The 72,089-nt window shown below is 39.1% G+C and overlaps 2 protein-coding genes across 7 annotated transcripts; both read left to right on the forward strand.

The window, feature by feature from the left end:
- Positions 1 to 1,113: 1,113 nt before the first annotated feature.
- On the forward strand, positions 1,114 to 50,535 carry znf462 (zinc finger protein 462). Of its 6 annotated transcripts, XM_039779106.1 has the most exons (14): positions 2,882 to 5,286; positions 5,834 to 6,060; positions 24,645 to 24,895; positions 25,194 to 30,427; positions 31,021 to 31,155; positions 33,479 to 33,909; positions 35,215 to 35,333; positions 37,040 to 37,237; positions 39,540 to 39,798; positions 40,063 to 40,229; positions 41,355 to 41,578; positions 43,745 to 44,054; positions 44,846 to 44,978; positions 46,005 to 46,221. In XM_039779106.1, the coding sequence occupies exons 3-14, from the start codon at positions 24,685 to 24,687 to the stop codon at positions 46,219 to 46,221; spliced, it is 7,638 nt and encodes a 2,545-aa protein (XP_039635040.1). In that variant the 5' UTR covers positions 2,882 to 5,286; positions 5,834 to 6,060; positions 24,645 to 24,684. The 6 variants fall into 6 exon arrangements, with proteins under 6 accessions (XP_039635042.1, XP_039635039.1, XP_039635041.1 ...); XM_039779108.1 differs by lacking the exons at positions 2,882 to 5,286; positions 5,834 to 6,060 and adding an exon at positions 1,114 to 2,328; XM_039779105.1 differs by lacking the exons at positions 2,882 to 5,286; positions 5,834 to 6,060 and adding an exon at positions 1,114 to 1,410.
- An 8,769-nt stretch (positions 50,536 to 59,304) lies between these two features.
- Positions 59,305 to 67,612, forward strand: rad23b (RAD23 homolog B, nucleotide excision repair protein). The gene is made up of 10 exons (XM_039780652.1): positions 59,305 to 59,513; positions 60,131 to 60,212; positions 61,997 to 62,076; positions 63,777 to 63,958; positions 64,070 to 64,125; positions 65,141 to 65,268; positions 65,670 to 65,802; positions 65,921 to 66,048; positions 66,673 to 66,855; positions 67,081 to 67,612. The coding sequence occupies exons 1-10, from the start codon at positions 59,448 to 59,450 to the stop codon at positions 67,192 to 67,194; spliced, it is 1,152 nt and encodes a 383-aa protein (XP_039636586.1). The 5' UTR covers positions 59,305 to 59,447; the 3' UTR covers positions 67,195 to 67,612.
- Positions 67,613 to 72,089: the final 4,477 nt, after the last annotated feature.

Below are 72,089 nucleotides of genomic sequence, written 5' to 3' on the forward strand. Positions count from 1 at the left end.
ATTTTTTCTGCAAGACAAATAAATACAGTACACCCTAGGACCAATGAAACATTCAATTAAACTAAGCTTTATTGTGAACCTAAAATCATGCATTCAGCTGCAAGAGTTAAAGATCAGCTATACAAAAAGTGAGCTTTACATTATGCAATGCATTCAAATTTTAAGTCTTAACTCGGTTTGATTGACATTGCTTTTGAAAAAAGAACTCAATAGAATATTTCTCATGAAACTGGCATCATATCAAAAATATCTTACAGCAGTGATGTGAAAAAACCCTTACATTATGTAAATAATAAAAATATTTTGAAGTGCACCGTTCACGGTTTAATAAGCATAACCAACCCATGGTAAATTCTTTTCAACAAAAGCCATCAAGGCACATAAACATTCTCAGATGACATTATGGTCGCTCAATCATGCAAGGTAGACTCTTCTCCTCACTAACCACCCTCCCATGCGTGCCCCTTCTTACTGCTCAACCCCCTCCCACTCACCCATCCTTACTGACATACATCTGAGCAGGACCCTGCACCTTTTGTCTTGGGCTCCCTCTTTGTTAGCAGCTGGTGGACAGAGCAGCAGCATGCAGCAGCAGCAGCATCATGACTACTTTACAGCAGTGTAATGACATACTGCAACACATCGGCCATTTTTTTCTATTCTGAATGAGGGACAGAATGTATTAAATTATGTAAAAATATTGTTTTGGTTTTATTTGAATAAAGATGATCAACCTTTGAGGGAGTGTGATAATGATAATTGGATGGAGGCAGTGTTGAATGGGACTGTTGATTTTTAAACATAGCCTATATTTATATATTTTATTATGAATGTATTTTGATATTTTTTTTATAAAATTGGAATCTATCTATTTATCTAGCAAACTATATATCTATCTATCTATCTATCTATCTATCTATCTTGTTTTCTGTCTGGTTGAATTGTGAAACAGCATCATCACCACCAAAGTGAACTGCAGATAACCCCATGACGTGGCAGACACAGTATGGAAAGCCTATATAAAATTCACAGAGCCCGCATGTATCTAGTGGTGGTCTGAGCCGCTGATAAGGCTTTGCAGGCTATCTGACTTTTCAGTCTAGATGAAGGATGAGCTTCTCATACATAGACGTTGTCCATCCTGCTGATGCTCCCTCGTCTCATCGTAAACTCTTGTGCACCCTCTGGTGCTTGCTAGTCTCCCAAACTTCTTTGTGTAGCCTGCTTTGCAGATTGTCTTCCTTGTCTGTGTGGTTGCTCATTATTCAGAGACAGACGGATCTCAGGTCATCTGCAGCTGCAGCAAAGGAGAAGCAGGAAAGATGGCGATCATCCATTAGACCGACCGGGCGCACGCATGAAATACGAGGACAACTTTTGGGAGGATCGCTTGAGGAGAAGATTGTACCAGTGAGTTTTTTCCTCTTGCACTATATTTCCAGTTTCGCCAAGATATCGGCTGGGCTTTCAAGGTCTGCGAGAACGTCGGTATGGTAGATCATGGGATATAATTTGGAGAGCGCCTCGTGAATGACCTGGAAAGAGCTGATCCTCCCCCCCCACCACCACCACCTTTTCTCCTTTTAGTCCAGGTCCAGCCGACTTGGGAGAGGAAGCCGGGGCGAGATTTTAGTCGGGTGGGTGCTCCGGCTGGCACCCATGCAGCCAAAGTCAAGTGGGTCTTCTCGCTTCCCAGTTAATATCCTAACCCTGCCGCTACCTCGCTATGTCGCCTTCGGTTTGTTGTCAAAGTGACACAAGGAAATGGACGCGGCGGTGTAAAGAGGGTCGCCTGCGTGTTTCATCAGCACCGGAGCGGAGTGTTTTGTTATTCTGACATGTCTGGTCAGGGGAATTATTGGCCCCGACTGTGCGTCCCTTCTTCGGTCGTGCGTGTTGTTGCGCGTTAGCTTCATGGAGAAGCCATTGCACGGATTGCTCTCCTCTCCCAACCAGCCTCCATTAGCGACACAGAGGAGCTGGCATAGCCGCTGGTCCAGTCACATACACACATACACACACACACACACACACACACACACTATGAAAGCCATGTCCAGTGTGAGGAAGCTATATGTGCTCTCCCCCTCCCCTGCTCCTCTTTCTTTTTCTTTTTTTTCTTCTTTTTTTTAAAGAAACCTTTTCTGGTGGCGATTTTGAGTCGGTTCTCCACAGGGTTGGAGCTAGATATCTCTTAATGGTTGTGGAATTGTAGCTTTATATATATTTGTATTCTAATGTTTTGTTTTTGCTGTTATTGCAACATTGTTACCCGCGTGTCCCCTGCACTGTTTGGATGCCTGTTTGCTGTCACTGGTCTCAAGTCAGGTATGTCATACAAGTAGGGCTTCACCATAAAATGGAGGAAAGCAGATGAGTCTCCAAAGAGAGCCCTGGAGTCAGACAGGCAGGATCTCTCACGCCAGAACAAAGGTTGTGTTCATACGTAAATAATCGGCCATAACCTCTTCTTCTTCTGCTTCTTCCTCTTCTTCTGCTTTTTTCAGCTCGGAAGTTGAGCCTGCTACAGGAAGCAGAAGAACTCTGAAAAGTGAGGTTAGATCCTTTAGTGGGGCTTTCAAGGTTACCTCCATAGAACTTGCTGCTTTCATTTTGCATGATTAAACGCAGTTTGGATTTTAAATATCTGGGTTTTTTTGTGTTTGTGATTGTGCTGTCTGAGGGACATCTGGATGAGATAGGAATTTTAATGCTGAATAATGCAGTGTTTTGGCCATGCAGGTAGTTAATGTTCAACAAAGTGGTCTCAACACACACACACACACACACACACACAAAAATACTCTTCTATGTGTGTGTGTGTGTGTGTGTGTGTGTGTGAGAGAGAGAGAGAGAGAGAGAGAGAGAGAGAGAGAGAGAGAGAGAGAGTGAGGGTGCAGATAGTTTCTTAAATGGAAGTTCTCAAGATGATTCTTGTTCGTGTTTTGGATGAGTGTTTTGGTGAAATTAGGGTTCAGCTGCTGTAAACCAAACAATGTGATGGCTTTAAATGCAAAAGTAAAGTGTTTTAAAGTCTTCTTACTCATAATTTGTAAACTCATTATTTACACAGGAGCTAGTAGACCCTGCTGTTTATTGGAGGACACATGTGACTGTTATTGCGAGTTTGTACTTACTTTGTTTGCTTGTTTCAAGTATATTACAGTACTTTAAAAGTTATTTGGACAAATGGATTTGTCATTTATTAACAAGCCCCATGTTGTAATCCACTCTATGTCCACAGTAAAGCCTTAGGTGACTTTTCACGCGTTATATTCTTAAGGTGTTTGTTGACCAGCCTGACAGGAGAGTGTGTGTGTGTGTCTGTGTGTCTGTGTGTGTGGCTGTGCTACACTCTGCATTTTCCCTGGCCACTGTGTGAAATCTTGCTGACAAGGAGACTGTGAGCTTGACACACTGTGCTGCGACAATGCTGGGGCTGAGAAGAGCACTCAAAATGGTGGCAATGCTCCTTCTCCCTGGCGTGGCTGGGCAAACAGGTTCTCAAGGAGGAGCTGATAGAGGACTGCGGGCCAGGAATCTGCTGCGGTTGACACATTTGTCTCGCAGACGGGTGCAATGGATATAGTCTGGTGGATGTTCTGCAAATGAGCCCAGTGATTTAACTCTGGATGTGATTGTGATGTTTCTTTCTACTCAGATTGTCTCAATGACTGCTGCCTCTGTGCACTTAGAGTTCCTGTTGTAACTTTCACAAGCCTTCAACACATTCTTGACTCTTTCTCAATTGTAATGCTTATTGGTGCTACGCTAGAAGCTAATCTGTGTGCTCAGGTTTTCAGTTCAACTCACCAGCTAAGTTTGTGCGGGTCAGGCCTGTTTGCTCTTGCTGTAGCGGAGAAGGCATTTCTAGTTTTATAGTGTAGTGTTTTAGTGGTATAGTAAACCCAGGCTGGATTACTAACAGGGCAAAGTAGGGAACTGCACACGGGCCCCAGACTCTCAGAGGCCCCGAAGTCCCCAGGTTCTTTGTGTAGCAATTACTCTGTTGTAATTAGATTAATTACAAATTTGTCTGGTAATATACACTACTAATAGTAATTTAAAAACTGAAAAGCACAAGGCCCTAAGGTGGCTCCTGTATCTTGAGGCCCTGTTTTGTAGAGTACCTGTGTCTAAATGTTAAAGTTAAAATGATTATTCGATTAAGGATTTGCTGCTCTTTTCTGTTTTATATAATTGTAAACTGATATAATTGTAAACTGTTGCTTTTCTTTGTCATATAATAAGTTAGTTAATTGAATATCTTTGGATTTTAGACTTTTAATCAGACGAAACAAGACATGAATATGTGGCATTGGGCTGTGGAAAATTGACAAAGATTAATCGAGAAAATAATCATAAATTGCAGCCCTACTAAATTGGATTGAGTATCTTAAGTATTTTAGTTAATATTCTGCATACAGTACATTATGCATATCTTTAAACAAATGTGTGTTTAATTAATTTAAACTAACTAACATACAGCCAACATGGGTTTGGTTTTCCTGAGTAGAAATACTGGTTGGTTTCTTGAACTTTAGGCAAACCACATTGTTTACCCGGCCCTTCCTCTACATCTTCATATTTCTAAAATAGCTGTAATTGGTTAAGTATACCCGATGTATAATATATTTACTCTTCATTTATTTATTAAATAGATGACATTTAGTATAGTATATTGCAACGTGCTATCAGATGCTGTCATATTTTTACATTGACCCTTGTTGCTTTAATTTTAATTTCATGGTCCAAATTAGTTACTGATGAAATACTAATATCGTATCTGGATTGCTAAAGGCTTTCCAAATCAAACTGGTTGAACATGACCTCCACATAAGACATTTTTTTGCAGTTCAGCTTTAAGGTGACAGGGCAGAACGGAACTATGGTAGATACTTTTAGAAAAGAATTACATAACTGGATTTTTTTGCAAGGTATTTCAGGATTACGTTTAAAAAGCTCCAAGGGGGGACAGAGGATTAAACAAGAGAGACTTCTGTGATGGCTTGAACGCTGGAAGGAAGTGGTTGTGAAGCTCATCACTCAGTCTGATACTCTTGCACACACACACACACACATACACACACACACACACACACACACACCCCTTCCTCTCCCCCATTCACTCATTCACATTGGGTGATGCACTCCTCCATTCTTCTCTACCTGGGGCAGTGAAGAAGGCCAGGGAGACGCACAAAAGCAAATTGAAATGCTCCAGTGAGTGCTTTCTTGACATGATGCATGGCTCATGAGATGCAGCCGGGCCCTGCTGCTACACTTGTAAGTGTGCTGAAACACACAGGCCCAACATCCAAAATACTATAGACATTACAGCACAGCAAAAACCTCACTACTTTCTGCTTACATACCCTTCCTCACTCCATAAACAAATTATTTACACACGATTTAGATATTTGATTTAGACATGAAAGCACGGCATTGTTACAGTAAAAATCTGCTGGGATCCTTTGAATAATTAAAAGCTGTGTAACTAAGCCTATTTGAAAAACTTAACAGCAGCATCATGTCGGGTTTAAATGGAACAAGGAATTGGCTTGCTAGAGGTGTCATTCCAGTTTCTGTTTTCAGTTGCCACCTTACACTGCTGCATAACTGGTTCCTCCTCTCTTCCATCAGAACATCAACAGTTCAATGTCACCTTTCCCCTCCTGGAACACGTAATGGTTGTAGCTCAGTATAGCTCACAGTTGTGTCTATCTGATATAGGGGGCTTGTTTTTATAGAAAATGAAGATAAATTAAGCCATCCACGCTTTATACTGCAGGTTTCTAGCCTAAATTCCGAATTTGTGCCCTTCTCTTATAAGACACAGTGAACCAACTCTGTCAGCCTCGAGCTGCCTGTGGTGGAAAAAATCCTGAATTCTTTGGAGACGCCCGTTCCTTGGGCAGTGTGGTGCCACCGGACAAGGCCTTCATTGAGCAGGAACAGGAGTGGTCTTGTAGAAGGGATCCACACTGGCTCGGCCTACGAAGCAACAGAGCTGTCCAAGGACGATTAAATATTTAAGAGCATGGAAAGGAGGTCTCAGTGGTAAGTTAATATTGATGGGTCTCTCATCTTTCCCTTCTCAAACTTGTTGAGTTGCCTCAAGAGGTCAGTTTGGAGAACCTGGAGAGAAACCTCACCTCTTTTATCAGATAAACTTACCAGTAGCTTTAAAAATATATCCAAAAAAGATAATTTTTCCTCCAACGTGAACAAACTGGACTGAGTTTGACTTTTCAGGGGCTGTGCTTCCTGTGTCCTCTTTTGGTCACTCTGAAATTCTCCTTCCTGACTAGCTTGTAACCTCACCCACTCCCTGTAACTGTAGTAACTGCCATGTCAGGCTTACAAGGAAGTCAGCATTGCAGTGTTTTCTGGCAGATGTCCACTGAGCACTGCTTACAAGAAACCCTTCAGTGCGTCTCACAGCCTTTTCTTGTAATCTGTTTTTTGGTGAATTGGTGGAATTGGATACTGCTGAAGGCATTTTAATAGATAAAAGGAAAACAGGAATGAAAACAAGGTTTTAGACTTGTGATTAAGATGAGGTAGAAGCATTCGGTAGAAGGTGGTTTTCCTCATAGGGAGATGGAAATCATTTCATAGTCATACTTGGTTTGGTTTGAGAGCTGACCTTTGTCTGTGTTCCCAGTGATCCATATATGTTGTTTGAGATTATACAGAATTTATTTGAGACAGCAGCATATTGATTTACGCCAGGAAATGGTTTCCTCGGATAGATGGACTACAAGGCCGTGTGGAATGGAAGGTTTCCTGGAGTGATTGTCTTTGTGGAAAAACACTTCCTGGTTTCTCTCCAAGATCTGTCCTTGGAAATCCTTTACTTGCCCGACTCTTCCGCTGTGTTTATTTTGGTCATGAACCTGTGCGTTTCAGTTTGAGAACATCTGAATGAAGCATGTTTTCAGAGGAGATATGACTGTGAACCTCTGACTGTGAACATTTATCGTTTATGTATTGTGTGTGGTGCAGCAAATAATTTTTTTTCCCGCAGTAGCCTACTTGTGTACAGTACTTGATAGAATCCGTTTTCTGAGAATTTTTCTCCTCAAGCTCGAGGGAAGAAACCTCTTGAGAAAACCAAATATATCTACCTATTCTTTCCAATATAAAATTGTAAAAATAATCACGCCTAAGGCTATTAATTAAATTGTGCACTTAATCATTTTTGGACGGAATATTTAATCATGTTGCTAAAGGGTTGCCCCAAAGTTTTATGCTTTTCAGTCTTTTTTTTATCTATCTCATAGAAGCACTACAACATGTTTACTGTAGAACATGTTGGATCACCTGTATTTGAAGTAATCTACAGATGCTTATACCTTCAGAATGTTTTGTATGGCAGTGTGAATGAAAGCTCCGTATTTAGAGACACGATCCTCAGATCTCTCGAGGACGTTGTCTTCAGCTTGTGAAGAACAGCAGAGCCGCACTCTAGGTGGCCATCTTTTGCAGCGAACAAAAACCACACATCTCACTTCTGCTTTTGCTGACTGCCATGACAGTCAGCAGAGGAACAGACAGGAGGGGAAGCTGCTCGCTCAGGTCTGTTCTCTTAAAGTTAAACACTTCCATCTGTGTAACGAGATAGCAGAGCAAGTAGAGGCAGCTCCACTCAGCTGAGCAGGACAGTTAAAGACCTTGAGGAGCACAAAATGGTGGATGGCCATGCCACTGATACTCCAGCGTGATTGGCAGTGTCTCCTTGGCCACAGTGGGGCTGGCTGCGTGAAATGGAGTCCTCTGTGTGGAGCGTTGGCCCAGCCTCAGCTCTGATGCAGAAGATAATTCTGTCAGCAGAGAGAGAGAGAGAGAGAGAGAGAGAGAGAGAGATCAAACCGTGCATGTCTGCTTGCTTCCACCTCTTATTCTCACTTAACTACTTGATTTCCTGGGTTCTGAGTTCTGTTATTACCTGCATTATTTTTTCATTTGGTGCTTTTTTGCCTTGAACATGGCTAAAAACAAGATCAGCGTCGATGAAAAGACTTATTTTTGGTGTTGTTAACAGGAATGAAGAGAGTGACTTTGTAAGGGTATTCATTATCTAACCTTCACACCCAGCAGGCTTTAGCTGAGGGATTTACCAGCCCTCTGTTTTTTTCTGTTTTTGTTGCTTTGTGAAGATTTCAGGCTTGAAGGTCACATACATTTCTCTGATGTAAAAGACTGTAAGCGGCTACATATTGAATAGAGTAGTATTTAAATTTATATATATATATATATATATATATATATATATATAATGAAAACTATGTTGAGTTTTCACCATGACAACCTGAAAAAAGTAGCTACACGGAAGATGGCCATTAATGCTTGTGTCCTCTTATCCTGCTTGGTCATTATCTTCTGTGCAAAAGAGGGCAAATGTTGCTACGGAGTGCTCTGTGTTGCAGCCGTCCCCCTTTTCAGAAGGGACAATCTGAGCCCTTTGCTAAACACAAAGGCTACCCTTGAAGCAAGGTTACTTGTACCATGATGGCCAGCTTCTTTCTTTCTTTCTTTTTCTTTAGAGAGAAACATGTGGCAAAATTAGCAAGTTGGATGTCTTTGATTGAGAAATGAACTGTCTTGGAGACAGCATATAAAGAGGAGAGTGAGTGCAGCGATATTAAGTATTAAAGGCCGTCTGACTATGTGGGTGATGTAAGGTAACCATCTGTCAGACAGGGACAGACTGACACATGCACTGTCTGACCTTGCAGTATGGACGATGCAGACATAAAATAGAAAACTATCATCTCTTCCTGGGATTAGCATAGTTTTGCAACTGGGAACATTACTAATAACATTCCTCCCTCTCTCTTTCAGTTACTCTGTCTCCCTTTTTGATGTCAGGTCTTGCTTGAAGGCCTCCATCAGCAGAATACTTTGAGGTCCAAAGATCAAAATCCTCCAATCCTCTAGTCTCTGCTCTTCCTGTATTACTGAGGTGGCACATGTTTGTATCATGCAATGCTTTAACTTTGATGTTAAATCAGATGATATCCCAAGCATGATATTGATAAGTAGCGCAGCGTAAAGGGCAGTAATATTGTATAAACACCCATCACAAAAAAAATCAGTTCTGCATCTCCTTCATTTTGTTTCATTAGACATGCATTCAGTCAACTTAATAGGATGGTGGTAAATCTACATTATCTTTTCCGTTACCCAGAATCCTTAAGGGTCCCCTGGGCCTCCAGCGGTGAGGTGTTTCTTTTTAATGCCCTCTGAATGTGACACCAGTGAAGGCCAGGCTGCAGACAGGTCAGCAAAGCTCGCTGGATTGCAGCGTGTGATAGGCTGTGCACCTGTATTTACCAGTACTCTGAGGCAAATAAGGGATTACAGAGCTGGTTTCTTGAATGTTAACCAAAAAGAATCCAGACTTTGTGTTATTCATTCAGGTAAAGGTCACATATTATTCCCCTGTATCTTTAAGCCCCCCTCCTGAAAAAAAACAGTCTGCTCTGATTGGTCAGTGTTTCCAGGTCTTCCGCATCAGCACTGTAGCTGCACTTTCTACCTCTATATACAAATATAGTTATTACATCACAACCATACGGAAGCCCTGACGTGAGCGTTTTGATACTTTTACAGTATTCATATAGCACCTCGGCCCGCTTTATAATAAAAAAAACCTGGGAATTTCACTTTTTACAATATGGGACCTTTTAAAGTAACTAGTAAAAGAAAGTTAAACAAAAAAGGCTACTGTTTGTAGTCGCTTTGTGCAAGTATGCACATACCTCATTAATTCTGGGTTGTAATTGTGTTAAGATTTAGTTAGTTGCATTGAAAAACAAGAAGTGAGCTACTTTTGCTTTAGTAAAGTGATATAATTTGATTTTCTTAAATTATTTTTGATGAGATTTTATGTCAAAGTGTACAGAGACGAGCATGGACAGCAAGGAGCCAACGCAACATTTTTGAAATGTTAGTGTCGAAAGACTCAGACATAAGATTAAATACCATTTAATATTTTTCTGGAACATAGTGAAGACGGACTTGAAGACGTAGAGGAATCATGGCACCTTATCTAGATCAGGTCATCATCCTGCTATGATGGATGGTCATGTAAAGAGGAAACTCTAAAGGAAAAACTACCAAAAAGGCCAACAGCAAGCTAAAAATAACTGAAGGTCTGTATCAGAGTCTATCCACAACATGCGCTTAGCAAGAGTTTCATGTGTTCCTAACACTTCTGAGCTGAGTGGAAGGACTACTTCTCACCAAAATCCACATCTTAATTTTGGAAGCATGTGGTCCATTCCCATGACAGGAAATGGAACTTGTGATCTGACGAAACCAACGTAGAATGTTTCGATCTTAATTCCTAAATATAGAGCAATGGCACATCGAGTACAGGTCATCAATACTACACAGCTGTTGTGTAGACCAGAAAAGGAAGATACTAGTTTAAGACACCAAGATATTTTTTAAATAAAAAAAAAAAAAGAAGCTGTTTTATTGTTGTTGAAAAGAAATATTCTAAATTCACGTATGAAAAGCAAATGGTGTTTTTCTTGTGAAAAAACTGAAAATTTTCTAAGACCAAATCTGAAAAGGAAACTACATTTAAAGTAATTTTTCTACTGGAAAAAATATATCTGTATATATATATATATATATATATATATATATATATATATATATATATAGGGCGGCACTTCCTGTCTCCAAAAGTGAGTCAAACGGAGCAGTCCTGCATCATGGGCAGACCTTTAGCTCCATTTTAAGCGATTCTATGTAACTTTTGATGAACAGTGGCAACATATGCCAATCACTGGATGATAGTCAGTGCTAAAATGTAGTTTATTAGTAGCACAAGTAGAGAAGAGTAAAATACAGAGCAATATCTATCTAAAGTTTGCTAACATTATCCACCATAAGCTACCAAACCATGCAAGGCCCTAGCAGCAAGTGAGTGTGTCGAATTGAGTTTTATTTCTCATGAATTCACCTTTTAAATTGTAAGATAAGTTAGCAGAGTATTTTGATCAGATATTTGAAATGGATTTAAGATGGAGTGCTATAGGAGAATGTTTCTGGCCATGTTAGCTGGTTAATGGTTGACCTACTTTTTCAATTCATTAGGATCCAAATTTGGCTTAATTTTGCTGCTTAATTTGTTATTTTTACTCAGCATATTGGAGATTAAAAACTAAAAATATCTATAAAAACTATCATCAGAGTTGGAAAGTATGCCTACCCTGAAGTTTGGATGTAATTTTGGCTTAAAATAATTGTAAATATTGTGAGTTATGCCAACAGGGACATGTAATGGCATTACTGTTGTATTTTCAGCTCTATTCTGTTAATTCTCTGTTGTATATTTCATGCTATTCTCTCTCTTTCATTCCATTCCAGCAGATGTCTGATGAATGTTATGACAAAATGTTTATACCGAACATTATTGATTCCTCACATCTTCTCTGAAAAGGCCTGGTCCATTGATCGGCCAGGTGGAATCAGTGTCTCATCTCTGTGTATTCAGACATCATTTAAGGAAGCTCTCGGCTCTGATCACAGACAGAGAGGAGGAAGGTCACTGTCCAATTCACTGTTCTTATCACTGAAAGGCTGTTGTAATGAAATAGATATGCTATATATATATATATATATATATATATATATATATATATATATATATATATATATATATATATATATATATATACATACATGCACACATGAGCATTCAGGTGGATAGATTGTGGTGTTGTAAATTATGAATGAATGAATACTTTTATTATTGTGTCATGCATACAACAAAATATGCCCTGCCCACACAAGACACCATTACGTAGGAGAAAGGACCAGATGCCAAAGTAACAACATACCCTAAACAAATAAACCTTCTAGTTTTTTTTTGCCAAGCTTTAGAAACAAAAGTCGCCAAATTATGTATATTAAAGGTCCCATGACATGCTGCTTTTTGGATGCTTTTATATAGACCTTAGTGGTCCCCTAATACTGTATCTGAAGTCTCTTTCCCGAAATTCAGCCTTGGTGCAGAATTACAGCCACTAGAGCCAGTCCCACAATGAGCTTTCCTTAGGATGTGCCATTTCTGTGTCTGTAGCTTTAAATGCTATTGAGGAGGAGGGGGGGGCAAGGTGGAGGGTGGAGATGTGGCCTTGACCAACTTGCTTTGCTCATTTGCAAGCCATGACTTCACTCTCTTTCTCGTGGGTGGGTCAAATTCTCTGGGCGGGTAAAGCAGAGAAAGGGGAGGTAACCTTTCCCCTTATGACATCATATAGGGAAGATTCCAGATTGGCCCATCTGAGCTTTAATTTTATCAAAATCAGAGCAGGATACCCAGAGTTTGGTTTACACCTATCACCATTTCTAGCCACTGGGGGACCATAGGCAGGCTAGGGGAACTCATATTAAAGGTATAGTGGAGGATTATCCCGAATTTTAGAAAAGAACCGCCCTCTCCACTTTTTGAAAAAATGCACATGCGCAACACTCTACCTGCTCCCGAAAGGGAACGCCTATTAAACGTGTGCACGAGAGTGCACTGTTTACAAGTTGCTGTCGGCATGGCTCATACAAGCCTACTTTCCCAAAGAAGATTTGCACTTTTTCACAAATTGAGATGTTTACCGTGTCTGCGCGGTGCGTGACTTGTGCCAGGGCTAGCATCGCTAATCATAGCTTACATCAACTTTTACTAGCAGTGATTTTAAATGGATTTCTCCAAATAGCATGCCAAACTTTACCTGTTGAGTAGAAACTTCGCGACTGAGGCATCAGTGGGAAGCCCAGCCTGTGCTTTTAGCGCACGCCAGCGTGTGAAATATTCTCTCAAAAACACTCCGGTCTTGTTTCTTTCTTCAGAGGCCTTTCTCTTCTTGTCATACAATTCCTAGACACTTTTTCTCTTGCGACCCTCAGACATTTTGAAAAAACACAATGAGAACGGCGAGCTTCAATGAATGGCTGAAACCGTAGCTCACTACCTATGCTCACCACACATATACACCTGAAAGTGCGCATGCGCAGAAAGCGAAAACTACCTAGGGACGAGCACGTACGATGGCCTTACGTAAACATATCACCAGAATGATTGACAACTAGGAGAACCAATAGTCTTGATGATCCACCCGGAAAATGAAAATCCTCCATAATACCTTTAATGTTAAAAAAACCTCATAAAGTAAAATTTTCATGCCATAGGACCTTTAAATTTAAACAACCACTCCAATTGGTCATCATCATTTTGGACAGACATTTCATGTAAGATCGGTGTTCTTAACTCATCATAATACAGACAATACAAAATAAAATGTGATTCATACTCAACTTCTCCTAGTTCACATAGTTCGCACAACCTTTTATCTTCTTGGATGTTTTTAAATCTACCTACTTCAAGGTCAAGGGGAAGGATTCCTGTTCTCAACTGAGCCACCAATGACCTCTGACTTCTCGATAAGTTTGCTGTAACATATACCGTAGTTCAGGACCATAATAATGTTTGATTTGAATATAAGCTCGTAGTTTTGGTTTTAACAAAATGTCTTTTGACTATATTTATTAAAATTTTACAAGTAACTTACTTCTGATTGTGTTCATGCTGCAAGTTAAATTATAACGCTATATATATTGCAACTTTTCAAAAACATATATGCTTTTCAAAAGCATATATGTCATTAGTCCATGGAGAATTGTATTCTTTGCCCCACTTTTATTAAAGTAGTAAATTAATTCAAATGTCAAAATCTATTAGATTAAAGTGGGTTATTTTACATGTGTTTATGTGTATATATTATACAATAATCAAGGTATTATATAGCCAAGAAGACAGCTAACACTGTTAAGTTGTATGTTAAGGGCTAATGTTTTTCTAATTTTAAACTTTTTTTTAATTCAAATACCGGTATACAAAAAAATGGAAATCTGGATTAAATAAATCACCTGGACCAAAGTGATGGACTAAATGGCTAAAATATGGCTAAAATGCCACATATTTGTTCAGCTCCTCAAATGTGAGGATTTGCTGTGTTATGTGTTATATTGTGATACATGGAATATCTTTGGGTTTTGTCTGGTCAGAACATGGAATTTGAAGACATGTTATTGGGTCTTTGGAAACTGAGATCGACATTTGTCATATTTTTGACATTTTAGAAAAAAAGTAAACAGACTAATACATCTATTAGTTGTAGCCCTACTCTTGTGCAAAATGTGCACCTCGTTGGCATTTTTCTCCCTATTTTTCTCTCCACTTGTTCACTTTTCTTCCACACTCTTCATTGTCTAAGCTCTCCTTTTAGCATGAATACTTTGTTTACTGTAAACTTTGGCATCTTCCTATAGCAGGAAGCCCAACAGGCTTGGGTGCAAGGGGACATAACAACAGTGTGAAAATCAGTTTGAATTGATCTACTTTTCATAAAAATCTGTAAAAGTCCAAAATGATGAGCAAAAGCATCAGCACTTACCTACAGTGTCTCCACTTAACATGCTTACTAATCTGGATCAACGGAAGTACATTGCCAGAATAAGCCTTACAAGCTTCGCCCCTTCACAACAAGAACAACCTCCGAGCTAGCAAGCTAACCTTACTACATACTGAAAATTGAAATTTGAATCGTGCAATACGGCAGGTGTGCTTAGTTCTTTCAATGAACGTATCCATGTTTCCAGCTAATCTAAATAGGTTACGTTACTGTACTGTGTGAACAGTCAACTTCATTTAATATTGTATGTGGCATTTTCTTTTGTGGGGTGCAAATGTTCCACCAAAACAAGTTCCTTAACAAGACCATTTTGCAGAGGCACCGAGGCTGCGTCCGGAACAAGACGATTGTGATTGGTAAAGAAATGCAAACAACCCAGAGCTTTTTGCCTCCTATCCCAGAATTTCTCTGTGGAGTAGCCATACATTACTCCACAGTGCTGTGGAGATAGGTCTGGCATGCAAGACTACATGCTTACTAATACAATAATAGACTCCCGTGCAGTGTTGTGGTTGAATCTGTCAATATGTGATTCTTCAGTGTAGGGATTAGGCAGAAGCACAGTATTGGAATATGAAGGTCATTCAGGTCGGACCAGCTTTTCTCTCTTGAACCAGTGTTGTTATCTGCTACAGTGCCGACAGATAAAAGCCAACTGTGAGCCAACGAGAGTGTGAGCTGCACGCATGCCAAAGAATCACTGCAAACCAGACACTGTTATTTTGGCTGGTTTGCATTTGAGGGCACCATTCCTAATCTGAACCAAAATAACTTCCAAAGTATGTATTAAAAAATTCTTGGGAGATCCTTTTTAGGTAATAACGCTCTGTGACATATTCATGGCTTTAATGTGTGATGAGACCTTCAGGTGAGGCAAAACAAAATCCAAGACAAGTTGACGCTGGAATTCCGACCCTTGTGTGTATTGGAGGTGGTGATGGTGCTGGTAACTGTGTGCATGTGTGTGTATTTGCTTTCTTTTATGAATGTTGTGCATGCTTGGCTAAGAGATTGTAGGCACATGCACATATGGTTGCGTGTTAGCCGACAGTAAGACAGTCCAACGTTAATTATGCTTCCTGGTTACCCTTTGGCTGTGGTTTCAGTGGCTGTAGCAGCCCTGTGTCTGCTCACCATAAATAATACAGCAGGAATGTGCAAGAATTGTGTCGTAAATTTATCTGGACCTTTTATTTTACCTTTTTATTATTTTATTTGCCAAAAAAGCCAAACATTTTCTATTTGGCTGCTGTTTCATATCTCAAATATGAGGATTAGCTGCTTTTCTTTGGCATGTATGATGTGATAGTAAATGGTTAATCTTTGGGTATTGGTCAGATAAAACCAAGAATTTTAAGACGCCACCTGGGGCTATGGGAAATTATAATTGCCACCATTATTGGACATTTTAAAGAGAGAACAAATAATCGTTAGTTGCAAGCGTACAACTTTACACCAATGTGGTGTCTCGTTTTGTGCTTAAAACTTAAATCAATTAATAGTTTATTAAAACTTTTTATATACAGAAATTCAATGAGTCGTTGTAGATCAAACTTTTTTAATGGTTAAAAAGGACACTAAGGTTAAGTACGTTTGCTACAGCTCAAACACAAATTGCATGTTAAGATTTTCCACAGATGTGGAAGGAGTGACTCAGTTGTCCTGACCCTGTGTCTGTGGTGGCTGTATTTGCAGCTCACTGCAGCCGGGATGGTAGTGGCAGTCAGTGACTCTCAGCTGTTATGGTTTTTTTAGGAGTTAATACAGTTAGAACCCTGTCAAGTCCAGCCCCACATACTGTCATTTTTTAACAGATTTATCCCTCCCTCCAGCATGTTGAGATTTATGTTGGGATATGAAGTTGATGATTAAGATTTTTTTTCAAAAATGTTAATACAGCTTGCACATTATTTCAATGTATTTTACAGTCTAAATGGAAAACTTGTCGGGAAAATGGTACTGAAGTAGCTCTAAACTTCTTTCAGGCAGAGAACACACACAACTCAGTAGTCTGGTGTAGACCTGCAACTAATAATTGTCTTTGTCAGCGATTAATCTGGCAACTATTATCCCAATGAATTGTTTAATTGTTGGTCTACAAAATGTCACAAAATAGTGAAACATGTCATCACAATTTATTTTTTAAAGCAAGAGGTGAAGTCTTCAAAATGCTTGTTTTGCTCAACCAGCTGTCTAAAGCCTCAACATATTCAGTTTACTATCACATAAGACAAAGTAAAGCAAGACATTCTCACAATTGAGAAGCTAGAATTTGATTGTTTGGCATTTTTGCTTTGCCAATTCATTTTCTGCCAGTCGACTAATTGACTTGATAAAACAGTATCTTCAACTGTCCATCACCACATTAGGCACCAAATTAAATAATTCATTGAATAAGTATACATTTATATATATTTTTGTGCCAAATGACTACTGTTGATCTACCAAACGCTGTCATTTTGTACCATTGTAACTGTAATATTGCAAGTGAAGTGTAAGCCAGCACTGTTGTGAATGATATCATCGATAGGCTCTGAATCTTACACCTAATGATGCAGTCACCAGGTGTCGAATGAGTAAAAAAACAACTTTGACTTTGAAACCCAAACCTTACCTCAGTCTTTCTTGTTTCAAAGTCCCTCAGTTGTATCTGGTAAAGTGAATGATTAAAGGATGGGTGCCAAAATAAATATTTCTTGCTGTTGCTTGACTTGGCCCATACTTGCATCAGCAGATGTTAAATTTCAGGACAATGATTTGAGCCTTCAGATACACATACAGTGATGAAGACAGGTGTTGTTGAAAAACAGCCACGGTTCTTTTAGTAGTAGTATTTAATGTAAATGCATCAGGAGCAATGTAATATTTATATAAAATAATAGACCTACATACAATAACATACCTCAGGAGTTTGACTATATACTTTGGCATCTTCACTAGTTACTTTGAAAATAAAATAACTGATCTATTAAGAATGTTTAACTACCTAATGAATAATGGTGCATGATCCCAAATGTTAATAATAATAATGCAATTATAATGGGAAACATATTTAAAATGTATTTTTTTCTTAAGTAGAACTATATTTAAATAGATTTTTCTTTATTCAGGAGTCTGAGTTACAGATACATTTCTAGAATCTCATTATTTTGACTGAATGTTACTTCAAGTCAAGGCACACTGCGCAGATTCAGAGACACAGAGGCTTTTTTATTTGCACATTCAGGAAAAGCAGGTTGTGCAGTTAAATGTTTACCAAACTTAAAACAAAAAGTGTGATAACAAGGGTGGACAGGCTCGCACACAGCATGTGAAAGACAATATCTCAGTAGGTGATCTGATTAAAATAAACGTGCATTGACAATTTGATATTCAGGGATGTACAAACCAGTAAGCAAATTATAATTAAACTGAACAACAGGCTAATTCTGCACTAGTGCTTGTCAACAACATCTTCGTTACTGTCTGACGGGATTGCCTCGTAGTTCAAATACATAACAATTGTGATGTATTTGTTGTGATCTTTCAAAAAAGTCTTTCTTGTCTCTTAGCATAAAATAGAATTAAACCTTTAAACAAAGGCGTTAAAACATTGATAAGCACAATAAGGAAATCTGAGAAAACTGCCTGAGCTTAATTTTTTTTCTCATGTTCTACTAACTACTTCAGTGTAGAGCTGAAATTATTAGTGGATTTATCGATGAGTTGATGGAGAGAAAATGAATCAGCAACTGATTTAAGAATGAAATTAGTCGTTTAGGTCATTTTCAAGCACAAATTAGCACTGTTGGGGCCTGGCACTCGTGCTTTGGCCCTAATAATCGCAATTTGATATTTTCCTCATATCGTGCAGCCCTAGCACAAATACCAAATATTTGATGCCCCTTCTCAAATGTGAGGAATTGATAGTAAACTGAATGACAAACTCATCAACAAAGAAAACATTTGCTAGCTGCAGCCCTACTTCAGTGTACATGACATGCCTGCAGCTGCTTCACAGTAAAAGCCTTTCATGCCAGTATTGTACTTCTTTAATTTTTCTAGTTCCATCAATTCTTTTTTTTTTTTACAAATGCACTATCTGATGCTGTAAGCTCTTTAAGAGCTAGTTTCTATTTTTATAAAAACGTATGCATTATGCATTTAATTGCTCATGCTCTCTCATTTTGACCAGTGTAGTATACCCTTTGAATGTATTCTTCTATTGCAGCATCCTGTCACAAGTTGGAATATTTCATGACAGAAAGTACTTTACTTTTGTGCCCAAATGACAGGTGCAAATGATTACTGTGGGGAATACTAAGAAAAGGTAAATGCTTTGATTTTGGCATTGATGAGATTGTCATAGAATCTGAATGTTAATTACACAGAGAGCCAGTGTGCCAGCATGCAGAAGCTGTTGGTTTGCTTTGCCACAGTGGTGTGCATCAAACTTCTTGTCTCTTGTGCCTGCTATAAATGTAAGATGTAAGCTGAACTCACGTAAACAAATCCTACTCGCACTAAGTAAGGTGTACTGCTACCTAGATCCTATACTTGATTTGGAAGCCAAGTTTTTAGACATTGAAGCCAGGTTTAGCTGTTTTGGATATACGCTTTTGACATTTAGAGTTGTAGTGAGGTTGAAAGGTTTTCTGAGCCAAGTTTAATCTAATAAGCATCATTTTCATTTTCTGTTTTGATTTTATGGAGCATTCTTGATGACTATGATCATTATGTCAGCTACATATATAGATTGTGGTTTGGCTAGAGTTTGAAAGATGTGTTTAGTCTCATCATAAATGTGCTGCTTTGTAACACATTTTTTTGTGATACATTTAACATTTGTTAATCTATTTTTACATGTGTCTCCATAGAGCAGGCAGACAGACAAACACTTGTGCATATACCAATTCACTACAATAGCTTTGCAAACATCCTGCTACATTTATATTATGAAGTGTGTTATTTGTTTATAAGCAGCTGTTAAGCACACTATCAGATCTGGTATGTTGAGTTCTCCTTGGCTGATGACATCAGAGGATGGGAGTAGCCATCTTGATCTTCAGCTCCCTATCTCCTGTTTGTGCAAGAGGCCAAATTCTCACTGGTCCTGTGACGCAACGCTTTCTGCTCTTCAGCTGACACAATGAGATCTTTCTGTGCTGTGTCTTTTGAATAAACCAGGTGAGGAATGTGGACTAAATAGATCAGCATTTGAAGGTTTTTTTTTCTTGAAACTAAAAATTAATAGATTTTTCTCTGCAAAAAAAATCAATTCCATGGCTCTGGCTACCTGCTGTTATTGCCACTGTATTTTCCCTTAAAAAGCAGGCTGTCATTTTCAATCAATGGGCCATTAATAATTGAGGTAGTGCAGGTTGACAAGATGCACATCCCGTCTTGTTTGCCAGTTGAATTATCGGGAGCCAGAATGCTTGCCATATAATATTTTCTCTCCCCGGCTGCATGAGATGGTAGCACTAACCAACAGTTAAGGACAAAACCTCTGTCATCCTAATCAGCTTAATGCTGGCTTATTCAAAGGTCCTCTTTCAGACAGAGCAGCTGCTGTCAGCCAGTTTCAGTAGAGGGTGTGACTGCTGGCACAGCTCGCCGATGCAGAGAGACCGGTTGGTGATTAACAAATGTCAGTAGACTTTGGAATCTGGGGAGCCCAGTCTAAACGCTTTGTCCTCAGTAGCTTACCACTGAAGATATTCCAGGTGGCTCTGTCGTGCACTTACACCGCCTCATTTCTCCTCCCACCCTTTCCCTTCAGGCTTGCTCTCCCCTTCTGCTTCTCTCTGCCCTCTCTCCTCAGGGTTTCAGAGCTCTGAGATAAAGAAGTTCAGACATGCCTCACAGTTTTAGACCCCCTTGTGGAACTTAGTTGTCACTTTCCCTCCACAAAGTGTCGGTGCATACCGCTCGCTCTGACCTGCCTTTCTTTGGAACGGGGTTTCTGACATTTCTCTGGAAAATCCCTTCATTTAGAGATAATGTCCCTGAGAAATGAAAGGACCAGGCAAAGTCAGCCTGGCAAGAGTGTGAGATGTTTTCTGCTGAGCTGTGTGGGCAGAGGGCTTGGGTACAGTACTATACATATGGCAGATAGATTTCTGTCAGCAGCTCTCCAGTGTCAGGCTGCCTGCCTTTGAGGAAGAGGATCAGATCTGTGGGTCCATGTTGTGTGCTGGCTGAACACCTAAGCGCACATAGTCAGCTCCTAAAATGGCTGCCCTTGAAGCACGGCTCAGAGGAGGATCTGAGCAGCTCAGTTGCTGCCTGTTAGAGCCCCAGCTGACTAGATGAAAGCAGTTACACAATCGCACCCATTAACTTGGTGTGGCGCAGGGACTGACTGGCTGAAAAGACACAGCCAACTCTAAGGCAGATGGTGGTTGTGTAGGAGGCTTTTTTTTCCCTCCCCAGGCATTCCACTCCCCTTCTCTCCTAAAGGATTCTCTTGATATCCATGTCAAGGAACCTGGCATTAGGAGGCAACTTTGTTCAAAACAGCAGTGAACTGCCAAGAGAGCAGGGTGGGGCCCCGTGGTGAGGCTGTAACCTGACCCTGAACAACAATGGATCCCCTGGTTGCTCTGGGACATACTGGCAGCTTGGCTGGCTCACATGGAGCTCTCCACTGGCTGACCAGTTGGGTGTGGGAAGCAGGGCGGGATTCCCAACTGTCTCTGGCTGGATCTTGAAATTTGTTTTTTGCAGTTTCCAAATTAGTGGACTGAATTTGATCCTTGTATTAAAGCTACATTTCACTATATCTATTAAAATCAAAGCTGATTTTGTGACACAATATCCAATTTTCTTTCAGTATTTCATCATTTGTTTCACTGGTTTTTGTAGTGAAAATAAATTACACTGGGACTGTAAAATGTGTTGTTGTTGACTTAAACATTTTGAAACAAGTATCTCATTATTTAAAAAAAATTTAACTAATGGCTAAAATTTGAATTAGTTAGATCTATGTCAATACATCACATTTGGAGCTACTTTGCAAATATTACGTGCTAACACATTTTCTATAACTTTGGAATTTTATGGAGTTTTTGTTTCAAGCTAACATGTTAATAAACCTGTGGCAGTTCAAAAATTGTGCTGCAAGACACTCTGACTTGTGTGGGCACAGTTAGGGCACTGCAAGGGCAAATATTTTAAATTTCTCCTATCTTGAGCCTGGCAACCTTGTGGCCAGAATTTAAGACCTTAAAAGAGAACGTCAGCGATTTAGCTTTGTACTTCTATCTAACATTGTCGGACTCAGGATGGACACCTACATCTCCCACATACAGTGCTCCCCAATATCTGTAAACAGACTTCGGGGACCTCGGTTCCACCTTAAGTTTGGAATTACCATGTCAGCATACGTGTCACATTAACTTTAAATAAATCTCATCTGTAGACAAACTGAAAAACAAGAGGCCTATATGGTGTGCTATATTTCCTATGAAATCACAACCTTTTACTTATTTGCATACTTTATTGACCTGCTATTGACTTTATATTGTATATAATAATTTCATATTATCGAGCACTGAAATTTGTAAAAAAAAAATTCTGGCCTATTAATTGCAACATCAGGGTGAATAAACAAATATGTCTTCTCTATAAAGCTCATTGCCCTAAGGAATGAAAACGCATAGGCGTGCTGTATTTATGCAACTCTTGCTCTAAAGTTGCTTAATAATAAGAATGTAACTTAGAGGCCTAAATCAAAGCAGTACAAGTTTATTATGATAGTGTTTATAGAATGATATGTATCATTTTTTTTATAATTGATTTCTGTAGTTTTTTATTTCTTTGGGTATTATTACAGCCATTAATGAAACCTCTTCATCTTCTGGCATTTCAGCAAGAATATAAGGACAACAGATGCTTATAGTAAGATTGGATTTAATTGGATTATAGACATGAATCATGGCGTATTGTGATGTAGAGTTTTGACCATTAAGAACAATGGATCAACAAAAAGTCATGCTTGTGTGAACCATTAATCCTCTTTGTGTGTATATATATATATATATATATATATATATATATATATATATATATATATATATGCCAATAGTAATTTCATTTAAATGAAAGTTGTCTTCCTTGTATGTCAGCATGGGCCATAATGTGTGATGTCCTAAGTCGAGAAATTGTCAAGTTGTACAGTAAAGGCAAAACATTGGCAAAGAATATCTTAAAATACCAAAAGGTTTGTTCCTTTGTCAGTGCACAAAGAAGTTTGGCACAAAAGAGAAAGACATAAAAAAAAGTTGTTGCATGCTGCAGCTTCTGTGCCGGTCGTTTCTAACAGTTACGAACTGACATACAGTGTACACAATCTGTGTTTGGATTTGTGTACACACCCTAGTGTGCACACAGGTTTCAATATGTTCAACTTATTGTTGTTTTAGACTTGTATTTCAAGCTTTTTTTCTACAGCGTACATTATTTAGGGTACATGGTACATGGTGGAGAAATAATAAAAAACATATTATAGCAAGCAGGTAATGAGGAGGAGAATGGCCACATGTGCATTCACAAGTGCTTTAATCCACATTGAAATGCTGTCATACAAGGCCCAGCTGTGCGTAGGTTCAAATATGATTATACCTGGAAGGTCTCCATAGTTTTTATAAAACCACTTTTAAACTTACTTATAGGTTTGGGGATGTAATCATCCTGAAATGTGAAAACTTGGCACTTGGTTCTGTAAAATGTCCTCATACTAGGCCATAATGCATCCATGGAGAGCAATTGACAGATCTAATGAATCCCACTACAAAGCCATACCCATAACATTACAGATTTTTTTTTTGATTTGTGAGCCAAGGTTGTAAAGTGTGCCCTTTAACTACCCATCTCAGAAGTAGCGTGAGCTACAAATGCTATTTGTGATATTATATGGTTTGCAAGACAAAATGACAATTGATAAGAAAGCGATGATGAAAGAGCTGTGAAATGATGGTCACATCATCAACTTCCATTTCTCTGGCCAAGTCCAAACTGCAAAGAGAGAAGCCCGCATAAAGCTTTCATCTCTCCGTTGATTCATTCAATCTTATTTCAGAGCAGTTGATACAATCTGATGGACTAGTCTGCTCTAAATACTGAGCTGTGGAGCTGCTCTCCAGCTGTTGCTTATCCCAAGGTAATAAAAATGGGACAATCAGGCCATAATCCCTTCTCTGTCCTCCATTGTTCTTAGAATGATGCTATGCTAAAAAATGAGACCTTCTTAGTATTCTGAGTAACATCAGCATCTGCTGAATTCTCCTCTTTGTCATGTTTTGTATGGCTTTCTATCAGAGTTTGTGGACAGCTCCAGTGAAAATAATCTCAATTTTATATGAATTTGTGACTCTTTATCTTTGTGGTTTTGTCTTGATAATGAAACAACAGGAATTTGTTGCGTTTTTGCATAAATGAACAAACATTTCTTTAGTACATTTTTGGGAATATAACTTTTTTTTACAATATTTCTGTGACATTTCAGCTTTTATTATACCATCTCAACACTCCCACATATTATTTAACATCAAAGCAGCCATAAAGAAATACATTCAGAGTATGTTGTGTCTCCATATATCCACATTCAAATTACTGTCAATAAACATGTTTCCCTCCAGTGCCAAATTTTCAACAATGTGCCACATTTTGGACCAAATTCTTTCAAATGCAACTTCAAGAGGCTCTATAAAGCTATCAGATGAGACTCGACTTGAGCACGTAATCATGATGATTTGAAAGCATTATATCTTTTGCTGGCCATTGTCTTATACCTTTTATGTGGAAAATGTGCATCATCCAACCTGCACTTGATTATTATTTGTTCACAGCAGGAATTGCCATTGGTAATCATGCTAGATCATTACCAAGCTCATTTTTCATGGAAGGGCATGTTCACTAAACTGAATATGTAAGGATTATAGACTAATATTATGCCTGCATTGTAATAGCTCTGTACATACGGGTCTCCTTGCTATAGTAAATACCCCTTAACTTGCACTGTAAAAATGGCTCATATGTATATTTTAACACAATTCTCATACATTATTTTTATTTTCAATCACACCCACTTAATTAGACATGTATTCTGCTGTGTACTCTTTGGAAAATGCTACATGTCCTCATTAATTTTTTTCTCTCTCTTTTTCATTGCAGGTTTCCCTGATTTTCCAGGGAGTGCTCCCTCTTTTCAGTAATGGAGGTATTGCAGTGTGACGGCTGTGACTTTCGTGCCGAGTCATATGATGACTTGAAGACCCACATTCAGGAAGTGCACACCGTTTTCCTGCAGCCTGCAGACGCAGATGAGTCTGACTCTCTGAAAGACGAGGATGAAGATGAGGAGGAAGAGGAGGAATATGAGGACAAGGATGACAAGGATTATACGCCTCCTAAAGCTGGAATGAGTATGTCCACCACATCAAATCAGATGTTACAGTTTAATTTGTTATGGATTAGGAAACACTTCTGTTTTGGTTTCAAATAACTCTTCATAGTAGGAGGATTTCATGGAGCTTAACATGTATGACTTGTTGCTAGTTTTATTGACTGAAGCAACAAAACGTTTTAATAAAAGCAGAATATTATTTATATACTGGTTTTATTAAGCGAAACAACAGAAAGTTTAAATAACAACTAAATGTACTAATTTTCTATTTACCAACATTTTCCAACATCTTACATACTTTTTTAAATCTTTTTTAGGCCCCATCTCTACTGACAATTCCAACCAAACACAACAAAAGCAGACAGCTGAAACCCACCTGCCGTTTTATCAGTGCAAGTTCTGTGTTCGTTACTTCAGATCGAAGTCATTCTTAAAAAATCACACCAAAAAAGTGCATAATGTTGTAGAGGAAGATTCAGATGCAAGTATCTCCTCCCAGACAGCTAAGCAGTCCAGCTACACCGTTATAATGCACAATGACCATTCAAAGGTGTATTCTTGTCAGTACTGCACATACCAGTCTCCACGCAAAGCAAGGATAATGAAACACCAACTAATGTATCATAGCAAGGTTCCCTCTGAGAGCGCTGGAGATCCTTCAGAATACGCAGAGACCACGGAGGAATCGGACTCAGCCAGTGTACTCACGAAGGGAACATTTGCCTGCGAATGGTGTGACTATCAGACTGACCAGAAGGACAGCTGGACTAATCACGTGGTGAAGGAGCACAGTGACAAGGTCAAGATAGTTTCTTCTATTGCAGAGCTGGAAGGGGAGTCAAGTGCAAGCTCACCCAAACCAGATTCTCCCTCCGCTTCCCGAAGCCCAACTAGATCAAGGATGAGTTCAACTGACGTTTGTGAAAAGGAAGAGCCGGTAGGAAAAACAGAAGAAAACGTGTCAGAGAAGACAGTCCCAGAGATCTCTACCTTTCAATATGCACAGATTCGTGCCGTAACACCCAACAGCACAGGTTCCTCCATTTTGTCCAAGAGGTTTGCTTCAGCTGACATCTCCAATAGTGTCGTAGGGCTGGATGCCAATTTATTTAATGAGGAGGACTCTCGTAGCAGCTTAGAGGATGATGATGAGGAAGAGTTGGGCGACATAGATGATCCTAGCTATACTGGGACCCTGTCAGCAGATGCAAAGCAGCTTTTAACTGATGAGGACAATAAATTACTGGAGACTAAAGGAATACCATTTAGAAAGTACATGAACCGTTTTCAGTGCCCCTTCTGCTCCTTCCTCACCATGCACAGGCGGAGCATCTCCCGCCACATTGAAAACATTCACCTTTCTGGTAAAACCACAGTGTATAAATGTGATGAATGCCCGTTTATTTGCACCAGCCCTCTTAAACTAGGCACGCACAAACAGAGCCACATATCCTCAGATTTAGACACCATGGATTTAACAAGCGATAGTCCAGATCCTCACAGTGACAATGCTACAGAGCCAGTTAACGGGGGTAATGTAAGCTCCAAAGTCAATGGAAAAAAGATAACCAGCACACCGAACGACCAGCAGAACCCTCATCGCTGCACGCTCTGCAGCTTCTCTACCACCACTCTGAAAGGTCTGAGGGTTCACCAGCAGCACAAGCATTCCTACTGTGATGACCTAGATCCCACTGTCTTTGAAAGCCAGCTGACTGACCAGACCGACTCTGAAATAGATGCTTCTCCAATCTTTCTACAAAAAACCCAGACCTCCATTTTAGGACTTGCCACCAAAAAGCCCTTAGTAACAGGGAAAAGAGCCAGGAAGTCCATTAATGACTTGCCTTTGGATTTGTCCTCGGTTAAGAAGAGAACTAGAATTGATGAAATTGCCAGTAACCTTCAAAGTAAGATAAGCCAAAGCCAACAGGACATGATCATAAACCTAGATGACATGGATGATGAAGATGCAGGAGAAAATCACACCAGTTCTGATAAAGAGGGTAGAAACCATGACAATAAAAACCATGTCTTCAATTATAACACACAACAGCTTCATGCAAGAGAATCAATGATCTCTCACGAGGGAGGCAGAATAGGGAAAAGAAAAAGCAACCCTAAGTCAAAAACTAGAAACCTTCCTATATCACTGACTCTCTCAGATGATAGTGAAAACATCTCTGCTGAACCCAGCGACAATGCCATTCAAGAGAACGCTGATTATTCAGAGGAACCGGGAACTACACGTTTCTACTGTAAACACTGTGATTACCACAACAAATCAGCTCGCAGCGTTAGCACCCATTACCAGAGGATGCATCCTTACATCAAGTTCAGCTTTAAGTACATCCTGGACCCCGAGGACCAGAGCGCGGTCTTCCGCTGCTTAGAGTGCTATATCGAATACACAAATTACAACGATCTGCACCAACACTACATGGATCACCACCCTGAAGCAAGCAATGTGCTGAACTTCAACCAACCAAATCTGGTATACATGTGCCGCTTTTGTTCGTACACAAGCCCCAATGTCAGGAGCCTAATGCCCCATTACCAAAGAATGCACCCTACAGTAAAAATCAACAATGCTATGATCTTCTCCAGCTATGTAGTGGAGCAGTCCCATAAAACGGGTGAATCGCAAACCCTGAGGGAAATATTAAACTCTGGCCCCAAGAATTTGAACTCGGCCACATCAACCCCCAGGTCATCCTCCAGCCCAGTGCTGAAAACGGTCTCTAAGACCCCTGAAGCCAGTGCTGAGACAGACCCTCTCAAAGAATCTGTGGGTGGCAATGTTGTCGTCTATGATTGTGATGTGTGTTCTTTTGCTAGCCCCAACATGCACTCTGTTTTGGTCCACTATCAGAAGAAACACCCAGAGCAAAAGGCGTCTTATTTCCGTATACAGAAAACCATGAAGGTCATCTCAGTGGATCAGTCGCAGTCTGTTGCAAACTCTTCATATAATCTCAGCATGGCTGCACCTCCAAAACAACCAAGCGCAGAGCTGTATGGATCAGATGAAGAAATGTACTACTGTAAACATTGCGTGTACAGCAACAGATCTGTTGTTGGTGTGTTGGTCCATTATCAAAAGAGACACCCAGAAGTAAAAGTGACAGCAAAATATATCAAACATGGCGCCCCCACCCCTGGTTTGATGAAATTAATGGATGAATTGCAAATTGCGGCTCCTAAACAGTTTTTGAAGCAGTTTCAAAATAATGGTCATGATGGATCTAACAACACAAGCCCTAAACCAGGAAGTGGTGAGAAAGGTGAAGACGAGCTGTTCTTTTGTCAGCAATGTGATTATGGCAACCGCACTGTAAAAGGAGTGCTTATTCATTACCAGAAGAAGCATAGGGAAACCAAGGCCAACGCTGACCTTGTGCGTCGTCACACTGCAGTTGTCCGTAGTCAGCGCGAGCGTGCACAGATGGTTCAGTCAAGCAGTGTCTCTTCAGCCTTGATCCCAGCCCCACCAGACCCTGAAAACACTACGCCTCTGCGCTCCCTGAAGTGTAGACACTGTTCCTACACATCCCCCTATATCTATGCCCTAAAGAAGCATCTGAAGAAAGAGCACCCCACTGTGAAAGCCACAGCTATGACCATTTTACACTGGGCTTACCAAGATGGCATTCTAGAGGCTGGCTACCACTGTGAGTGGTGCATTTACTCCCACGCTGAACCCCAAGGCCTGCTGCTCCATTACCAAAGACGCCATCCAGAGCACAATGTTGATTACACATACATGGCCAGCAAGCTATGGGCTGGTCCGGAGACCACTCAACAAGGAGGCAATATGGAAACTAAACATTACAAATGCAGAGACTGTGCCTTTGAGGCCTGTACAATATGGGACATCACTAGTCACTATCAGGCAGTCCACCCTTGGGTCATTAAAGGGGATGAATCTGTGCTTTTGGATATTATCAAAGGAAATGGCTCAGCTGAAAAGATCCACCAGCAGGTTGCCAAAGAACATGCGTCTTTCGATTGTCAGCCTGTTGAAGATGATGGACCACTGGTCATTGTCACTACACCTCAAGAAAGCAATCCCCCTCCTCCCCACCCACGCCTTTCCATCTCTAACAATCCTTATCAGTGCACTGTTTGTCTGTCAGAGTACAACAGTCTCCATGGCCTCCTCACTCACTATGGAAAGAAGCACCCAGGTATGAAAGTAAAAGCTGCAGATTTTGCACAGGAGGCAGACATCAACCCCAGTTCTGTGTATAAATGTCGTCACTGTCCATATGTAAACTCCCGAATCCACGGTGTCCTAACTCACTATCAAAAGAGACACCCATTAGTGAAAGTCACGGCAGAAGACTTTGCTGATGATATAGAGCAAATCCCCGACTTAAATGAAGGAGAAGACAAGTGCAAAACTCAAAGGCAAGGCTATGGCGCATACAGATGCAAAATGTGCCCATACACGCATGGGACACTGGAGAAACTAAAAATCCATTATGAGAAATATCACAATCAGTCGGCTTCTGAAATGTTCTCTTCCTCTGTGACATATTTCTCTCCTGGTAAAGAAACAGAGCCAGTAGCCGAATGCAGTGCTGGTAATATATCAAGCGCAGCAAAGGTCCAGGAGGTCAGTGAATTGGACCTTGCCCACTCAGAGTTACCCATCAATAAGACAGAGAAACATGCTATATTCAAGTGTCAGCTCTGCAAATACTTTTGCTCCACCAGGAAAGGCATCGCTCGTCACTACCGTATCAAGCACAACAACGTCCGTGCTCAGCCAGAGGGTAAAAACAATGTCTTCAAATGTGCTCTGTGTTCTTACACAAACCCTATACGCAAAGGTCTGGCAGCACACTACCAGAAGCGGCACGATATTGATGCCTATTATACCCATTGTCTGGCTGCTTCCAAAACTATGACCGAAAAGCCTAACAAAGTAATCGCACCCCCGCCGTCAGAAGGGGACAATTCAGAAATGAGTGAAGAGTTGCGTTTGGCTGTGGAGAGACGAAGGTGTTCTCTTTGCGCCTTCCAGGCCTTCAGCAGGAAGAGCATTGTCTCACACTACATTAAACGCCACCCCGGTGTCTTCCCCAAGAAGCAGCATGCTAGCAAGCTTGGCCGCTACTTTACCGTTATCTATGCCAAAGAACCTGAGAAGATTGCTGTCAGTTCAATAGCAGAGGATGACAAGGACGTGCTGGAGGTTCAGCTTGAAACCGAGCAGGACGGAGAGGTCGAATGGCTGCCTTACAAGTGTCTAAAATGCTTCCGCTTGTCCTTCAGCACAGGCGAACTGCTTTCTATGCACTACAACGACCACCACAGCAATGACTTGAAGAGGGACTTTGTGGTATCGCCCGATCACGGGGATGAGGACTCTGAGTTGTACCAGTGTTCTCACTGTGAGCTGAAGTTCCTGGCTCTCCCGATTCTGGCCAAACATCTATTGAACCACAATGAAGAGTTTCAGAAGAGGGCCATGAGGCTGGAGAGGAGGAGGCAGCTGCTCAGCAAACAGAAAGCCGCAGAACTGCCTGAGACCAAACCTGAGAAGGTGAGCGAAGATACAAGTCTCCCTTAAAGCTTGTAAATGAAAGAATAAAACAGGCATGATTTGATTTTCCTTTTGCCATTAATATCTTAAAGCATACAATAAATCTTCTGATGCTGTGAACTACTACTGTCTATCATACTACAGCTGCTCATTGGAGTCATGGGTTCCCATGGTTTTGGAAAACAGTTCACAGTGCTAAAATGGAATTAAAGAGATAATTACATATTTTAAATTGCCCCCTCACTGTCTCCAGAAATATTATAATGGTGATAATGCGGTGTGATAATTAATTTCATAATACGTTGATTCAAAATACCATTGATTCATTTAATGTATATTTGAGGACAGTGGCTGTCTCTAACTTCATGGAGAAAATATAAATCTCACAGAGAAGAAATAGTAGTACCTTCTGACAAAATACATCAGCTGGTTGTTGGCAGATTATACACTGATAGTAGGTTAAATAATATAATTTTAAATAAACATCTTTATTTCAAATCATTTTCAAATACATTTGAAAAATATGTCAAACAGAAAGAAAACAAAAACTGTGAATAAAACGGTATATTATGGTCATGTTTCTCTCTGAACAGGAAAGCCTTGTTAATAAAGCACCCATAGGATTCAGGTGTAACTTCTGCATAGAGATGCACCCCACCCTCCGAGCCATCTGCAACCACCTTCGGAAGCACGTCCAGTATGGAGAGGTCAAAGAGGGACATGTCAAGGTAAATGGAGTTGGATTTATTTTTACATTTATTTTATACTATTATAGTATTTGTTTTACTGTGGCTTTTGTTACATTAAGTCTGAAATATGTTCATATTAACAACACGCATGTCATTGCTAAAACATAATTAGGTAAAATAATGTAAACAATAATTATATTATTTATGGCTAAATTAAAAACAATTTTCTTTTCAAAACGGCATCTGTTGTTTACTTGTTTGTAAAATGCATTAAAGGAATAGATAGATGAGAAGATTTTTCATATCTGTCCCATAAATAAATATAAAGCTATAGCCAGCAGCTGGTAAACTTAGCTTAGCTTTACATAGTAGTAGTATGCCTTATTTGGAGATATCAACGTTATATATTCTTTAACAATCTTTAAAGGACCCACTTTGGCTGTCCCTGGTGTTTCTGTCTTGTAAACTAACTCCTCATCTTCGTAGCTCTGCAGTGATCTGTTTCACTGGACTTGGGTTCTGTTTCTCATTTTGTTTATTACTGACGGTGGCTTCTGGGTAGGCAGTCTGTCAGCTTCCCCCAGAGAAAACAAGCAATGCTGTCCCATTGCAGGGGAGGGGGTGGGGGGTATTGGAGGACAGAGTGGTGAGCCATAACTTTTAGGGCAGCGGCGGGTAACTGTTCGAACATTAGTATTCGACTGAGGCTGCCAGTGAGGGGAAAAGGCCTAAGGATCCAACGTCTCACCCAAATGAAGGACTGGTTCTTCCATCATACACTGACTCTGTCTTTTATGTTTTTAATATGTATTCTGTTGTAACTTTGACTTTTAGGTACATTCAGTATGTGGAATAAATACTGAAGCCTGTAAAGCAAGTAGCATGTGTCAGGATTCTGGCTGTTCGTGGCCGTAGCTTATTCCATAGGGAGTTGGGTTAGGAACTGGAGGGTTGCTGGTTCAAGTCCCTGTATGGATCAAAGTACAGAGTGTGGATTGGTAGCTGGAGAGATACCAGTTCACCTCTTGGGCACTGCCAAGGTGCTCTTGAGCAAGGTACCATAAGGTAGAAATTAAAGTTGCTTTTCATAGTATCATGAATACAGTTTCAACTCTAGAACTGTAATGGTTTCTGATACAGTTGAATCAGGCTGACAGTGCAGTCAGGGCAGACTGGATGGCAAGGTTGGGCCTGTGGATGCCACATCTTATTTATGGCTGCATGAAGTGCAGGGTCAGGTCCTTAAACAGAAAGAATGAGCTTCCTCAGGGCAATAAAAAAAGTCATGGTGATTGTCTGTCTACTTGTGACGATTACAGAAACCAGCCAGTACTCCAGCACATGAAGAAAGAGGAAATATATATATATATATATATATATATATATATATATATATATATATGAGTTTTGTTTAGCGTTTAGTTTGAGTTGTTGTTGGTAGATGTGCGATGGAGGTCTTGTTTTAGGTCCTTATCAGTTTTGTATCCTGCCATTTATTTTCTGGGTGATTAAGCAGCATCATCTAGTAATTAAGTTTATTAATCATAGAAAACTGGATGCATATTGTGATCGACTTTGTTAAGAAGAATTTTATTCTTATACGGTTGAGAGATATATTTAAAAAATGGAGGAGAGTTGGGAATGATATGTAACAAAGCTCCTGGACTGATTTGAGTGGTTGGACTTGAGTTATCATGTCACATTCTATTATAATAATGCAATCAACTTGATATTAACTAAGTATGGTGTGTCAGTAAATACCTGTAGACTACAGAGTTTCAGGTCGGGAATGGAGTTGGCCTCAGGTAATTGTTAAGGCTTGCCTACGCTGGACTCGACCCAGTCATGTTTTTCAGTAATACGTTCTTGGACCAGAAACACTTTCATTTACAGGCTGACACAGCAGCTTAAAGTAATTTGGACAGGTGTTTAAGGAAAGTGCGTTGCATAGAAATACTTTTCAGGCCAATGAAATCAGCATACATGTATCCAGTTGACATTACAGAGCGTAAGTGAGAAAGCTGTAACCAACACTTAACTGAAATGATTGCACTGATACAGCACAGACAGAACCAGTGTTATACAGATGCTTAACTGTTGCTTATGTGCTTTTAACATGATTTGCCTGATTTACAGTTAACAGTAAGTTAGAGGTGCCAGACCTTAAGTGATAATTTAGTGAACATACATATTTGTCATCTGGTAGCTGATTGAGTATCAACATCTAAATTCATTGTTACCCTTAATAATTCTCCTTTTATTGCTGTGTAGTGCATCCGCATAACAAAAAGGCTGTGACAGACAAAATCAGCAGGCACAGAAAGTTACTGATCATCTGAGACTTCGCCTTTTTGTTTTGCAGCAGGAAGTCAGCGAGGTCCCCCTTACCCTGCCTTCAGAGAGCCTGACCAACGGCGACCTCGAGGGGGATGAAGCAGCTGAGTCTGAAGCCGATGGCATCGAGAGACCCGCGGCTACGATGGTCGGTCAATCCTTGGTTTCCACAGCTTCTGGTGGTGTTGCCGTTGCCGCTGAGCCAATGGAACCAAAAACGGATGCTATTGAAGGAAGGGCAGCAGCTCTCGTGGCTGCAGCGAGGGCCGTGGTGTCAGAGGGCGAACTGAAGCAGCGATTAGCAGCAGGGGGTCACCCATGTGCCCAGTGTGACCGAGTCTTTATGTCCATGCAGGGACTGAGGTCCCATGAGAGGAGCCACTCAGCCATGGCGCTGTTCAGCAGAGAAGACAAATACAGCTGCCAGTACTGCCAGTTTGTCTCACCGTTCAGACACAAGTAAGGAGGGAGGAGCAGAGTCTATGAATGACACCTCTAACACTGTTTCTACATTAGAGTGCCCTGTGTGTAGAAGTAAATTAGAGTAAATTGGGCAACTTTGCTGTTGATCCATTGATCCTCCATTGAACTTTCATCAATTCTGACTGTCCAGTTTCTTTCATTTGTGCTTTTCAATAAGGTTAGTTCCAGTTGTAGTTACTGGTGGTGTCAGCAAGTGGGGTTTAATACTACAGCAAACACTTAGAGATGATCTGCTGACATAACATTTCGGAAGATGTTTGCAATGCAATTTTCATGAACGCTTGTGGTCATCTCAAACCTTGGTGACAGACAAACCGAGTTTCCTGCATCAGCTTCACAATAAAATCCACCCCATGGCTTGCCAGTTGAATGCTTTTAATGTGAAGCACTGTCAGTAGAAAGTACTTAGCTTGGATTAGCAGTAACTTAAAACAGCTGTGACATGGCTTTGGGAGAGGGGACAGTAAACAGTGAGCCTCAGATATTAATGAGATAAAATTATAAACAATAATTTGTATATCCCACATACATGTGAAGGCAATTTAAATCCAGTGTGAGAATGGCCAACTATATTTTGAGGTAATTATAGAATATAAATACCTCCAGCCATTCAATCAATAGTGTGTAATATGTAGCCCTGGTAGCAGTACATTTTAAACTCTCACCCATGTATAGCTTCCTTTTGAATTTTCAATCTTCTATAACCCCAGCTGCTTGCCTCCTAGGAGAGTAAGACAAACATTACAGCGAGGCAGACATTTTGGTAGTGTGATTTGCTTTATCCATCACAGAGACAGAGTGAGAGGGGAAGAGAGAGTCCTCATCTCCTCTGAGCTCCCAGGTGTAATCCCTCTGTACTGTATGTGCCCTGACCCAGAAAGAAGCTGCATTCCCATGCCACCTAGGAGGCTGGCATTAAAAACACAGCCACTGTCCCCACAGGCATTCACACACTCTCTCCTACCAAGGGATTGTGGGTAGATGAGTTCACCCCACGGCTCCTTGTTCTGTAGTCATTGGAAATGTGTGGCTGTTGTTTGTGAGGTTTACAGAATTGAGCGCTTTAGATGCTGCTGAAAAACCCTGCTGTTGAAATCATCAAAGTGGATGCTGTTGAGTAGAGCTCTCTCTCTTTCTTTCCTGTATTCTATTCTTGTCACTTTCTCTCTTTATCTGCTATCATTTTGTCCTCAATCCATCTATTTGTTTTCCCGTCTTTTTATCCTCTTATCTCATACCCTCCCTTTTTTTTTCCTTTTGTATATTTTGTCTCATTGGCAGTCTGGACAGACATGTGCAGTCTCACCACGGACACCACAAGCCCTTCAAGTGCAAACTCTGCCCGTTTAAATCTGCCTACGTGAGTCGCTTGAAGAGCCACCTGCATAAGGCACACACAGGTAAACACACAGACATACATACATTAAATCACATCTTACTGCTGTATCCATGACTAACAAGGTGTTCCTGGGCCAGAATAGCAGCCTCCTGTTTGTTATCTTCCACATAAAGATGATGTGCTTGATTTAGCTTATCCTGCACAGTGTAACCAGTGGATTAGCTGGAGGAGCAGTTTCACCATTTACCAAGTACATTAGATACACCTAATTAAGCACATCCAAAAGATTCAGATTTGGATTCAGATAACACAAGTAGCCCAGATTTATTTATTGTTAATATTGTTATTTGGGAATATGGTGATAAAGCCCTCGACATGTCTCAAAGGTGAATGGCTACAGCTGTCTTCAGTTAGATGTAATTCTTCGCCTGTGATCGTTTTCTGTTGTTGAGGGAGCTAGGCGGCAGACAAAGACATAGACATTCAAACAAACGTAAAAAAAGCTTCACCTTGTAAATCAATAAATGAGCAATGAACAATCTCAAAACTGCCAAACTAGAAAGACCAATTTTTAAAAGGCCTTTCAGTGCGCTCAACTGTCTCAACTGATTGGAGCAAGAAACAGCACTAAGAGTTAACAACTGCTGTGGATAATTGGCACAAACCAATTTTGAGTTGCGATTACATTTGAAAAGTGGAGTTTTGCGAGTTTGTAGACTTTGTGAAAACAATCAGCATTAAATTGTTTTTTATCATTGTGGCTTAGTTCTTCTCCTTTGTAACCTTGCTTTCAGTCCAGCAAGCTTAGCATCCACATTCAGGAGCTGTCTTATTCCAAACATGTTCTTACCAGAAATAGTCTCTCAGGAAGTAGTTGTCTTATTAAAACCACTTCTGGTTAGAATATGTTGCTGTCTCATTAGATTTGGTTGTAATGGCGCCACTTCTCAGAATGGCGCTTGCATTAGGTTGTTTAGCAAATATATCCAGCAATATATCCAGCAACAGCTACAGGAAGCAAAATGCTATAAATCCCCCATGGGCACATTCAAAACTCCACCAAAGCTGCCAGAAACACATACAGTAGCCGAAGCAGCATCAGTACAGTCACATACTGTAACGGCATGGATCAAAGAAAGTAGTCAGTATTATGACTGTAATTTATGAGTCAGAGATTAGCTGTAGGCATAATATGAAATGTCCTTTGTGCATGGCTCATCAACCTGCACAAAACTTTATTTAAGCGAACAAGCTACCTACTAAATATGGAAATAAGTGCCTTGATAATATTTGCCTCCCCTTCTACTCGCCCCCCTCTGGCAGTGTAAGACTACAGTGTATTCATGTTTACATTTAAAGCCTTTTATACTTAGTCAACTAAATAATTTGTAGTTCCACAATGTAAGCACTTGTATTTCTTACATACAACTTTGTAACTTACAAATTGCCCACAAGGAAGTTATATGTTGAAGAGTTGGAATGTGGATCATGTTTATGTGTGTTACCTCAAGACATTTCTGATAAACACTGCAGCTCAATATTTTGTTCTGTCAAAATGACGCTAATTAGTCCAAGAGGAGCACTAAGTGACATATTTGTTACAGATTTGCTCAGATGGGAATAGCTTTGTTTGCGGTGGAGGATGTGTTTATTATCACTATGTTTATTATAAAGAATATTTTCAGATCCTCATCTAATACTGCCTTTGTACAGTTAATTTCATACCGCGGCCAAGTTGTTGACCTTTGTTTCTCGATTTTCCTCCAGGTGAGCAGTACACATACAAGTGCTTGTCGTGCCCCTTCTCCTCTATGACCATCAGTCAGCTGAAGGAGCACTCTCTGAGAGACCATGGTGAGGCCCTGACCCTCCCCAAACTCCGGGCTGCTACCCAGGCTGCTCATGGCACCCTCAGGCCCTCACGGCTGGCCAGTAACACAGAGCAGACTCCCTTGGCCCCGGATGGTATGAGATCCAGCATAATGTTATTTTAATAGATATAAGATCGTATCAGGCTTGTCAGGCCAGATTTGGAAAATCTCAATTGAGCATCAAAGCAGAATCTATTGTAATTTCTTAAAACTGATTTTCATAACTTTGGAGTTAAGATTAAGTTTTTAGAAACAGGCCCATATCAAGATGTATATGTGGTCTATTTAATATATATATTAGGACTGCAACTAGATATTATTTTTATTTAATTGATATAATGAATAATATTGTATTTTGATCTATAAAATGAATTGCTTTTAAAAAAATATCAGAAAATAGTGAAAAATGCATTATAGCATTTATGCATTATAATTCCCCACTGCCCAGGAGATGTATTCAAATATCTAGTTTGCCCAATTAATTTGCCCTAAGAAATTCACTAAACTATAATATGGCAAAGGAAAGCATCAAATAATCACATCTGAGAAGCTGAAACCAGCACATGTTTATAAAATGAATGTCCAATATCAAAGTTTCTGATTAATTTCCTGTTGATTAATTGACTAATTATTGCAGATATAGCATGTATATAATATATATAACACACATCATGCTCTTGACTAACACAATTTACGAGCTATTTCATCCATATTCTAATTTTGAAAGGCAACATTGGGACTAAAAATTGTAAAATAAAAATTTGGTGGGACTTTTTATCCAAAGCGGTTTTATTTTTATATTATTAATGTAACACCTTAAATTTGCTATGAATATGGAAAATCAGCAGTTTGGGTCAACAATTAGGTGTCATAGTCTTTGGTAAGGTGTTGTGCGTACATACTGAACAAATAATATGAGAATTAAGGAGTTTGACTGCTGTGATTTGACTACCTCAGCCTTCTTTAATGTTGATTAAAGAAGACACCTTTCTTTACAGAATATTCCTATCAAAGAGACACCTTCACTGTAGGTTGGTGCAGCAGCTAGATCCCTGATGTGATGCCATGTTTTAGGTGTTTTAGTGGCTGCGCAGCCGCTGCTTTAGCTTGCAGACTGTTCTTGGCAGCAGCTGTCACCTTGCTGCTGGAGCTGTGGAATCTTCCCTGGAGCTGAAGCAGGGCAGCATTCCTCAATGCACCAACCACCGCTGTCAGCTGTGCCCTACCAAGACAAGTGAAGCATTGACAAAGAGCAGAGCTGACATATGGAATGTCTTTCTACCGTGCTAAACTAGCTACCTTCAGTCAAATGTCCAAAATTCTGATATTTGAAGTGGAGTAGGGGTTTGTTTTGAAAGGATTAACATTTGTTTGGCTCTAAAACTATGAATGCAAGACCCAAAGTCTTTGAACGCCAACCCAATACTCACATTTTTATGCTTATTAAGGTCATTCTTAAAATATATTTTAGGCCTTCTCCAACTCCTCACAGGAGATTTCCACCTCCTCATTTATGAGATTTAATCGATCGTTCTTTCCAAATCCAAGACACATCACAACCTTACAACAGAATTTGTTCTCCATCTGCCATCTCATCTCTATACATCTCCACAATGTAGAGAGGATATTAAAAGCATGAATCAACTGTGGCATTGTTTGATTCTTCTGAATACCTCTACCGCTTCTTCAAAAGTGAGAAATTGGATCTCAAGCTTTCTATACTGTAAAAGTTTAAAAGAAAGGTTATTTTCTTTCTTCCATGCTTCTTCATACTCCGTGTGCTGAATGAGGCATTTTTCACATGGATAGATATTCTATTAGTGTCACACTGTGGTTTATTTATTGATGTGTTGGAGACTTAAAGTAGGGCAAGAAGATGAGCTTGCTCAGTGATATTATAGACTCTTGAGAAAGGGAATGAGGAGGGAAAGAGGTAGGCGACTAATGATGACAGTCATAGTTATACTTCTGTATCTGAGAGGGGGGTGTGAGCACAACTAAATTCCTGATAGTCCCAACTGCTGTCTTCTGCTGATAGCCTTTTGTTAAATATTACATATATGTACAGAATATATTTTGTAGAAGAAACAATCACTTTATTTTTTATGTCGTTTGGCAAAAGTTCTATAATAATCTTTCAGTATTTTGTAATTCAAGTGGTCTGAGAGAAAAGTAGACTTCTGCACCTCCTATTGAGTCTGTATTCAGGCTTCAGAAATCTAGCCATCACTGGAGACTTTGGCCAATCACAGGTCATTTCCCAAAGAGAGAATGTTCCTATTGGCTATTCTGTGCATGCACAGGAAGAGGTCTCACTCTCTTTTTTTATGTGAATCTGAACTGTATGTTACAGTATAATAAACAGGTTTCTCTCAATTTCTCTGCCCCTCTCTAAGATCTATCATACCTAGAGGAGCCAGCGGATGTTCGTCAGCAGCTTAGTCATTACCAGCTAGCCTCCCGCAGTCAAATGTCCTCTGGCTCAACACCTGGTGGCTCAACAGTGGCTGATAATCGACCAGACAGCATCCTCACTTGTGAGTTCTGTGAGTTCAGCTCTGGATACATGCAGAGCCTGCGTCGGCACTACAGGGACCGCCACGGTGGCAAGAAGCTCTTCAAGTGCAAAGACTGTTCCTTTTTCACCTGCTACAAGTAAGGAAAGACTATAGGAAAATAGGAAAATGCTTGAGATAGTATGTCATATGCAATTTATGTGAGTATAGATCCTGCAACCTCTATGCAAAGTGTATAAACTGTGTACATTTATTAATATAAAATAACAGTAACATACATTCCAAATAAAAGAATTTCCAATTCCAAAGAGTATTCAACTGTAAAGATACTAGATAGACAATCACTGGATAGATTCCCTCAGTGATTTAAAGATCCTTTGCTCTGTCTCTGAATCTATCTCAGGAATACCTTCACCATGCATGTGGAGGCCGGTCACAACAACAACAACAACAACAACAACAACAGCAACAACGCACCTGACCACTTCTCTAAAGACCTGCGCTGCCCTCTCTGCCTCTACCACACAAAACACAAGAGCAATATGATTGACCACATTGTCCTGCACAGAGGTACACTTCATGCAAAATGGAACCAGAGACATAGTAAAATTGTAAAGGAATTGTTAAACATTTTGGGAAATATACTTTGTCTTGTCGAGTTAGATGAGGAGATCAAGCTCAGTATAAAGACTGGGAACAGGGAAACAGCTACTGCTGGACTATACCCAGGTGCAGTGACTTCCTGGAGGGACAGGAAGTGGCCAAAAGAATGCCAATATATCCGACTCTGAACTACAGTTTTGTATGGTTTTTCCCACTCAGCTGCTTGTAATTATGGTTTAAACAGTATGACGTGAGCACAGCACAACCTCCTGTAAAATTGCAACTTGTCGTTGTAATGCTTTGATTTTTGTATGGATTAAATGCACGAGAAACAACATGTTAATGTTAATGTTAGCTATTTACCCCTGTTTTCAGTATTTATGCTTAGCTAAGCTAAATGGCTCAAACATCTTATTTACCACACAGACATGAGAGTGGTATCAATCTTCTCATCTAACTCTCGGCAAGAAAGCAGTTTCTCAAAGCAGTTTCCCAAAATGTCAAACTATTCCTTTAAATGCCACCACCGTCCAATATAAAACCTCATAAAGACAATGGTAGTATGGTGTAACTAAATGGTTTAAGGAAGTTCTACAAAGCTAGCTTATCAAACTTATTTTCTGTGTGGTTGACAAACTGAACACAATTATGTTTCTCCTGACAACATTGATATTCATCTTGTATTCCATTATGAGAAATGTAAACAGTGCAAACAAAGTAATTACAAACAAACTGCAATTATGACATACAGTATATGAGAGTGTTCATGAGAAAAAAACAGAGAGGTAAGATTTAAAAGCAGGCATAGAGGGATGGAACTTATGTGACAAGTCGATACAGCTTGTTGGGGATGTTTGGGTAGTTTTTATCCTCACTTATTTGGAGGAAGTGTTGTGTTGAAACCAAGCAACTAGGATTTGTGTGTCTTTGTGTGTGTGTCATTTGATATTTCTCCTGCGCCCTCACATGTCCTCTTCTTTTTCTGTCATTAGCTCTTGCTGCTCTTCTCTCCCTCTCCCCTGCTCTATCATTACTTCCCTTTCCTTTCTCCCACCTAATAATCCACTCCGCTCTCTCCTCTTCCCCTACCAGAGGAGCGCGTGGCTCCGTTGGAGGTCAGCCGCTCCAAGCTGTCGCGCCACCTGCAGGGCCTCATATTCCGTTGCCACAAATGCACCTTCACATGCTCGAGTGACCAGGCCCTGCAGCTGCACCTGCAGAAGCATGCTGAGATCAAACCCTACCAGTGCCAGCTCTGTTATTATGATAGCAGTCAAAGGAGCCAGCTAGAGGAGCATCTGCGCCTTGAGCACAAGGTCAGTGGGAGTCCAAATATGATACACATGGAGTTTTGTGTAACTGAATTTAAATTGATAACCTTACGTTATTGATTTTTACAATATAATAAGAGACTTTCTGGCTTATGTCCGACAGAGAGTCTTATTGAACATGGTTTACTCATAATCAGCCTGCTGGGACATGAGATGTTTACAGTTTACACACCTAACATTCAGTTAATTCAATAGGGCCTTTGCTGGTTTTAATGGAAGGTCTGTGAGGTCGTGAGGTCTGTGCCAATCAACTGTCTATATTCCCACAGTGTCAAGATTTTATCCCAAATCCAATTTACATATCTTAAACAGCTCTGGATTGTAAAACAAAAACAAAAAAAAGAGCTCATATCCAGAAAATATTTGAATCCCAGTTACCCAGAACTATTTAAAAGAACTGTAGCAGTTTTTAAAAGAAATGATCTTTATAATTAGTCAAGTAAACAGCAACTATTTATTCCAAGTAGAGTGCAGCAACAACACAGGAAAAGACTAATTGTTGATTTTAGGTTTGTAACTTCAGTGCTGGAAGCTCTTTGCTGACCATGTTCACTGACTGATGACAAAAAATGCTGAAATGTAAATAAGCTACTCCCTGCAGCAGTTTAAAACTAAAATCCATATCAGCCCACCTTGAATTTAGGCAGGGAAATCATTTATTGTGTATGTGGTATAATCTTTTTGAAAATGTTTAATAAAACTTTATTAGATAAGAAATTATTAGAATATTCCAATTACAGTGGGTTGCTAAGTCAATCAGGAGCATTTAAACGCCCTTAAAAGTGAATATTAACACATTTAGGTGATTTCTTAAAACAACGCAAAAGAATTGCTACACAAGCTTATGAAGCCAAAATTCAACTCTATGCTGCACCTTGATACTGATAAGGAGATAAAAATAACAGTGACTACTGAATGATACAATGGAATAAGATGACCAGGTGCATATCTATCGGATTGCTAGAGCTTCAGTATATTCTAACCACATCAAGGAGAGAAAAGGTTTAGTCTCTCAGTCCGTCTTAATAGGGATCATGTATGTGATGATGTGAGAAGGCATGTGGCATTTTAGAATGTTAGAGTACATTAAACTTAAAAGGGCAGCACGATTATCGTTTTTCAATTCTTTCTTTTCACATCCCTGATTTTATGCATGCTGGGATAAGGTCCAGCCCTCCTGTTACCTAAAATATGAATAAGCAGGTATAGATGATGCATGAATGGATAATTAACATGATGCATATACAGATAATAAAAAATAACGTATTCATACTAGATAATGTCAAAGGTAACAAAATCCAAGAAAATCGTTAAGTTTGGCTGACATGAGGGACTGTGAGGAGTGAAGATGTGCGTGTTATTACACACCTTCTCATTCAGATCATTTGGCAAAGAAGTGGTGCTATTGTGTTATCGTGAAATCAATATTGTTATCTTGATGTTAAGTACTGTGGATCAAGGTCACACTTAAAAGTTGCTGCCCACCAGACAGATGTGTTGGATTGAAAACTCTTTCTTTGGAAGAACCCTAAAACAAATGAATCGGACACACTGGTAATCACTTGTGCTCACTTTTTTACAATTAGAAGACCCCGCTATGTTTACATATGCTGTTTGTCTATATGAATTTTATTGATGAAGGTACAGTATGAGGACAAAAAAAAATCATAAATAAAGTGATTATCTGTGTGCGGGAGTTTTGGGTCATTTTTATGTGTAGCTGAAGACCAAAAAAGGTTTTGTAAAACTTTTATGTCCATTGTTGACATGCAGTTGAAAGGAAGAATGAGAGAGCAGGGCTCCTCCTGGTTGAGACAGAGAGCTTATTCATGGTAGGAGGAGTGGAAGAACAGACATTGTCGCTGCTGGGAAGGATGTTGCAGAGCTACAGCTGTGTGGGAGGTGGAAATTGCTCAGAAAGCGTGACATCATTTGCAACAAGATTCATAGGCAATGGAATGAGCTGGTTCTGTCATCAAAATATTTAATCTTTGTTAAATTTTTGTTCACTGATCATCTTATGCTGCATTGTTTTGATACAAATACACCTCTGGTGTCTTGTTGAAGAAAAAAAAAAAGGCAGTTTTCCAAGATAAATATTGCTCAAAGCACACTATACCAAACTGATCAGTACCTCCTGTTTCTGATCAGGTTATTCGGAACTTCGAGCTGATGGGCCGCGTCAACCTGGACCAGCTGGAGATGATAAAGGAACAAGGGAGCAGTGCAGAAGAGGAAGAAGAAAGAGAAATCTTGGAGATGGTTGAAGATGGGAAAGAAGTTGCAGAGGAAGAGGATGACGAAGATGAAATGGAGATTGTGGAGAACATAGTGGAGGAACAGAGAGAGATGGATGATGAAGAGATAGAGGATAACATCAAAGATGAAGAGGAGGAAGAGGAGGAGGAGGAGGATAAAGAGGAAGTCAGGGAGGTGGAGGAGGAGAAGCCTGGCCTACAAGGTAAATACTAATGAAGTCATCTTTGTTGCTCTCCTGTGTAACATATTATCTACTCATATTCATCCCTACTCTGTTGACATAGTCCATACCCAAAGGATAATTTGCCTTATACTGTCAAATACACACTGATGTTTGCTGAAAGAACAAATGTATACCTCCCCCCCAGCTAGTCAAGACCAGAACTCTACTCAATACTATTTAGCTGCTGCATATGAGCCTATCGCACAATACATTTCTTTACAAAATCTTTTGGGATTACATTGTTAATTGGTATCTGCTGAAAAGCCATTTTCTGTTGTGTTCTCAGTAATTTTATATCAGTGTGAAAATCTCCTGTGGTGCATTTTAAGCCAAATAAATGGGCCCATAAGTAAGAAAACAATCATACTGTCAGAATATTGGAAGTCCCATAGGGTGTTTGGTGTTTTAAGCCCCCAACGTCGTCTTCCAGGCAGTGCTGCCTGGAAGGCACTAGGATTAGGCAATGGTTAGGGTTAAGATTAGGGTTAGGTGCATTGAAGTCGACGGTCGCAGCGCTGCCTTGAAGTCGACGTTGGGGCTTAAAACACCATTGAGCGTCCCATAGCATGCATAATACGCTTTTTAAATGTTTTTAGCTCTTATTCTTCTATGTTATTATTCACTGAGTGTACTTGACTGGTATTGGTTGCTGATAATAAATAAAGTGTAGCATAAATATTTCTATTGTTTTCAAATATTGTTGCAAATATGAAATGAACACTTATGAAATTATTCTGAGACTGACCAATCATTTGAACTCTATTTCCCAGAGGTCCTTGCATCTCCCACCAGCAGCAGCAGCTCTGCACCGAGCAACTCAGAGAAGCGTCTTCCCTGTGAGTTCTGTGGCCGCTGCTTTACCAACAGCCTCGAGTGGGAACGTCATGTCCTTCGACATGGCATGTTAGTATTTTTTTCTTCTCTTCTTCTCTATACTCTCATTTTGTGTGTGAGGTTGTGTACTTTCCTTAGTACACCAAGGTCCTGTTACCTGTCCTGTCTTTCTGGTCTTTGTGCCAACAATATGGACTAATGCACTTTGTGCTTAGGGCTTCTTGGTAAACGTTGGCATTTATATATATATATACTCAGCAAAAAAATAAACGTCCTCTCACTTTCAACTGCTTTTATTTTCAGTTAACATGCGTAAAACTTTATATGAACATAACAAAATTCAACTACTGAGAACTAAACTGAATAATGTTTCACAGACTTGTGACTAACAGAAATGGAAAAAATGTGTCCCTGAACAAAGGATGGTCAAAATCAAAAGTTGCTGAATGTTACAGGGAAGACATCCTCCTCCCTCATGTGGTACCCTTCCTGCAGGCTCATCCTAACATGACCCTCCAGCATGATAATGCCACCAGTCATACCGCTCGTTCTGTGAGCTATTTCCTGCAAGACAGGAATGTTAGTGTTCTGCCATGGCCAGTGAAAAGCCCGGATCTCAATCCCATTGAGCACGTCTGGGACCTGTTGGCTCGGAGGGTAAGGGCGAGAACCGTGCCCCCCAGAAATGTCCAGGAACTTGCAGGTGCCTTGGTGGAAGAGTGGGGTAACATCTCACAGCAAGAACTGGCACACCTGGTGCAGTCCATGAGGAGGAGATGCACTGCAGTACTTAATGCAGCTGGTGGCCACACCAGATACTGACTGTGACTTTTGATTTTGACCAGCCTTTGTTCAGGGACACATTTTTCCATTTCTGTTAGTCACATGTCTGTAAAAACGTTGTTCAGTTTAGTTCTTAGTAGTTGAATTTTTTTATATTCATAAAAGCAGTTAAAAGTGAGAGGACCTTTCTTTTATATATATATTCAGTATATATGCATATTTAAAATTGTACCCCCTCTGTCCTTAGTCTTATGTTTGTTCATATCTTTCCACATTAAAAGCACTTATTTCTGCTCCCTCCCTCATTGCTAGGATGGTAAACAACAGTCAAATGGACACCAGCACCACCTCCACAATAGAAGCCTCAGCTTCATCTTCCTCTGGCTCCGCCTCGGCCTTGATGGACACAGGATTGCACCTGTCCAGCAACAAGGAAGGGAACCCCGCTGATCTGTCACTGAGAAGTCCAAGCCAGTATGTGGAAGACAAAGAAATGCTCAACACCAAAAATGATCAACAGTTTGGTTGAACTGATTGTGGCCTCCTGTGCTAGAAACTGATAACATTGGGTAGGATCAACACTGAGTTGGATCTTTAAATAGGATGTCAAAGGAAACAAAAAGATTGAAACTGAAAAAAAGTGACTTCTTATGAGTTGGCGCATTACTAGATTTTAGGTGTGTTACATATTTAAGTATTAGATTGTGCTGCATAAAACGGCTGAGCTCTTTAAATGGGCAGTCCCCTAGGACAGATCTTAATATATTGGTAACCAATAGTGAACAGAACTCTTTATTGCTGACATTCTGGTCAAATCTACAGTGAAAGATCCCACCTAGATAAAAACTAAGCTATTTATAAAGAATGTTGTCCAAAATTATTAACTAAATTTAGTGTTTTATTATTTGAAGCACCTTTTACACTCCCCCAAAACAGGGGTACTTTAAATTTACCCAAAATAAATAAACAAGATATGAAAGCATTTAAACCATGGCCCACTGTAAAGCTTTTTCATCTTAGGCTTGTGTTAATTGTGTAGAAGTATTCCTTGAGAAAGAGTCGCACCTTATCTATTTTAGTAAAACCACAAATCATGTTTTCTTCATTCGTAGAAATACTGACAATTCCCCCCAATGTTTGTAGCAAATTGCTATATTTTAGGTCCCTTAATATTATACTACGTATAAGCCTTCAGCCTGTGGCACCCTTTGCATTTTGACTGTACTATTTTATTGTCCAGATATTTCACTGATTAAATCATAAAAATAATGGGATGAGTTTAAGCCTCCCATCCCCGTAAGATATGATATCTTGTGGTGTTTGTAGTCCAGGTTAAACAAGATCACAGTTGACCTATGCACTCAGCAGAACATTATAACAACAGAGATATGTGTCACGACTGTATGCATTTGACATAGGTATTTATTAATCTGATCATAGCAAAGGTTAGCCTGGAACATATTACTACAGGATTTTACAACAGTTGCGTGATATTTGTCACTGTGATCAATAGACCGAGATTACACTTGTCTTTTCAGTGCACATTTGACAATTGGATCTGCCAGAGTCCAGCTCTGCACATACTGTATGTGCATCCACAAATGACAATTTAATGCAAAGTTTGGAGGAGGCTGACCACCACAGTTGAGTGTTGAAGCCAGTGTGCTAGTGCCTTAAAATGCAGTTCCTCTAATGGCCACTAAATGGCTTTAATTGCTGTAAACGCACAATACGTAATTTTCTGCCGCGAGGGTTCTCTTAATCAAGAGATGGAGTTTTTAGTGACGTCATGAAGTAGCTTGAGGATGGGATCAGGGGAGTTGTTGTCTTCACCACACTTCATTGCAGTCAGCTTCTCACGGTTAGGATTTCTTCAGTGTTCATCGGGTTTTTACCGGGATCCGAATTATCCTCATAGGTATCCTCCTCTCCAAAACAACGGAGCAGGTTATTAAAACCAGTAAAAACACTGAATAAAGCAGTTTCACATAAAAAATCAGTGTTTCTCTAAAGCTGTTTTGCGACAAAGGACTTCTCGGAGGGGCTATGAGCCGACCTAACGTTTGCTCTGCTTGTTTCTCTGAAGATCTAGTCTGATGACTAAAATCTTTCATCCGGTTAAGATATATAGTAAAAAAAACAACCAAGATCTAAAAAGTGAAGATTTAAAATGTGGCTTAAAACTGGATTAAAAAATATTTTATGACAGCTTCTGGTAGACAACCACAACACTGCGCAAATGTAACCTTGATTCAAATTACAGATTTCTCTGGGTTGAAAATTGTTGGAAACATTTAGGATAATGTAAGTACACAACTCAATAAACTATATAACATAGGTCTTGTCATTTTTAAACATTTTAATGCGGAAAAGTTACATATTATGCCTTAAAAAAAGGTCAGCTGGTTTGAAGTAACCAGGAAATCAAGTAGGTTTTCCCACAATAATTTATAGCCTCAAAATCTAATTTCACTCCTAATGTGGGTCTTAGTGGCAATTTTCACAGTCATTGTTTAAGTAAGATCAGATTAGATGAAATTAGATTTGACTTTATTGTAATTGCAGCAATTGAGTGAGTACCAGTACAAAGACATGTGGTGTAGTGGTATTTAGCCATGGCAATAGCTTTGGTTTATTTGCCAAGGGTTTGAGATATCTGTCTCTGAGATTTCTGTCGGTCCAATGGAAGTGGTTGAAATTTAATTTGTTATACTCACAGCATTAAAGAAAATGCAGTTTTCATTGGAACTACTTTCTACTAAATAAATATTCCCTGAAAACTGTTGATAATGTGTTCTGAGCGTACTACTATATTATCTGGAGTGAAAGCAATATAAATGCTGCTGAGTGTTGTTGTTTTTTTATGCTGTGAGCATCACAAATGAAATGCCATGCTAAACTGGGTATGTGTGTTTGCTTGATTGACAGATGTCTCTGCCTTTCACAGTCAGCCCTGGTTATTACCTCAACTCCATCCAGGTCCCTCCACATCGCCCAAATTCAGATTGTTAGGCTTCAAATGACTGACAGGCTGGCATTAAGCATTAAACTCAAATCTTGGCTTCAAGACATCCCTTTAGAAACTTATGGCTGATGCCACAGACATGTTTTCTACAGTCTGTAGTCCAGTTGTGACGCAATATACACTGAAAAGACAATTGTAACCAAGTCAAAAAGCCCTAAAACCAATTGTTTCCACATATATAGAGTTTATTTGCCACTGGGACTGTATGTTGAACATTTACTTTTTAAAGGTGTCAAATCGCCCAACTTAAACAGCCTTTAAATTATGTATTGGCACAACTGTCATAGCCTGCATATGTGTGCTTCTTTTTAGACAAAGTTCTCATGTTATTGTTATTACTGACAAAAGGCAGAGATTGTATTTGTTGGAAGTTGCTGCTTGAATGCCCTAAAGCCTTATAAGATAATGAATAGCAATTATTAAGAAATATTTATATTCAATTCCAATAAGACCAATAAGCAACGTTAAACAATCGGAAATAAAGTGGCTGATAACTACAATGTCGAATTCGTAAAGGAGAACAATTAATGTATTGTGTTCTTGGTACCAAACATTTACCAAACCCGCTGTGTTGCTGCTGTGATTGTCTTTCCTGAACATTGAACCATTGATGGAAATAGGAAATTTGGGTTTGGAACCCAGGCGAACCACATGTTTGCAGCCATGTATAGAAAACAAAATTACTTGTTAAGTGTTTGAACCGTGGTGTTTCAGAAAGGATACTTTAACCCTTTTTTCCTTTAGGTGTTCTCATTTAAAAAAAAAAAAAAAAAAAAGAAATCTAAAGATGATAGCTAACCCTTAAGGGCTTTTTGAGTCCCCAATCCAACATTATTACGCTGTTGTACAATGTCTGGTTACAATGAAAAATATCTCCTTTTTATATTGTAATGGGAATGAGCAGAAGAGCAGTGTGGTTGTACAATATTTAAGCACGTGAAGGAAAATGATTCAGTTCTCTACTAATTAGTGGCCATGGCTTTTATTGTGAAGAAGAAAAAAAAAATTGTTACTTTGGGCGCAATTACCTAAACTGCTTGGTCCTTTTCTGGGCTTAGCCACGATCTGGTTTCCCAGTCGATCCATAGATCCCTCTAAAATCTAGCTGACTCATGTCCAATTCAACACCTGACACTCCAGTAAGGGCATCAGCTCACTTGCTCCAAGTAGGCCTAACGGTAGTCTACCCAGTCAACAAGAGGTGGGAATGTAGCAGCCCCACTATGCTCCTCAGTCCTCATACCTTAAAAACCTGTTGAGTTGGTGCTGAATCTCAAAGCCCTTTTCTGTTTTTCAGGACCAGCTTGTAGCTTTTTGAAAGTAAAACTGTTTGAAAACTGTTGTTGTAGAAATAAGCTTTGTAGGGCAGCTTGTTGCCCAGCTTGAAAGCCCAGTGTAAACAGATGATAAATTGGGACAATCTGGGTAATGAAGCTGTCAACCCAAAATTGTTTGTTGTTCTGTGATTATTTTAATAGAAAATGACTATGAATCCTTCACTGTGTGCAGTCTCTAGACTGTAATATTCCCAGTTTACCCAAAGTTAAGCCTCTGCTGACAACACACTGGATACTTGTATATATGTTTAGTTTGTTTCCGATGCATTTCTCTTTTCAGACTGTTGTCGTCATAGTTTGACACTAGAATCTCTCCTTCTTGCCTTTCTTCCCATATAAATCTGATTACCTGATGGTGGGTTGTGATGTTGCCTAGAATGATTGTTTACAATTTTATTCCATTTATCTCTGGATATTCTGTAAATATTGTAATTCATTGTCTTTTTTTAACTTGATAATAAAGTTATCAGATAACGGTTAATTGCATTTATCTCCTCTTTGTACAGACTCATGTAAATTCAGTTAGGGCTCTGAAATGTCACTTTTCCTTGCTTAACACTAAGATGTTAAGGGTTACATTGTGAGAACATGCTGCACTTTTACATATATTTTTTTCTGACTTGATACACTTGATATCACGCATAATATCACTGTTATGTATGATTAAATCATTGAATTATGCATATCAGCAAACATTTCATTGACAAGCAAGCTTCCTGAATAGCAAATTGAGTAAGTGAAGTGCTTCACTGTCAAGAGCAAAGTGATGCCAAAGGAACAAGAACTAGGAAGTGCTATTTTCCCAATCAAATCACCTGTCTATTTTTCTATGAAACCAACATCAAATTTGATCAAATTAGTACTTTATGTTGTTACTTGCAGATTTGTGTTGGATATGGTTCACGTAGGGAGGAGCCATTTTTATTAGCTTCATTCTGTTTAAACAAAATACCCAGCCAACACAAATATCTGTCTCCAGGTGCAGAATACTTACTGTAAGAAGGGGTTGCCATAGCTGCTTTATCTTGGACAAACAAATAGTATAATTTGGCAAATCATGGGAAGTCATGAGCAGGTCAATGAGCAAAAGATATGTTAAACCATGCAAGCATCATGACTCTGGGGATAGCAGTTGGTCACAGATGGAAATATTATATCTATGTACTGTATAATATAGACATTCATGGTGCCCAGATGACGAATCCTAATGACTTTAGTGATCTCCTGACATTTCCTGTAGTGCAACCATGAGGTTCACATTTGTGATTTAAAGTGAGATGTCTTTTTTTGGTAATTTGGTAGACATTCATTTTTACCTCCTACCATAGTAATAACTTGATTCCTCTACTTTTATTCAATTCAATTAAATTTTATTGTCATTGATACAATGTGCAGACACATATGTAAGAAAATGTAGGTCATAGTCGCCATACTCCAACAACCAGTGCCCATACACGGTAGATTAAAAGACACATTATTAACATCAACATTATTTACAGGCTCAGAATTATTATCAGTTATATTGTAGACGTTGGTAATTGTACAAATGGTGTAGTATATATTATGACCAAATACCATCAGCCCAGCGCTAATTGGCAAATGTTAGACACTCCAAACTAAGATGGTGAACGTGGTTAACATTATAACTGCTAAACATCAACATGACTTTTTTCAACATACTATACTGTGACTTTTTTATCACTTTTTTCGACATGCTATACTGACTTTTTTCGACATACTATAATATGAGTTTTTTATTATGTTTTCCGACATACTACACTGAGTTTTTTAATCACTTTTTCAAAATACTATACTATGACTATTTGTTAAAGGAACATGCCGACTTATTGGGACTTTAGCTTATTCACCGTATCCCCCAGAGTTAGATAAGTCCATACATACCCGTGCATGTAGTAACTCTGTCTGACGCACCCACTGCTAGCCTAGCTTAGCACAGATCCTTGAGGTAACCGGCTCCATCTAGCCTACTGCGCCCAATAAGTGACAAAATAACTCCAACATTTTACTATTTACATGTTGTGATTTATATATACAGACACAGCCATATTCTAACCGTATACATACTGGGAACTATATTCTCTATATTCTCAGAAGGCAAAGCCCTGCTACTCCTGGCGGAGTGATTAGCACAAAACCTGAAGAGCGCCGTTGTTACTCTGCTCCTCACCACGGGGCTTCTCAGGTGCTGCGAGCAAATCACTCCGCCCAAGTAGCAGAAGTTGCAGACTTTTTTTTACATACTATACTCTGACTTTTTTATCACTTTCTTGACATACTATACTATTACTTTTTCATCAAATTTTTCGACATATTATATTATGACTTTTTTAACACTTTTTTTCACCATACTATGACTTTTTATCACTTTTTTTGACATACTATACTGACTTTTTTATCATATTTTTGAAATACTATACTATGACTTTTTTATAGCTCTTTTCAACATACTATACTATGACTTTTTTATGACACACTATACTATGACTTCTTTATCACTTTTTTCGACATAATATACCGACTTTTTTAACACTTTTTTCGACCTATTATACTTTGACTTTTTAAACTTTTTCCGATATACTATACCGTGACTTTTTTCGACATTATACTATTACTTTTTTATCACTTTTTACGACATACTATACTATGACTTTTTTTATCACTTTTTTTCGACTTACTATAGTATGACTTTTTTATCACTTTTTTTCGACATATTATACTATTACTTTTTTATCACTTTTTACGACATACTATACTATGACTTTTTTTTCACTGTTTTCGACACTATACAATGACTTTTTTCGACATACTGTACAATGACTTTTTATCACTTTTTTCGACATACTACCATGACTGTTTTCGACATGTTATACTATGCCTTTTTTTTTTACTTTTTTCAACATACTATACTGTGACTTTTTTTATCACTTTTTTCGACATACTATACTATGACTCTTTCAACATACTATACCATAACTTTTTTATAATTATTTTACATACTATACCATGACTGTTTTCGACATTAAATACTATTTTTTTCAACTTACTATACTATGACTTTCATCACTCTTTTTTGACATACTATACAATTACTTTTTTATCCTTTTTTTTAGATATATTATACTATGACTTTTTTCGACATACAAATCAGAATCAGACTCAGAAAGTACGTTTTTTACACATACAAGGAATTTGTCATGGTGTTGTTGGTGCATGTCACACATTCTCTAAATATAAAAAGGATAAAAAGAATATAAACAATATAAGTATAAAAATATACACACAGTATGTAATAATAAAAATAAAATGTTAAATAAAATAATAAAATAAGTTAAACAGTAGTAAAAAGGAACACTACAGCAGAGTAGGTACAGTGGCATGTAGAGCCAGAGGTGTAGTGTGGAGAGAGTCAGGGTGGGTTCCGGGCCTTGTTGGTAAAGCTAGTGGCGGAGTGGAAAAAAACAGATGGTGATGGAGGATGTGAGGATGGACTCAATGATGGCTGTATAGAAGGGCACCATCATTGTCTTTGGCAGGTTGAATTTCTTCAGCTGCCGCAGGAAGTACATCCTCTGTTGTGTTTTCTTGATGAAGTTGAGATCTTGAGGTCATGGGAGATGATAGTTCCCAGGAAGCGGAAAGACTCCACAGTGTCAATTGTGGAGCCACAGAGGGTGATGGGGGCAGGTGGGGCTGAGTTCTTCCTGAAGTCCACAACCATCTCCACTGTCTTTAGAGCGTTGAGCTCTAGGTTGTTTTGATTGCACCAGGTCACCACGTGGTCAGCCTCCCACCTGTAGGCGGACTCGTCACCATCAGAGATGAGTCCGATGAGGGAGGTGTCGTCCGCAAACTTCAGAAGCTTGACAGACTGGTGACTGGAGGTGCAACTGTTGGTGTACAGAGAGAAGAGAGAGGGGAAAGAACACAGCCCTGGGGGGATCCGGTGCTGATGGTCTGTGAGTCGGAGACGTGTTCCCCCAGCTTCACATGCTGCTTCCTGTCAGACAGAAGGTCAGTGATCCACCTACAGGTGGAGTCAGGCACACCAAGCTGGGAGAGCCTCTCCTGAAGCAGAGCCGGGATGATGGTGTTGAAGGCAGAGCTGAAGTCCACAAACAGGATCCTGGCGTACGTTCCTGCGGAGTCCAGGTGCCGGAGGATGTAGTGGAGAGCCAAATTGACTGCATCGTCTACAGACCTAGTGGCTCTGTAGGCAAACTGCAGGGGGTCCAGGAGGGGGTCAGTGATGTCTTTGAGGTGAGAAAGCACAAGGGCCTTTAAAGGACTTCATAACCACAGAGGACGGGTCTGAAGTCGTTAAGTCCTGTGGTCCTTGGCTTCTTGGGAACAGGGATGATGGTTGAGGTCTTGAAGCAGGCTGGCACGTGGCACGTCTTCAGTGAGGTGCTGAAAATGTCTGTGAACATACTGTACTATGACCTTTTTTATCACTTTTTTCGACATACAATACTATGACTATTTTCAAAATATATTGTGACTTTTTTATAACTTTTTATGACATACTATACTATCACTTTTTTATCACTTTTTTTCAACATACTATACTATGACTTTTCAATCACCTTTTTATCACTTTTTTCAACATACTATGCTATGACTTTTCGATCACCTTTTTGGAAATACTATACTATGACTTCTTATCATTTTTTTCAACATACTGTACTATTACTTTTTTCGACATACTATACTGACATTGTTTTATAATACAGTGCCTTGCGAAAGTATTCGGCCCCCTTGAACTTTTCGACCTTTTGCCACATTTCAGGCCTCAAACATAAAGATATAAAACTGTAATTTTTTGTGAAGAATCAACAACAAGTGGGACACAATCATGAAGTGGAACGAAATTCATTGGATATTTCAAACCTTTTAAACAAATAAAAAACTGAAATATTTGGCGTGCAAAATTATTCAGCCCCCTTAAGTTAATACTTTGTAGCGCCACCTTTTGCTGCGATTACAGCTGTAAGTCGCTTGGGGTATGTCTCTATCAGTTTTGCACATCGAGAGACTGACATTTTTGCCCATTCCTCCTTGCAAAACAGCTCGAGCTCAGTGAGGTTGGATGGAGAGCGTTTGTGAACAGCAGTTTTCAGTTCTTTCCACAGATTCTCGATTGGATTCAGGTCTGGACTTTGACTTGGCCATTCTAACACCTGGATATGTTTATTTGTGAACCATTCCATTGTAGATTTTGCTTTATGTTTTGGATCATTGTCTTGTTGGAAGACAAATCTCCGTCCCAGTCTCAGGTCTTTTGCAGACTCCATCAGGTTTTCTTCCAGAATGGTCCTGTATTTGGCTCCATCCATCTTCCCATCAATTTTAACCATCTTCCCTGTCCCTGCTGAAGAAAAGCAGGCCCAAACCATGATGCTGCCACCACCATGTTTGACAGTGGGGATGGTGCGTTCAGGGTGATGAGCTGTGTTGCTTTTACGCCAAACATAACGTTTTGCATTGTTGCCAAAAAGTTCGATTTTGGTTTCATCTGACCACAGCACCTTCTTCCACATGTTTGGTGTGTCTCCCAGGTGGCTTTTGGCAAACTTTAAACGACACTTTTTATGGATATCTTTAAGAAATGGCTTTCTTCTTGCCACTCTTCCATAAAGGCCAGATTTGTGCAGTATACGACTGATTGTTGTCCTATGGACAGAGTCTCCCACCTCAGCTGTAGATCTCTGCAGTTCATCCAGAGTGATCATGGGCCTCTTGACTGCATCTCTGATCAGTCTTCTCATTGTATGAGCTGAAAGTTTAGAGGGACGGCCGGGTCTTCGTAGATTTGTAGTGGTCTGATACTCCTTCCATTTCAATATTATTGCTTGCACAGTGCTCCTTGGGATGTTTAAAGCTTGGGAAATCTTTTTGTATCCAAATCCGGCTTTAAACTTCTCCACACCAGTATCTCGGACCTGCCTGGTGTGTTCCTTGTTCTTCATGATGCTCTCTGCGCTTTAAACGGACCTCTGAGACTATCACAGAGCAGGTGCATTTATACGGAGACTTGATTACACACAGCTGGATTCTATTTATCATCATTAGTCATTTAGGTCAACATTGGATCATTCAGAGATCCTCACTGAACTTCTGGAGAGAGTTTGCTGCACTGAAAGTAAAGGGGCTGAATAATTTTGCACGCCCACTTTTTCAGTTTTTTATTTGTTAAAAAAGTTTGAAATAGCCAATGAATTTCGTTCCACTTCATAATTGGGACCCACTTGTTGTTGATTCTTCACAAAAAATTACAGTTTTATATCTTTATGTTTGAGGCCTGAAATGTGGCAAAAGGTCGAAACGTTCAAGGGGGCCGAATACTTTCGCAAGGCACTGTATACCATGCTATTTTCTAAATATATTGTGACTTTTTTAGACATACTATACTATCACTTTTTTTCAACATACTATACTATGACTTTTCGATCACCTTCTTCGACATACTATACTATGACTTCTTATAATTTTTTTAGACATACTGTACTATTACTTTTTTATCACTTTTTTCGATATACTATACTATGATGTTTTTATCACTTTTTTACAACATACAATACTATGACTTTTTTATCACTTTTTTCGATATACTATACTATTACTCTTTCGACATACTTTACTATTACTTTTTTATTACTTTTTTCGACACTATAACTTTTTATCACTTATTTTGACACACTATATATACTATGACTTTTTATCACTTTTTTCAACATACTATACTGACTTTTTTATCACTTTTTTTGAAATACTATACTATGACTTTTTTACAATTTTTTTCTACGTACTTTACTATTATTTTTTTCGACATACTATACTGACATTGTTTTATAATTTTTTTCGACATAATATAATAATAATAATATGCCTTTTTTTTATCACTTTTTTCGATATACTATACCATGACTTTTTCATCACCTTTTTTCGACATACTATACTATGACTTTTTTTGACATATTATACTATGACTTTTTAAAAAAACCTTAAAATATGGTGGAAATGCATTTTCTAATAACAATGCCGTTGTTCACACATTTAATTACCCCTCCTTCAAAGTTGATCATATCCTTTTTGAAATGTCTTCATCAAGTCTAGCTTTTGTGCAACATGGTTCCCATTTCAGTGACATATAGGATTTCCTCTGTAGCACAGAGCCCTTGGAACAAGCAATAACAGTCCCAGCAGCTTGTCCACAGGAAATAGCTTCGGACTGAGAAGGCATCTTAGTGGCCTTCACTCTGTGTTACACCCTTCCACCCCTCTGTTTCTTTCTCTCTATTCTACTCCATTCGACACCCAGCAAGAGCTCTGCTGACCAAAACCGCAAACCCTGCAGTAAGTGAGTGAGTCGTGAGTGTGTGCTGTGAACGTCTTTGTGTGTCTGTGAAATGTGCATGCATGAAATGCTGCGGCTCTTGCGCCCTAAATACCACAAGCCATTGAGATTGGCAAGCTTTATATTTCACTGTTGGTCCTTTTATTTTCTCAACATCTCTCCATATCACTAAAAAAACGGCACTTGGAGGAGTCTGTGTAGTGTCTTTCTATTGAAAGTCTCAATTTCACACATGGCCTCTGCATTTCCTATCCTGCCTGTTTTAGAAGAGGCCATGTCTTTATTTCACATGTCTAACATCATCGCTTAAAAATATCTCTAAGTCACAAGGGATTAGACTGTAATCTCTGTGGCTCGCAACTTCAGAGGGGGCCCGATGGCAGACTGACGACCCCTGGAGACAGGAGCAAGAGGCACAGCCACAGTGGGGAGAGGGGAACGGAGGACACTGCTGCTGAGTGGAGCAACATAAGGAATGCCTGATGAGTGTGTGCTCGGGCCAAGACAGGCAAGGACACTGCTGTCGTAATAACTGGATGAGAAGAAAGGATTGAGTTGAGCGATAGAAGTGAAAGTCAGGATAGAAGAAGATAAGAGTGGCAGAAGAACAGGGAGAGGAGTGGGAGATAAACAGATTCCCACTTACAGCGATAGAAAGTGAGGGGAAGTGATATGAGAATAAGGGAGAAGTGGCCTGGGGAAGAGACTCCATTGAGCTCCAGCATATTATCTTTCACACTTAACAGTCCTCTCAGAGTCAGAGCTGTGCAGCATGTGAGACAGAAGTCAATAAAGCCTCTGAATATTGAGTGCTGGATGGATAATGTTGAAATTCCTCCATGCTTGAAGGACCTGGGATTGTTAAAACTTGTGATAACAGTATTACATATTAAATTAATTTCAGTAAGGGGAGCAAGTTTATTCCACCAATGTCAGTCTTTAGAGATAGCCTACATGATGAAGAAGCACCAAAATCATATTTATCTAAAGGAAAAATGAAAGAAATGTTTTTATCACATGTAATTAAAATGTTAGCAATGTATTTGATTGAGGGTGAGTTGTTGCTCTGGTTGCTTCTTATACTGTAGAGTAAGAGTGGGGCTGGGATGACATTACAAATATAGCCTGCATGAATAAAGGCTATATTTTTTTTTACTTCATCCCAGTAGGGTAAAGTAACATTATTGTTCACTATTATGTTTCTCTACTCATATTATAACTTAACCCTATTTTGCAATTCACTATTGTGATCAAAATAAGTGACAATAAAATGTTTTTTAGGAATTCAATTCACAAGGGGTTCTTAGGGTGGACAGGGCCAAAGGAAACAATATATATTTTCTATGTTTTCATGATATAATACTTAAATACTAAGAATTTGTAGTGTTGGAGGTATTTGTCTTCATATTTTTTTAAAGTGGAAGTGTTGCAAAGAAATTATACTGCATAAACTTTACAGTTCCAGCACTTAGTCAAATTAACTCTTGTCAAGTTAAGGGATTTAATTAATTATGTGAAATCAAAGCAATGGTGGAATGTAATTAAATACATCCATTTGAGTATTTTTTATTTTCTGTTACTTCACACCTCTACCACAATCTATGTCAGAGGCAGGTATTACACTCTACTACATTTATCAACAATTAACTACAACGTTGCTATTTATTTTGAAGATATACATACATACATATATATATATATATATATATATATATATATATATATATATATATATATATATATATATATTTCAAATAAATAACATATGATCAGCTTATAAGATATTGTCAGTTGACAGGGTCCTATTAAACCACCCAGCAGTATATACCGCATTTTCACTGCAGTTTCAACGCTGACCAGTAGGAGCGCTGCAGCTTAAATATCTTCCATAGAAGAAGAAAGGCGAAAAGTCATGGCGGCTGACAGTTTGTAATGAGCCAACAAAAACAGACAAGATTTTTGCAAGTTGGATCTACAACGTTTGAACTAGGCCCGGTAATAAAAACTCTGACGACAAAATGCAGATAACTTTGAAAACCTTACAGCAGCAGACGTTCAAAATCGACATCGATGAAGAGGAGACGGTGAGAGTTGAAACCATGCATTTGTGAAGGGGGTGGAGTGGGAGTTGGGTATGTTCTGGAACGGAGGACTTTAGTTTTTGACCATTTCAAATTAGACGATCGATAGATGGGTCGCGTAGACATGACGGATATATTTTTAGAAGGACTAACTATTCGGGTAAATGTAGCCGCTATTTGACGCGGGGCATGAGACCGATTAGCGTCATTTTATTAAATAACGTTACTGGTCAGGAAAGTAGTTTGTATTGTCAGCATTTAGCCTTAGCCCACTTATCGTTCCAGATTGGAAGGGATGACAAGGTAACGTCAGCATTACTACCGTTGAAGTGTTTGTGAACTAACGAGTTCTGATTAGCACAGTTCATTTTCTGTGGAACACATTAAAATTAGCTACACATTTGTAACAGTACATTAGCAGTTAAGTAAGTTAATAATAATAATAATAATAATTAAACATTTTATTTTGGTTAACGTTATTAATGTAATTACAGCATTACACACTATGGTACAAATCTTTTTATTAAATTTTTCAGCTCCTTTACACCTATGGGACGCACACTGCTGTCAAGCCTCTCAAAATACAACAACACACAAAAATGTCATGATTCTTTTCACAGGTGAAGATTTTAAAAGAGAGGATTGAAGAGGAGAAAGGAAAGGAACATTTCTCAGTGGCTGGATTAAAGCTGATTTATGCTGGTATGTATGTTATGGCTGTATTTAACTCTTCTTAAAAATTCACTTAAAAAAAAAAGAGCTTGTCACTGTCTTCTATTGTTTCAATTCAGTCTAAGTAAAAAAAAAAGTAACTTACAACGTTTTTATTGTATTTGTGTATTGTGTGCTGCAACCCATTACACTGTTTAGGGATGTCAGCAATACATTTGTGAGTCTGATAGTTTATCCAATGTTTTTGTTTTTGAGAAGGACGTTTATTCTTACTTTCCAGTGTGTTCTCTCGGTGGATGTAGATGTGTATTTTACAAAGCTGCCTTTGACAGTTTGCCTTCATGCTAGTGGTTTCTCCTGTCTCATACTGGGATCATCGTTCATCTTGACAGGATGTTGTATTCTGTGCAGTCACAGGGAGCCTAAATTTGTCATGAAAGCTAATACAGATCTTCCAAGCAAGTAGATTTGTATCACAGTTCTCTTAAAGTCTGAAGTGGGCCAACATTGAGCGCATCACAGTTTTCCTTTTAATAGTTTACTGTAATACATTGTAACAGATCATCTAGCGTTTTGTTTACTGTAATATTTTGTAAAATATCCTATTCTGTTTTGTATTAATGGGGAGGTTAGAGGGAATCTCTTACCAGTGGCAAAATACGTTTTCTTTCAATGTTTGAAAGACTCTCTTTATAATCCAGCATGAAAGCAAATGCAGTGTGTTCTACTTTGTGTTTTCAAACAAAACTGATGTAGCCAAGCCTTAAACAGGATCAGAAAAACAAAATGAATATATTGTCTATTGACTGTTGAATTTAGCTTTTAAATGGCTTTTATTGAGACAGAAGTTGCCCAACTCTTTGCTTCCCTCTAAATCATGTTGTGTCAAATAGAATAGGATGGAAGTTGGAATAGAATTGATGTAATTATAAGTAAGGATCTGTTTCCACATCTGCTGTAGCTGGTGCATTGTGTAAATGTCCACACACTAGATTGGTTCAACCTTTACATTGAGAGGTCTAAATTAATTTATTTTGTCCATGTCATTTTAGACCCTCAGTAATATTGTACAGCTATAAAAATGCAGTGCTGTAGAGCTGGTTAACCGTGTATTTTCCTTTTAGCAGGTAAAGCAGATACATTAAGGCTACAGCAAGGGCTGTGTTTTTCAAATTGTTTTAATCTCCTGTTGCCATAGTGCAAAGCCTATAGCAAGAAACCTGCCAAAGAATGAAAATGTTACCCAGATTACTGCAAAGGATGCAGCTTGGTTAATGTGTTCCATGATATGCCCACCTTCATTTGTTTGAGCGAGAGTCGCAGTTATCTGTCTTTCAAAAGATAGATAGATAGATAGATAGATAGATAGATAGATAGATAGATAGATAGATAGATAGATAGATAGATAGATAAACAAACCTTGGGGAATATGGTGAAAAGCAGGTAGTGAGTAATTAAGATTTTAGTCAGACTTAAAAATTCCCCATTACACCACTGTATTTTGTGTTTTTTAAAACAATCAAACCGCAAGGGAGGCTGAATACATTTCATAGGCACTGAGTATGTATACGTATTGTAGCATTTTAGACAGGAGTTTTGTGTGACCTACTTAAAGCAACTTTTCGGAAATATATACAACACAATCGAAAACAATCTAACAAAAAGACCCAGGTGTGGTGACAAAAGCAGGTGATGTATCCACTCGGCGACCTTCTATTCAGTGATAAAATATGATACCATCTATTGTTGCATCCCTGCATGTTGTTTCAGAGTTCATGCCAGGTAAAGCCAATAGAATTATGTCTTCTTCACAGGGAAAGTCCTCAGCGATGACACAGCCCTCAAAGAATACAAAATCGATGAAAAGAACTTTGTGGTCGTCATGGTGACAAAGGTTTGTGAATTAGAAGTTGTTTCAGGAAATGGCAGGTTTTTTTTTTTGTTGTTGAAAAGATTTGTAGAACAGCAAAACCCTTGAATGCTATTAAAATGAGCTAACACTGAACAATGATTAGGTTTTGTAACCTTCTCTTTCCACTGCCAACCACTTGCATTATGTCTGTCTGTGGGAGCTGTTGAACAGGCTCTTATGGTGCGCTAGAACAAGTAGCTCACAAAGTGATCACGTCTGCTGACTTGGAGTGGGGTCAGTGTTGTCAATGCATGGCTCTGGTTTACTCCTAATATTCCTGTACATTGCAGTTAACTTAATCCAAACAAAGATAAGATAATCTTCCTAGAATGACATTGCTGTATTCCATATAAGAATTTGATGAGTATTTTTCTCATGCTGGAGAAAGAGAGAAGCGGTCTTGATCCTGTTCGAATCTACTTGCTGTAACACTAACGAAAAAATATATTACAAAAATAGTAGGACAGTATAGAAAACAATGATTAGGATATATTGGCCCAATCCCAAAGTCCGGACTCACAGACTCACGGACTTTGGTGCGCGTTCTCGCGAAATTCGTAAGGGCTTAGGGTTGTCCCAATGTGGACTTTCAAAGGGCGTGAGGGTTTGAGTACTCACTTACCGAGCCCTTTCCGTGAGTCTGCATCGATGCAGACTTCACCAAAGGGAATTACCCACAGTTCAAAGCGTTGTGACGTTTAACGCGAGACGATAGGGAACCGGAAATACGAAGGTAAACAACAGCACGACACACCCACCAGGAACGGACCAACCTGTTGTCCTGCTTGTAAAACAAGAGTTTGGAATCAGGTAGCCGTCTCCTGGGCCTTGGCCGTGTGGAAAGCAACAAACTTAAAATTAAAATTCCCAAACCGGCAAGTGTCAGCAACATCTTTGTTATTAAACGTCGCCAAGGTAACGTGATCTTGTGAAGTGCTGTCCCGATCCCATTTCTACCTATCTGAGCCCATGTGGCCTCACACACTCACTCACTTAGTACCAGAGATCAATTAAGTCTGTGAGTCCTTAGTCCTTAGTCCTCAGGGCTCACTTTGGGATTGGGCCATTGTCTTCATGCAGAGCTGTTCCCGTTGAAATGAACCAATTTTAATACATTGGAAAAAATAAACGTTGAATGGGATTTTGTATCTGTTAATGCATATTATTAAAGTCGTTAATTAATTGTGGCTAATTCAGGAACAATCTTGCTCTCATATTTAGTTTTTACACTGTGCTCTCTCTGTATACTTTTTCCTTTTTTCATTTCATTCCATTTTATTTCATCTTTTGTCTAATTTTTAATAATGTAAATATGTATTACCAAAAGCCCTACTAAGGACAAGTGTTGTGAATTAGCTTCGGCTAAAACACCATGATACATACATCAGATGACTGTTAAAGCTTATCTATGTTTTTTTGTATTTGTCCCTATCTAAATAAATCTTTTTAATAAAAAAAAAAAAATTGTTAATTGAGCGACCCTATTCCGAAACAAACTCAAGTTATGTCATAGGGGTGATGACCTTTTATCAGTATCATTTAGGATAACCAAGACATTGCTTAAGCAATGACACTCCAAAGTAAAATACATTTTGATGACCACTTATAAGACCATCACCCTTTGGGACTCAAGTAATATCGCATATGTAACGTATTTTTATATCCTAAAAATGGTCTTGCAGGCTAAAACGGCATCAGCTGCCCCGCAGCCTTCACCTGCCACTTCAGCTTCCAGCGCTGCAGCTCCCGCAGCGCCTCCTGCCTCATCGTCCAGCTCTGAAAACACATCAGGGCCTACCTCTACAGACGACAAACCAGAGGAGAGGCAGTCTCCCACTGCTGAACCAGCTTCCACCCCTGTCGGGTAAAGATGGGTAGATGTTTGCCTTTAACTATCTCTCCGGTTTCAGTGTGTCTTTTTTTTGAGAAGTGACGTGCAGATCACGCCTCACCCAAGCTCTGTTTTCTCTTGCAGAAGCTCTGAGGCTTCAACAAACACTAACCTGATTAATGAGGCAGTTTCAAATCTAGGTAAGGCTGCATTTGTAAACCTAATTTGTCAGTCAGTATTGTATTTCCTTTTGTTGGCGGTACATATGAGGGAAATGTAATTATGAATCTGATATAAGAGCTTTGTCACAAATGCCACACAATTTGTTAGACAAAAATTACTTTTTTGCCTCAATGCCTTTAAGCCATATCTTGTATGTAATAAATCTGTGGGCCCTCTTATGAATTGTTTAGATTGTTTTGATCCACCCTATTTCTCTGGATATCCATATCCCATCATCACATAGATGCATCTTAATCAATTAACACTGCGGCGTGGCCAAAACATAATCCCACAGTTCCCCATGGCCAATATGCTCTCAGTTTTACAAATATTGCTGTGTTAAGAGCAAATCCTGTTGGTCTTAATTATTATGACTCCTGTAGCCATTGAAGCAGATGTTCATTTTTATGGGACACCGTAGAGAAATGGATCTTAATGTTTGCTAACTCCTAAAATGCTCTTGCCCTGTTTTGCATTAAAGTCAAAGCTCAACTGAGTTTTGTTTATAATGCTGTTATATTAAATACATTTTAGTTGCGTTTTCTGTGACCTTATAAACATCTAAGATGTCTTCTGTTTGACAGAATGCTGATATTTTATGTGTCATTAATTGAAGTGCCAATAAATCAAAGATTAGTTAATTTTCTTCAAATTAAAACACATTTATGGATACCTTTCTGGTGGCCTTGACAGTTTGACACCCATGTTATAAAATAAATGAATAATGCATATGTTTACGCTCAATACTAAAACTATTTTTTTCTGAAATGGCTTTAAATGTGGCCAATCATAGTGCTGTTAACCGCCTATTAAGCTTGTGTGTGTGTGTGTGTGTGTGTGTGTGTGTGTGTGTGTGTGTGTGTGTGTGTGTGTGTGTGTGTGTGTGTGTGTGTGTGTGTGTGTGTGTGTGTGTGTGTGTGTGTGTGTGTGTGTGTGTGTGTGTGTGTGTGTGTGTGTGTGTGTGTGTGTGTGTGTGTGTTTGTTTGTTTTAAGTGACGGGCCCATCATATGATGCCATGGTGAACGAGATGATGCTCATGGGCTACGAGAGGGAGCAGGTGGTAGCAGCTCTGAGAGCAAGCTTCAACAACCCAGACCGAGCTGTGGAGTACCTGCTCACAGTAAGAACAGTCTTTAGTCTGTGGCCCGAGCAAATGTGTCTGAGAGCAAATTGCTGGATTGGTACATAACCCATGATAGGTTAAACCTCTGTGTGGTTAGCTTAGTATCCCTGCTCAGGTCAGGATCTTGTACATGTATAATTTACAGTGCCTTTGGAATGTGTTAATTTGTAGGTTTTAGCTTACTTGCCAGTGACATTCATTACACGGTTGCTTCCTACAGTAAATAATCAGAATCCTAAAATGTGTACATGACAAAATGTAACCCACAAACTTTAAACTAAAGTGGACTACAAGTACAGTAATCCTGTGTCTCACAATCAAAGTGTGGCACCCATATATTATGTTGATTATGTGATTTATTTTTTCAAATAACTTGTATTTCCTGACTTTTCTTTCAGGGTATTCCAGGCAGAGATCCGGGCCGTGCATCAGGACCTGAAGCGGTGGTGCCTCCAGTGAGTGGAGTTTCTACTGCACCCATAGGTGGTATTAGCCTTCCTGCCAACACTGGCTCTTCAAGTGCTGGAGGAGGTAAGTGTCCTATACTATTCTGCATATTGCAGCAGTCTCAATGAGAAAATGTTTGTTTCTGTTTTTATCCTTCTGTGTCTGGCTTCTTGCTGCTTAAACTGACATGTTGTCCTTTCAGGCAACCCCTTGAGTTTCCTAAGAAATCAGCCCCAGTTCCACGTGATGAGACAGCTGATCCAGCAGAATGCTGCCCTGCTTCCTGCCCTGCTGCAGGAGATCGGCAGGGAAAACCCTGAGCTGTTGCAGGTGGGTGGGGGGGTGCTTGACACAGTTCTAATTAAATCACTTAAAGAGGCACTCATGAAGATCCGTGTACACGGCACAAGGAGTACTACTCAGCCTTTAAAAACAGTTGTATAATGTCCTCTGTGGCTCTGGAGGGAGCCAAGTTTGGAAGAAAAAAAAAATAGTATCTCAGTTTGGACTTGGGACTTAAATGTTTTAACAAGCCTTTATTACAAACTGAAGGTGTGGGTTGGGGACAAGGATTTAGGAGGCAGGGCGTCTAGTGAAAGATAGTTCTGAGTTGCATTCTGGCAATTGTAGGTTCTAGTGTTTTTGGTGTTTTACCTAGCCTGGATGCCAGCCGAACTTAGCCCCGCCCACAAAATTCGAGGTCGGGAAGTTCTGACTAGAATCTGAGTATGACCACGTCAGGCTATGTTTTACCCATAATAGACTGAAAATCTGGATTTTTCTTTTTAAATGTCTCTTATGAGTCTCCAATGTATAGGAAAAACAAATTGTATAGGAGGCAATTATTTTTTCTAATACATATTTGCCTCACTTTAGAGTAATAAGTGCACAGGGACAGTGTATAGTTTCTGTGCCTCCACAGTCCATGCCTAAACTTCTTATTTACCACTGTAGGAGATTAGCAGCCACCAAGAGCAGTTCATCCAGATGCTGAATGAACCCAACCCAGAGGCAGTGCCGGCTGGAGGTGGAGCAGGAGGAGCTGTGGGGGCTGGAGGGATAGCTGGTGATGCACCCGGTGGGAGTCACATGAGCTACATCCAGGTCACACCACTGGAGAAAGAGGCAATTGAGAGGGTGAGGAGGAGCCCAACGCTGTCACTAACCCTTTACTCTCAGTCCAAAGTTCAGTACTGCTTAACTAGGCGTGCTGGAATATGATGTGTCAACTGTAATGATGTTGCCAAAATCGTGACTTTTGAACATATTTTCACATAGTAGACTATTAAACATGAACCACACATTTTCATTTGCTTATTGAAATGTTTGGCTAATTTGCAACTCTTCTCTCTCCCATTCCAGCTAAAAGCTTTAGGATTTCCAGAGGGACTCGTTATACAAGCCTACTTTGCTTGTGAGAAGAACGAAAACTTGGCCGCCAACTTCCTTTTACAACAGAACTTTGATGATGATTAAATCGTCATTTTGACTTTTTTCTTATTTCTTCCTCTACTTTTTGATTGTTAACTACATGTGTACAACAAGCCTTTTACATAAAAAAAAAAAAAGATTTATTCAGCACATTCACCTTTCTTTATAACACTGGGTCATTATCAGCCTGTGCACAAGGACAGGCTGTTTGTGATCAGTTTAAAATGGAGGAACAATTAAAGTACAACTTTGCATCAGAAATCACCTGTGTGCTATTGATAAAACAAAAAACACTTTAGTTAATCAATATAGTTTGAAGTATGCGTCACATTGAAAGTGAGGTTTGTTCAGGAGGATAGATCCGACAGTATTCATGCACTCTTATTCTGTTTTTTTAAGTTGACAAGTAATGGAGATTTGAAAAATTAAAGCTGTGCACAATAAACAAGCAACATGTATGGCACTGGTTCTTTTTCTATTTAACATCCCTCATTTGCATGTAAATCAACGGGAGTGTGGACAGGAGCTGTGTAAAGAAGTTTGAACTGCAATGCATAATATGTGAAGGCATTTTAACATGTATACAGTTTACATACATGTAGTAGGGTTTAGTGGCAATGGCTGACATTTTTACAGAAAAATCAAATTCAAAATATATGAAAGCTGCCTACTTTGCTGTGTTTACGTGGAGTGATTGTATAAATCTGACATGCTCAAGATTATGAATTGATCCATTTTATTGGTACGTTTTTGCCTTTTTTCAGAGAAAATTCAGAAATTCTGTCCACCAAACCACAACCCCCACCCCCTAAAAATAAATCTGTCATTGCCTGATAAACCACACTCCCAAATTACATTTTTTTACGATTGCTATGACAGTTCTTTCAATACTTTTAACTTTCCTAAACTCTTAACACAGCACAACATCTGTCTGTGTAGGCTATACATTTAACACATTTCTTGTTTCTTTGACACAAAATGCATACAGTTAAAATGCTTTAACTTCTTTTACACACAAGCTCAACCAAGACCAAAACAATGGATTTTTACTGACCAATTTGCAAATGCTTTCACACTGTATGTCAGAACAGATAACGTCATGTTCTAAACCTAACTTATAGGCTAAAGTCAAAGTGAACAGCTGTTCATATTGTAAATTGAAACACAAATATATCCCCTGCATTTTATTCCATTGCTACTGAGAAACAGCTGATTGATGTTATGCAAATAGATCAATCACAGCTGATTCCCATCTAGGAAACACACTCAGCTGTTGAGGTTCTTTCAATAGCATGACCATATGGTAGTACATAAAAGAGGACCTATTTTGGCTGATCTTGTGTGGAAAAGGAACAATATAGTGCAAGACAAACAAATTAAGTAAAATGCCTGCATGAGGGAGAGCAAGACGAGTGCTAGGACAAGGGAGAGGAATGCCTGGACAAGGATTAGGTAGAGGTAGAGGAGTCAGAATGCGTGGTGGTGCTCAAAGAAAGGCCAGAGCTAGGGTAACTGATGAAATAAGAGCTACTATCATAGACCATGTCATAAACCATGGGCTATCATACAGAGAGGCTGGTGAACTAGTACAGCCAAATCTCAGCCGGGACATGCAGTGGCATCCATTGTCCGGACTTTTCGAGAAACCAACAGGTAGGATATTGTCTAAGGGCTCTTCCTACTACAAAGGTTAAATAATGTTACCGTGTATTACAGTGACTGTATGCCTCCGGTCCTAACATGTAGCCTAACTGTATTTTGTCTCTCTAAGGATTCAACGTCTACCTCCCTGAGGGGGCAGAGGAAAGCTCCTAAATGAAGAAGAGGAACTTGCTATTGTCAACATGGTGATTGCTGACAATGAAATAAAACTGAAGGAAATTCAGTCCAGAGTTGTAGCTTTGGGAACATTGCAGCAATCAGCATAACATCCATTTCTTGGACTCTGGTTAAACACAGAGTCAGAATGAAACAACTTTACAAAGTTCCTTTTGAAAGGAACGGTGAGCACATCAAAGAACTCCGTCACCAATACGTCTAGCTAAGGTTATGCAATACAGTCATTACTGTACTATACATAGTGTGTTTTGCTAGCCTGACAAGCCAGACCCACATCAAGATGTTGGTGCGTCTAGATTTCTAGGCTAGTGTTTTGCAGTAAACTACTCTATAAACCTGAAGTACAATAGGACATACAGTAGGTATACAGCAAAGCATTTCAATGGATGCTGCATGCCAAGACATCACAGCTGAACACTGCCAGGGGTGGATAAGGCATGCCAAAAGATTTCTCCCAAGATTCCTTGCCAGAGAAGATATCCGGTGTGATGTGGATGAGAATATGTGGCCAAATGCGGAAGACCGGGCAGATTAGAAGATGACTATTTTATTTTATTTATTTATTTATTTTTTCTCTGTGGCATATTCTGTTTGAATATTTTGTATTGTCTCATGATATAATATTTGTTTGTCCTGTTGCAAATGGAGCCTTTACTGCAACAATTTTGTCTCTGTCTTCTCTTTTTTTATAAACCGTACATTCTATAAAGCTACTCTGAGATGGGTCATTCATCTTTTGTAATTTAATTTCTGCAGCAAAGAAAACAAAATGCATCCATTTACTAAACCCACCAAAACAAAAATTTAGAGAGGCTTCAAACGAAACTGCAGTGCAAAGCATAATCTATGATCAATACAATATAGTGTCTATTGTATAAGGAGCAGACCTGACACATGTAAAATAATGCAGTTTCTGTAATTCCACCTTATATTAGTGTTTTTATGACATTGGGCTATGATTGCCTAAATGTTTCTGTTGGAAGAGAACAGATGTTAATGTTTTGGAAGAATTATTTGATTTTGGGAGATGTTTGCAGTGTTTTGGTAGACTTAGTGTGTTGTGTTAGTGTATAATTGTATTTTGGAAATTAGTGTTGGAGTTTAGTTTACAATGTGTGATTTTGAGCATGAAAACTGTTTTGTCAATTGTGTGTTGTAAGTGTCATGGTGCGTTAAGAGTTTAGGAAAGTTGTTTTATAGTATTGAAAAAATTGTCATAGCGATCGTAAAAAAACTGTATAGGGCAAACAAAATGTTGCAATGAACCCTAAACTGTGACCAGGATCAATTCATAATGTATTGCAATACATGTGATATACTTACACAAAAAAGTGTTACTCTATAAAGGCTGTAATAATTCATGTTCATGTGAGCTTTATCAGTGTCATCTAAACCACTTCTTGTATTTTGCAGGTTACCTCAGGCTTAATAGTGAACTGCAAAATGTAGAATTACTTTTAAAGGCCTTAAAAGGGACTTTCTACAATGCTCCATTTAAGAATAAAAGTTGAACGACAAGAGCCTTGAGTGCTTAAAACTGAATGAACCTATAGGGGGCAACATAGACCACAACATGTTTCAACACTGTCAACAGTAAGCCCCATTTGCCAGCCTGAAGAAACCACAAAATGACTGAATATCAAGGCACGCTTTTTTTTTTCTTTTACTGTGTATTAATAAGTAAGTACATGCTGGTGTTGCAGTCAGATGATTTGGTTCCCATTTAATAAGACACACTTTATAAAAGGTTTATAACTTGTAACTAATAGCAGTAATAGCCTTTATAAACCACAAAATAATAGTTTTTCCTTGTTTACCCAGCGACTTTAAACACACTTGAAATACATATTTTAAGACCTTGTGGCCTTTTTATAAATGCAAATGTTACAAATTAACATAGGCTCTCATGTTTAAAAAAAAATTTTTTTAAGTGTCACTAAACACATTCTACAGTAGAACGGTATGAGCAAAACAATGACATTTTCTAAATAAATACATAACTATCAGTTGGAAATTAAGCACATTAAGTTTTTAATCAATTTTGAAACTTCTAAAGTATTACTTATCAAAAAGTGCTATCATATTTTTACAAAATGATTTACTACACGTTTAATGAACTGCAATCATGACCTATATTTACTGTAAAGAATTCTGTGGGCAAAACATTTCCTTTTTTTTTAAACATACATTAATATGCATATGCAATTATTACAGTGTTAAACTTTATATTGGGTTCCTTCCAGTGTTGTGTAAGTAACTCAGTTGTTGAGTGGACACTAAGCATAAAGCAGGGTTTCAGGAATGTAATTTCTTTCATTCATGTTTATTTGAAAAAGGTATGTAGCTGGATACATTACATACATGATGCATAATCATATAGCAAAAACATATTAAGGAACTATCTCACTGTAGCATCTTGATGGGTATTTTTTGTATTCATATGGTGCACCCGAGAGCTTCAGCTCCGGCACAGAGTGGCAGTCAGATTTGGTGTCACCCTTGAATGTCAGCTAGTAACTCAGTTATCCTCCCCATTCTTCCCACTGACAGGTGGAAAGAGAACCCCATGGAAACAGGACATTGTAGCAGTGTGTTTTTTTGGAAATCTTTTTAAATGGCAACATTGTGTTAGTTTGCCTGCGGCGATAATCACTATTATCAGTGGGGGATATTGTGTGTGAGCTGACTGTGAGATATTGCTGCCATTTAAATGTGCTTCTCCATTACACTGCCAGGGAAATCTACAATGTTTTCTTGTTTTATTTTTAATAGGCTGATGATGTAGATAGGGTAAAAAGAGTATACAGGTCATTGTTGTTTCCTCATTTCAAATACAGTTTTATTTTATTATAGTGTAAAATACAAAACAATAACAAAGCATTTTTATTTACAAATGTACAAATTTTAAGATTATATTACATATTTTGGCTATAAACAAAAAATCTTTGTTCAGAGTTACTCATTCAATACAAAAATACGAATGTCTCATAAATTATTGCACTTTGCAACTGCAGTGCATTGAAGATTGCCATCACCATTTAGAAGTGTTCACCTGATTTAAGTCAGATTGTGGAAGAAAGGTTTCCAAGAAATACACAAAC

Source organism: Perca fluviatilis, chromosome 17, assembly GCF_010015445.1.
Source record: "Perca fluviatilis chromosome 17, GENO_Pfluv_1.0, whole genome shotgun sequence".
In the NCBI taxonomy this organism is placed as follows: Eukaryota; Metazoa; Chordata; class Actinopteri; order Perciformes; family Percidae; genus Perca; species Perca fluviatilis.

Bases quoted from the DNA above. Each gene is read 5' to 3' on its own strand.
- rad23b (XM_039780652.1), top strand. From the start codon at position 59,448: ATGCAGATAACTTTGAAAACCTTACAGCAGCAGACGTTCAAAATCGAC. The intron at 59,514-60,130 runs GTGAGAGTTGAA...TTCTTTTCACAG, and splicing joins ACATCGATGAAGAGGAGACG to GTGAAGATTTTAAAAGAGAG. The intron at 64,126-65,140 runs GTAAGGCTGCAT...GTTTGTTTTAAG, and splicing joins TGAGGCAGTTTCAAATCTAG to TGACGGGCCCATCATATGAT.
- znf462 (XM_039779108.1), top strand. From the start codon at position 24,685: ATGGAGGTATTGCAGTGTGACGGCTGTGACTTTCGTGCCGAGTCATAT. The intron at 33,910-35,214 runs GTAAGGAGGGAG...TCTCATTGGCAG, and splicing joins GTCTCACCGTTCAGACACAA to TCTGGACAGACATGTGCAGT. The intron at 44,055-44,845 runs GTAAATACTAAT...TCTATTTCCCAG, and splicing joins GGAGAAGCCTGGCCTACAAG to AGGTCCTTGCATCTCCCACC.